Raw genomic sequence first — 61,911 nt, forward strand, 5'->3', positions numbered from 1 at the left:
TGCCACATCTACCTATGAGACAGATAAGGCAAGTCAAGACGATACCACACTCCGGTACTCATTTGTACTAAATCATTCACTTGTACTCACTAAAGGAGAGCTTGAACCTATGTACTTGTGTAAACCCTTCACAATTAATGAGAACTCCTCTATTCCGTGGACGTAGCCAATCTGGGTGAACCACGTACATCTTGTGTTTGCTTTCCTATCTCTATCCATTTATATACTTATCCACACTAATGACCGGAGCAATCTAGCGAAGATCACAAAAAGTGACCGTTTTCGCTACCTAGGATCTATCTTGCAAGAGAACGGAGAATTAGATGGAGATCTCAACAGAAGAATACAAGTTGGATGGATGAAGTGTAAGAGTGCATCCGGCGTGTTGTGTGACCGTCGTAGGCCACTGAAGCTCAAGGGAAAATTTTATAGGACGGCAATAAGGCCAGCGATGTTGTATGGCACAGAATGTTGGGCGGTGAAACATCAACACGTACACAAAATGGGTGTAGCGGAGATGAGGATGCTTCGTGGGATGTATGGGCACACGAGAAAGGATAAGATTGGGAATGAGGATATCCGAGGTAAAGTAGGAGTAGCCAAAATTGAAGGAAATATGAGAGAAAATCGGTTCCGGTGGTTTGGACAGGTGCAAAGAAGGCCTACTGACGCTCCGGTTCGAAAATGTGACTACGGGACAGAGGTTCAGGGTCGAAGGGGTAGAGGAAGACCTAGGAAAACTTTGGAAGAGACCCTAAGAAAAGACTTGAGTACTTGGATCTCACGGAGGACATGACACAAAACCGAGTGCAATGGCGTTCTAGGATTCATATAGCCGACCCCACTTAGTGGGAAAAGGCTTTGTTGTTGTTGTATGTACTTTCTTGTTTCTATACATTAATATAAAAAGAATAAGACAAATGACAAAGATAAGGAAATGAAAGGGAAAAAGAGGCTCACCATCTTGCAAGTGAACCCGTTGCTCCATCACCTACTTTTCTCCCAATTCCTTGGCATTGGCTTGCACTTTGCTCCGTTCTCCATTGTGCTTTTCTGTATCATTCTTGTCAACATCTTCATCCTCATCCCCTTCACCATAAACAGGCACGGCAAAGTGTTTGAGCTTACCCTTTAGCATGAAGAAATGTCCAGCGCAAAATGAAACTAGCATCGAAAGCAAGGACAAGAAGAGCATTGTTAAGCCCACTAAAAACTTGCTAGGCAGCGCCTTTCCAAAAGCCCTTTCGGGGAACCGGGACATTAGGATGCTCAGGAATATGGCCATGGATGTGACGGAGGAGCACAGCGCAAAGAGAGATAAGATGGAAAACACCTCAAAAGCTGCCTGGTTTTGAAGGATTGGACTGCCAGTAGCCTCTCTGATGCCCCCAGGAACTGCAGTAGCAGTGGCAAAGGCGACAGTGGCGATAAGGCCACCCATGACCGATCAGTTTTCAGAGGTCTTTGTGAGCCATGCTCCTCCGGTTTTGACTAGCTCAGTGTGTGATTCACTGAATATAGCCCTTGCAGTCTGGTTTTTCTTGTTGTAGGGGGCAAAGAAGTGTGGTGGCATGGAGGTTTTTACGAACTGCACATTAATTCATAAGAAATTAATGTCCAAGATCAATCTTAAGTGGATGAAATCGTTCAAATTTTTTACACATAGACCAAATTGACTCCATATTCATGTAAAACAGCGGGACCAAAAATGTATCTGACTTTCAATTACTGGTAACATGAAACTGCAGACAATAAAACTGTTAAAGTTAACACTCTGCTGTATTCTTGTATGTCTAGTTTGGTATTTTGGTTTTTGATCTAAACTCTAACCTACTGCCGCATGTATGGCATGGATGAATTGTAAAGAGCTGCCCAATTGTCCTGGCAGTGGCAGCTGTCCTATGCACTGGGAAGAGTCATCTGAATCAATTAAGAAAATATCTCTCTTCGTAGAAAGTCTATCTGCTCTCTGTTTTTCATTTCTTCTCTGCCGCTGCTGCCTCTTACTCAAATCTCCATCTTTCTCTCATTTTTATTCTAGTTTTCAAAGATGAAGATGGTCCGAATACCAACAGAAACCACGGTTTAGTGCTTATTTATCGTCATTTTAGAGTCATTTAGTTCTATTTTTTTATCAAAACTTTGAAAGAGGTTCTATTTGTGCATATATATTATCCTAACAAAAAAAAAAAAGGTGACGAGGAACTGTGTAGATCCCACTTATGAGTTGTATAATATTTTGTCATATCTCTCATGTGAGACTCTATTCTGCAACCAGAACCATGTCTCATGATAAAATTTTATTTCACATGGCTAGGATCAAACCCTAGTACTTGGTGCGATAATTATTGGCTTTAATATGATTAAGACCATGGGTTTAAAATCTTACCTCAAACCATTTGATTTCCCTTTGCATTTGTAACACTGGCCCAAGATTAATGCAAGGGTTATTGGCTTCTAACATTGCTGTTGCTGCGAGATGTAACACACTATTCCCCGCATTATCCACTTCGCTGAACACCTTGTCTCTGATCGGGGTTTTTTTTGTGTAGCAAGAGCTGGTACACATGGAGTTGCCTGTTCTCTGCAACTAACAATACCACCTTCTTTTTCTATGAGTTAGTGTCCCGGATGGCCACGGGAAATTTTTCAAGGATCTTCCCCACCATTTCAGTCACACCATTTGTTGCAGCAATCAGCAAAGGTGTTTCCCTCTTCCCCATTTCAGCTGATGACCATATAATATTTATTTTTTGTGGCTTAAGCTCGATTAATACATTCCAACTAAAGCAGTTTTCCTTAATAAGCTTGATTTTAGAATCTAGGCTTGTATGTATAGTATTACTGGAATAATCACATTGTCGTCGTCATTACCGTGGTAAGGCCTTGTGTCCAGGGCCGGCCCAGGCCCAGGCCTAGTGCGGGCAGGACGATCGTCCGGGGCTTAAAAAAATTACGGGCACAAAAATTATTGGTGTGGCATATTTATATATATTTTCATACGAGTATAAATTTATAAAATTTGGTTTAATGACAAAGAAATTTAACTAGAATCGGCGATTTGTTGTTTGAAATTAATGAGTAGGTCTTTGGTTCAAAACAACATGTGTGCTTATTTAAATTTCAATTTTTACAAATTTCTTTTCATAACAATATAAATTTATAAAATTTGGCTAAATGATTATAAGTTTAATTAGAAGCAATGGTTTTTGTATTTAAGATTAACAAGAGGTCCTAAGTTTGAAATGCTATGTGCATGTTTATTTTTTTCAATATTTACAAATTTTTGTTTGGTTGCTAATTTATTTTTAATTACTAGCTAGTAACTATGTGGGTTGCTATTTTTAAATATTCATTCCAATTCAAGTTTAATCTTCAACAAAGGATAATGCGTAGACTAAATTTTTGGACCAAATTTGCAAATCATATAACGTGTCATCAAAAGGTTTAATTTGGTGCCCATTCATTACTTATACATATCTTTAAAGACTCGAAAATATCATTATTTTTTTAGTCTTATATTGACAAGGTTATTAAATAAGAAAAAACACCTCACGATTTATACAAAACACTTTAAAATTTCAGATGGAAGACAAAACTCATAATTTATGTACTTGTAACCCTGAAGTTTTTTTGTTTACTTTTCTCGATACAAAATAAATTAGGTTTTCCGTGTTACTAAATTACTGAGTTTGAAGTGTTTTTCTAAATATAATTTTATCGATGTCTTACGTGTAAAAACAAATAATTTTGAATTTTTATTTAAAATTGAATATAAATAGTGTGTTCAATCAATCGTGTCAGTTCATTGTACATCGTGTGATTAGAAATTATTTGAATTTTTATTTAAAATTGAATATAAATAGTACTTCACAAAAACTGAGCGCACGATTTACAATAAACGGACACGATTGATTAAATCCTTGATCCCCACAATGAGGATTCGGAGAGAATCCTCGTCCAGGATATAAACGTTTCAGTTGTAAAGTGCCAGGTGTTAAATGTATCCATGTGTCTATATATCATTGGTCTTGTAATAATTCTCGAGTTAGTTTATGCTGTGTATTTATAAGATAAGTCAATGCCTTGTTAAACAAGATTCTCTCTCTTCTCTCTCTCTACACTTCCTGGTTTGTTATTGTTCATTGCTCTCTCTGTTATCAAGTTTCATGTACCCCGGCCCCTTTATACAGTTCTTTGTTGTCTTAAAAGTTGAGGTTTTAACATAAATTTAATCGGCAAAATAGAAAGTTGTTCAACTATTTATAAACTCATACAAAGTCGTTTTTCTCATCAATGTGATATTCATTTTTAACAACCATAATATCTTAATGCATATGCATTTCAGCTTTATCAAACAAACCACTTTTTTAATTTGCACATTTTGATGAGGATCTAAATATGAGAAATTATTGGGTAGTACGGTATTACCACGTCAGCTTTTTAAATATGCTTTTGTTAATTTTTACTTCTCATTTTTAAATTATAGGATAATGTTATCCACACACACATTTTTATTTCCTACATACCTCTTGTTAATTTTTTCAATTGATCTTCTTCAATTCATTCGATCCGACGACTGAAAATTAGGCAAGCAACAAGTGTGAACAGTTTTTTGTTTACAAGTTCACGTCTTTTTTTTTTTAACAATTAATTGTTATACAGTGATAGTTTAGTTCCTTGTATGTTTTTGTTGCATCTAAACGTTCTCTTCACAACCAAGTATCCGAAACCAAACAGTCGAGAACTGCCACAGAAAAATGGTTCATCATTTCAAACTTCATCCAAAGCTTTAATATGAATGATAAACTACGCAGAAATTCATCTATTCAAAGGAATAAATAACATATGTGAAACTATACAAATTTAAGTTAAAAGGCTCAAGCTCACAATAGGCATCGACATATACACATACACACATATACACATATACGCGTAGTAACCATCACCTCAAAACCCACCGCTGTCAAGAAAGAGTCCTGACGGTTATACTCAACTTATCAACTGCATACAAAACATATACGAAAAATAATTCTCCTCAGACTTCTGCCTCAACAAAGTCAGCCAGTGCACTCTGGAGAACCACAATAGCAACTCTTTTTCTTTATCTTGCCATTATAACCACGAACCCGGCCGGTCTATCATATAATTGTAATGATAAGTCAACTCTTGCAAAGGATGAATGTTCTCAGCGGCAAAGAACATGTGGTGAGGAATTTCAGTGTCATCGTGATCATAGAGGACATTTTGGGCATAAAGATTAGGGGAACAAAATATAGTTGATAAATCTTCCCACGTTGCCGCACTGTACTGCATAACGGTGAATCCACCATCCCCCACAACTCCACAAGAATTTGACTGTGCATTGGGCATGAGGGTTGAAAGTCCATCCCAAACAGAATTGTCATTGTAGTTATTCCCAATATCAAACAGATACTCATCATTCCCAGTTCTTTCTTCCGCTTCCTTCTCTTCCAGGAGCTCTCCTATACACTCACATATAAAACTTCCTGAAGGAATGGAATTTAGGGATCTCACTCCCCAGCCCCTCGATTCAGTTTTGAAAATTTCAAGCTGAAATTTGATACCAGGTTGGCTAACTCTATTGTAACAAGGAGGACACTTACAAGGACCACATTCATACACAAGGGACTTTGCTTCAACAATAGCACCATTGAAGTTATATGGGATCTCACCTCCGTTGTTCTCAACCGCACAAGAACGTTTCTCAGATTCTGAGCATTCGCAATACAGCTACAACCCTCGGGAGGAATCGGGCGGCACCAATATGGATATATCATGCTAGTTATGTATATAAATGGTGGAGGTTTCTCATCATCTATGGTATTCACAGCGCAGATAGGAATTGATTCTTTCCCTACTGAAATATCATTAGCGCATAGATCTTCCCGAACTTAAATTTTTTAGACTTCTTCACTTCTTTCCAAGCCAGCTCTGGTTGATCTTGGATTCTGTCTAGTTGAAAATTGAAAACAAGCTTACCTTGAGAGCCCATACCCTGCCAACATTTCTCTACCAAATATAGTCCATCATACACATATGTCTTAACTTTTTCCATCTTCAGAGCCACGGATCACTCTAACAGGCTTTTAGTTCATTTCTATGTTAGTACTTTGAGTCTTGACACACTTGGAATGAACACGGTGTGATTGACGCACCATCATGTTTATATAAAGTACTCATAGAGTTTCGAAAAACACTTGAGTACCCTGTGAAATAAACTTCAATGAGTAATGAGGCACCGGTGTGATGCCAACTAGAGACCCTCTAAGACCTAATTCAGCGACTTTTCAATGAATGAACTTAGAAAAAGCATCTAGAACTCTAAAAATGGCTTACCTTTGGTGCGTGCAATAGGGTCTTGAAGAAGTTGTTGTGAGGCTTAATGGTAGGTATAAATTGAGAACCTAGGAATAACTAAAAGATTTGGAAATTCAGATTTGGATCCCACTCAAAATTTGAGTTTAATTAGGAGTCAAATTTGGAAGTTTAGGAAGAAGACCAAATCTCGGTTGACTTCGGACTATAATTCTCTTTCTTGCAGCCAAGTTTCATATTGGGCCCTCTTTATTCTTCTTAGACTTGTGACAAATTAATCATGTGACTCCGTCTATATTATATCCAAATTGAAGATGTATATGTGTAGAAACCCAAATTTTGAGGAATAAAATCTATAAAATCCAAATTGAAGATGTATATGTATATGTAGTTGCAAAACAATTCAAGAGAATTAATTTGTGGTTTATTTTCAACAAAAATGAAGAACACAATAGAAAAGAGAGACATGCATCCTCAAAGCTTGAGCTCAAGAATTCTTAGCACAATCCTCAGGAGCAAATTTCAGTAGCGCCCTTTAAGATCATGTATGAATCTGTAATTTATTTGCTGGAATGACCCGATAAGCGAAGGTACCTTATCTTCCAAGAATCCCAAACATAAAACCACATTCTGATCAACCTGGAACGTTATGAATGCATCTCCAGGTTTTACATCAAGGTGAGCATTTTCAAAGTGAAATGTCAAAGTAGGCAAGTCTTTGAACCCTAGAGGCGGTTTCCATTCGTAGCACAGATCGAAGTTAGCATTGGTAGGACTCATTAGTCTTAACTACGCAAGGAAAGCGCATAAAATACATCTCCAGAAACTGAATTAGTGCCTTGAAAGCAGGTGTGAATCGTGTGATAAGATAAGAAAGTGTACTACCATTGTCCAAGAAACACCCTCCTGTTTTGCCTCCATCTCGTATAGCAAATGCGGTTGGATCTATTAGAATCTTTTGTCCGTGCACGCTTATGCCCAACATATTCACATAGTAATATGATATGCCTGGAAGGAGAGCTAATTTCGTGACGCGTACTCCCTCAGGTGGTTAGGGTATGTCTGCGTCAAATTTTAGATATGTTTGAATGTCTCTTGGGCGTGTCAGGCAGAACAAGAATGCTCCATCGATAAGATAGGTGCATTTCCCAAACCCAGTATTCCTGCGACCTTGAAGTATTCCAGCCTACCGAATGTAATGTTCTTTGTGTCATAAGCACAACAGAACACAATGTTTTCTGTAGGCTGTGGTCGCCCGCTGCTTGACAAGAAATAGAAAGTTTCACCTGCAGGCAACAAAGAAGGGAAAAGCAAAAGATGTTACCCATGTCACTGCGAATATGTGGATCAAATGTATCAATAAAGACCATATTTCCAAAATTAGACTCAAAATGACTCTTTTTAAAGCTTAGATGTCCTAAACATATTTCCAAAAGAGTCCATCACCGAAAGAGACCATCTTGGTCACCAAAGTGTCCAAATAAGCCCAAAACATGCACGCTGCACTTTTATTTCATCGTCATAAATTATTTGCTCGGTAGAAAAATATGAAACTTTGACACGAGTAATTTGAGAGACTCATGAACATCCTCCAATTGGAACCACTCAAAAATTCATCTATTTGATCACTTTTTGCTCAAAAGGAAATCGCATGTCCTACGTTAGAATATAAATCAAAGTATCAAAACTTCACCAAAATAACCAATAAATATATACATAAAATGGAGTAAAATATATAGTATAATATTAACCCATCACGAGTCCAAGAGGAGACGGAAAGCAAGTCTTCTATAGTCCTCTGGCGTGCAAATCTAGTAAATTGAGTTTGTGTCAATGCCTTTTGTATTTGTTTCCCCAGTGGAGGGGCTTACCTCGTTAAAATACTTTTGCACTTTGATTTCAGTCTTATACAAGTTAAGTTTGTTCAAATCTAACAATTCTTCGTCGCTCTTGTATATATGGTATAACAAGATCATATTTCATCTGCAATCCCTTTTATCTAAGTTGTTCATACAATAAGTTAAATTTTGTTGGTATTTTTGCCCCTATCTAGGTTATTCCTATTCAGTGTGTTAAAAATTTCAACGTAACACCGCCTAAGCCTGGCGCTAAGTAGCAGTTGACCACCATCATGATTAATCACCATATGTAAAAAGATTATATGGGAAAAAATATATATATATATACAGTTGTCAATATACTTGCAGAAAGCAATGAAAGGTCTCGTTTGGTATAAGAGGGTTGGATTAGAATGAATAACCCTTTAATTTCAAAGCATATTGGAGGCAAAGGAGAATAATGTCTTTTTCTTTTTCTTTTTTGGAAAACATAATGTCTTTATACAGTAGTCAATATACTCACAGCCTCTCGCACAAGGCGACAGGAGTGGTACTATAATCCTTGGCTTTAGCCCCACTTGGATTTGGACCCTTTCACAGAAGCCGACAGGAGCGGTACTATAATCCTTCATTTTCCATGTATTACTCAAGTCCTTTTCTTTTCATTTAATCAAACTTATCCTTTCTTCCAAAATTTTCAGCTAAGTCTAAACTGATCCTCCCAAGTTGGCTGTCGACCAAACGTTGGATTCACTATTAGAAAGAACCGAGGGTCACATTACATAGTACTCACTTGCATTGTGCCCCATGGCACTTGTGGAAAAAAAAATATGTCTTCTGCTCAGCCTGCACTGACCACATCTGTTTTTAATCTAGCAAATTGCCCCTTCAAATGCATCACGGAGGAGGCATCACTGTCTTCCTGCTTTGATTCTTCAGCACCTCCAAAGCCCTTGTTCATTGTTACACCGACGGTAGCCGGCACTTACCCTGTAATCTTGCTTCATCACGGCTGCTGCCTCCGCAACTACTTCTACAAGGAGTTACTCCAGCACATAGTCTCACATGGATTCATAGCTGTAGCACCTCAGGTAATATTGTCTTACCATTCTATATTAACGTCCAATACAATTTCAGAATAATTTATTTTGTGTTAATCCAACAGTTGTCGTCCATGAGATTTTTTGTTCCAATCTACTCCGCCAAAAGGGTTATGAGTGTTTGAAAATGCTTTTCTAGAAACCATATATGCCCGTAAGAACTTTTGTTTTCTTAAAAAACACTTGAAAGTGCTTCCTTAGGAAGCACCTAGAACTTCCAAGTTCTTTAATTTAAACTCCTTTTCGTTATCAAAAAAAATATTTTCACCATTTTAAATGAACTTTCAAACGAACTTTTAATTCAGAAATTGGCTAAAATAATCATAATCAAATTTGAATTGCCAAGGGGAGTGTATTCAATTGCGTTTTTGAGGGATTTTAATTCTTTTAATGAATCTAGGGGTATTCAATCAGGATTTTAAGTGATTATCTAAAATTCAAGGTGTATTCAATTAGAATTTTAAGATAGTTTATTAAAATCCTTAGAAATCCGGATGTATTCAACTAGGATTTTAAAGAAGTTTATAACATTCCAAGTGTATTCAATTAGAAATTGATTTTAAAGAATTTGAGAAAGTTGAGGAATTAGAGGGAATTAGAGAGATTTTGTAGTGTATTTTAAGCATCTACAAATCTCACATCTCCTCATGAGATTTCGAGGGAATTGAATCAAAATTTCAGGGGGGTGTATTCAATTGGGATTTTGAGGGATTTTAATTCTTTTAATGAATCTAGGGGTATTCAATCAGGATTTTAAGTGATTCTATGAAATTCAATCAGGATTTTAAAATAGTTTCTTAAAATCTTTAGAAATCTAGGTGTATTGAATAAGAATTTTAAAAAAGTTTATAATATTTCCAGTGTATTAAATTAGAATTTGAATTTAAAGAATTTGGAAAAATTGAGGAATTAAAAGGAATTGGACAGATTTTGTAGTGTAAGCATCCACAAATCTCACATCTCCCCATGAGATTTCGAGGGAATTGAATTAAAATTTTACATAAAATCTATGGATTTATAAATCCTTTAAAATCTCTCAAATTCCCAATTGAATACACCCCCTTATATGGAATCTCTACAAATCAATTAAACTCCATTAAAATCCATGGATTTTTAAATCCATTAATGTCCCTCAAATTTTCAATTGAATACACCCCCCCTAAATTAATTAAAATCAAATCATTGTCTTACAATGTCGACCATAGCAATCAAATATTGACCATACTGAAAAATTGAACATTTCATAAATTGATATTTGAAAAAAAAAAAAAAAAAAAGCCCAATTTAATACATTGTCTGACAACAGAATTAATTGTGTGAGTTTGGTTTTTCATTTTGATTAGTTACTGTTATGTGGGGTTTTTCTTCCACCTGGATCTGTAGAAGTAGAGTGGGGAGCAAAAGTCATAAACTGGTTGCCAAAAGGCCTCCAACCCCTGCTGCCAGAAAATGTTGTAGCAGATTTCACCAAATTTGCTCTTTCAGGCCACAGCAGAGGTAGGAATACAGCATTTGCAATAGCACTTGGGCGTGCCAAAACTTCCCTGTCCCTCAAAATTTCAGTCCTAATAGGCATTGATCCTGTGGCCGGTGCAACTCGTAATATCCTCACCTATTCCCCTCAATCTTTCGACCTCTCGATTCCAGTCACAGTGATCGGCACTGGCCTGGGACCGGAAAGTAAAAATCCTTGCATGCCACCTTGCGCCCCAGATGGCGCGAACCACAAGGAGTTCTTCTATGAGTGCAAGCCTCCATGTGCACATTTTGTTGTGAAGGACTATGGTCACATGGACATGTTGGACGACGATCCACAGGGCATGGTTGGGGCAGTGTCGGGGTGCATGTGTAAAAACGGGACAGGACCGAGGGAGCTAATGAGGAAGACTGTGGGTGGGATTGTTGTGGCGTTTCTGAATGCTTATTTGAATGGTGATGATAGGTATTTGGTTGCCATTGTTGGTGATCCTGATAGTTCTCCTGCAAAGCTGGAACCTGTGGAGTTCATTAGAGCATAAGTTCAAGCTCAAGGTCGTCTTGATAATAGTCACCGACATTAGCTGCACATATTAGCACATAAAGAGGGGGTTATAAAGCCTATCAGTGGCTAATGTCGGTGAATATTTTCAGGCTTTCTTCGAGGGTTATTCGGATCCTAGAGTGTTATTTTCGAATAAACAGCTCGGCCATCAAATGTGTGTGCCCAAGTACTGAAATTTGGGGGTTTATATGTACTAGAACCATCTCAAGTTTATTATGAATTTCGGTTTAGATATGTACTTAAATTTCATAAGATAAAATGTCAGATGATAATGCGGTAAATTGACATTTTGTAAATATCTTGCTCCAACCGAGATGCCAAATAAAAATACTGTTTTATTATTGCTAAAAGCAGTAGCTAGCACTTAATACTGACACAGTGAATACAGTGAAGGAAGAAAACAAAATGATGCCTCCATAAGACAGCATCAAATTTGGTAGTTTAGGCGATGCCAACCCACCAACACTTTGACATCTCGCTTCAACCAAAAAAATATAGCACCTCTTCTTGTTGTCAAAACAGTCCACGGTGTAGCAGATCAGTTGGAGATGCTCAAAAAAGTGAGTTAAATTTTAATACTTAGGGTCATTCAACTGCTAACAGTTTCTTGTAACATAAGTTCCTCACAAAGTATATATGTACCGAAATAGTAAAACTTGTTAGATCTAAATGGTGAATGTGTTTTGGTTGAACCATGATCATCTCAGAATTTACATCATCGTGCCGTTCCATTTCTTGTACAGGATATCCCTTGCATTTTGGTTGAACCTTGTCCCCAGTTACTAATTTACTATAGAAATATCCCCTCCATTTTCACTCTTGTGAAACTCTTTATCTTGAACATCCTCGCCTGTTTGCTTCACATTAATCTTTGCTGTGTTCGATGATGATGGTTCGCCATCCACAGGGGACCTCTCTTGACCAAAATTCCTCGCCTCCAGGGCTGGATTTCTTCCACAAAAGAGAAGGGAAGCCCCGAACGGTTGATACTATTCTTCGAGGGGGATATTTTTTTAACTGCAGTCTTCTCCAGACCATTTCCATTAGAAATGGAGATGGATTGCTGATGTGGGTTCTTCAACGAATCAGATATTTCATGTAGCAATGCATTTAAATCAACTCTCTCCACAGTACCAAAAGCCTCGCCGTTAATCAATGCAGTTTCATTTACCGAACCAGTCGATACCATTTGGGTTTCAAATTCGGCAGTACCCACAAACTCTGTCTCTTCAACCGGCCTCGAACTTTTTAACCCATGTAGATTGTTTGGCAAATCAGATATTTCATGCTCTAAGGTTGCTACTGATTCAATTCTCTCCACAGTACCCACATCCTTACCGTTCATCAAGTCAGCCCATCCACATGACCATTTGAGAGCCCGAGCTTGTCAACCCCGTGTCCATCGCCATTTTCACACCTACTAACCAAGCTTTTTGTTGCTACACACTCAAAACTTCCCCTAGAAGCAGCCCCTCATCAACCCTTAGCTGACCAAACCGTCCGCACGCCGGGGGAAAATCACGAACCGCAGAGACTGTGCGCCTCTTTAACTTGGGAACACCGTAAGAGCACTCTCCATTTTCCATGGATTGTGCCTATCTTCCCTCAGAGTGACTACCATTAAGTTGAGCAATTCGCCTCGATGATTTCGAATGCTGCATCGCCTCTACGACCCCCATCGCAATTCCAAATCGCCTCTACAACCACAATTATTCGCAACGGCCTAATCCAACAACAAAACCAATTAAGCAACAACTTCAGTCTCAAGATTCAGAGTAATTAAAAATAATCGCGATGATTATATACTAATTCAAATTCCAAAGTACAAACAACCAACGATTCAAAGTAGAAACAGAGAAAATTAACGAAGAAAAACTTACTAGTTGATGGATAATCCGGCGCGTAACAGTCGGGCGATTGCAGGAGAAACGCCATTTTTTTGAGATACTTGGGAGGAGGTTTCTGGAAGGTGATTTAGGGAGTGTTTGGCAAACTCTGCAAGCTTAGCGCGCGCTTCAGCGGCGACCTCGCGAAATGACGCGACGTGGCCAAGGAAGAAGACGACCCAACGGCTTGTTTTCTCTTCGCGGAACGGAGCATTTTGGCTCAAAGGTGTTTTAGGAGACTGTTCGTCCCTCTACAAGTGACGTGGCGTTCATTGCATGCATGGTGTGAGAGCACTACGAATTCAAGAAGAGATTTTTCAATGTGACCGGTACATAAGATGGTACATTACGTGTCATTATACAAATAGTGAGATATGTGTGTTAAAAAGTTAACAACTTAAAAAATTAAATTTCTCACCACTTCTATTAAAACACTTGGTGTACCACTTGTATTCCTATCTCGATTAAAAATTTCTCGAATTCAAGGCTCTTGTTGATTTCTATATTAGTGTTTTGACGCATTTGGAATGAATCCGGTGTGATTGACACACAGTTACGTTTATATAAAGTAATCATAGAATTAACGTTAAACTGTATAGCAACAAAGAATCATATTATTTTTTACATAATATTTTATAACATTGGTTAAAAAATTAATGTTAAACTTAACAGCATTTTTCTTGATAAAATAAGCGACAGTTGAGGCATTGCCAATGTATATGCTGACCTAGATTTCTCCACATAGATTCATCCCATTAATCCCCAAAACGATGAAATTTCAAAGCATATTGGAGGCAAAGGAGAATAATGTCGTTTTATTTTCTTTTTTGGAAAACATAATGTCTTTATACAGTTGTCAATACTCAATATACTCACAGCCTCTCGCACAAGGCGACAGGAGTGGTACTATAATCCTTGGCTTAATTAGCCCCACTTGGATTTGGACCCTTTCACTCAAGCCGACAGGAGTGGTCCTATAATCCTGCATTTTCCATGTGCTTCACAAGTCCTATTGTTTTCATTTAATCAAACTTATCTTTTCTTCCAATTTTTTCCAGCCAAGTCTAAACTGATCCTCCCAAGTTGGCAGTCGACCAAACTTTGGATTCACCATTAAAAAGAACCGAAGGTCACATTACATAGTTCTCACTTGCATTGAGCCCCATGGCACTTGTGGAAAAAAATATGTCTTCTGCTCAGCCTGCACTGACTACATCTGTTTTTAATCTAGGAAATTGCCCCTTCAAATGCATCACGGAGGAGACACCACTGTCTTCCTGCTTTGATTCTTCAGCACCTCCAAAGCCCTTGTTCATTGTTACACCGATGGTAGCAGGCACTTACCCTCTAATCTTGCTTCACCACGGCTTCTACCTCCGCAACTACTTCTACAAGGAGTTACTCCAGCACATAGCCTCACATGGATTCATAGCTGTAGCACCTCAGGTAATATTGTCTTACCATTTTATATTAACGTCCAATACAATTTCAGAATTAATTTATTTTGTATTAATCCAACAATTGTCGTCCATGAAATTTTTGGTCCAATCTACTCTGTCAAATGGGTTATGAGTGTTTGAAAATGCTTCTCCAGAAACTATATATGCCCGTAAGAACTTTTGTTTTCTTAAAAAAACACTTGAAATTGCTTCCTTAGAAAGCACCTAGAACTTTCAAGTTCTTTAATTTAAACCAATGTTTTAAAAAAACTAGCCTCGGGGTGTGCCAAGGGCGTCCTTGAGGCTAGGCGCGAAGGCTAACGCCTCTGTTTTGCAGAAGTGGGCGGAAGGTATCGCCGGAGCCGCCTAGGCGAGCCTTAGGGATTTTTTTTTTTACTTCCAAACCCAAATTTTGGGTAGGGTTTTAACGGCTTCATACCTCTTTCTTGCACTATCGTCTCTCTGTCTTTTTCTGATTTTTATTTTTTTTTATATAATGGATGTGTGTGCTGTCTACATGCATTGTTATATGTGTGCTCATTGTGTTTTTCATCCTCCATTATTTATATATATATAATATAATATATGTATATATGTGCGTATATATATTTATAATATATGTGTGTGTTCAATGTGATTATTGATTAATAATCTTTTTTTTAATATAATATATGTGTACACTCAGTGTATATATTAAAAATTTTAGGTCTCGTGAGGCTTCACCTCACGTCTAGGCTGGGCTATCCTTCGGACGCCTTACCCACACCTCACGCTTTTAATACATTGATTTAAACTCCTTTTCATTATCCAAAAAATATTTTTACCATTTTAAATGAACTTTCAAACAAACTTTTAATTTAGAAATTGACTAAAATAATCATCAATCAAATCTGAATTGTTAAATTGATTAAAATCAAATAATTGTCATACAATGTCGACCTCATAGCAATCAAATATTGACAATACTGAAAAATTGATCATTTCAGAAATTGATATTTGAAAAAAAAAACATATATTTTGGCCAATTTAATAAATTTTCTGACAACAGAATTAATTGTGAGTTTGTTTTTTCTTTTTGATCAGTTATGTGGGGTTGTGCCTCCATGTGGACCTGAAGAAGTAGAGTCGGGAGCAAAAGTCATAAACTGGTTGCCAAAAGGCCTCCAACCTCTGCTGCCAGAAAATGTTGTAGCAGACTTCACCAAATTTGCTCTTGCAGGCCACAGCAGAGGTGGGAAAACAGCATTTGCAATAGCACTTGGGCGTGCCAAAACTTCCCTGTCCCTCAAAATTTCACTCCTAATAGGCATTGATCCTGTGGCCGGTGCAAATCGATACTGCAGAACACGTCCTCGTATCCTCACCTATTCCCCTCAATCTTTCGACCTCTCGATTCCAGTCATAGTGATCGGCGCTGGCCTGGGACCGGAAGGTAAAAATGCTTGCATGTCAAAACCTTGTGCCCCAGATGGCGTGAACCACAAGGATTTCTTCTATGAGTGCAAGCCTCCATGTGCACATTTTGTTGTGAAGGACTATGGTCACATGGACATGTTGGATGACGATCCACAGGGCATGGTTGGTGCAGTGTCGGGGTGCATGTGTAAAAACGGGACTGGACCGAGGGAGCTAATGAGGAAGACTGTGGGTGGGATTGTTGTGGCGTTTCTGAATGCTTATTTGAATGGTGATGATAGGGATTTGGTTGCCATTGTTGGTGATCCTGATAGTTCTCCTGCAAAGCTTGAACCTGTGGAGTTCATTAGAGCATAAGTTCAAGCTCAAGGTCGTCTTGATAATAGTCACCGACATTAGCTGCACATATTAGCACATAAAGAGGGGGTTATAAAGCCTATCAGTGGCTACTGTCGGTGATTATTTTCAGGCTTTCTTCGAGGGTTATTTCGGATCCTAGATTGTTACTTTCGAATAAACAGCTCAGTCATCAAATGCATGTGCTCAAGTACTGAAATTTGGGGGTTGATATGTACTAGCACCATCTCAATTTTTCTAATTCATTAATCATGTACTAGCACCATCTCAATTTTTCTAATTCATTAATCATGTTCACTTAGAGTACTTGAATCTAACGGAGGACATGCCGCAGAATCGAGCGCAATGGCGTTTTAGGATTCATGTAGCCGACCCTACTCAATGGGAAAAGGCTTTGTTATTGTTGTTGTTGTTGTTGTTATTAATCATGTTTATTTAACATTGGTTACTCATGTCCATGCATTATTGTGATATATAATTGCATGAATTATTTCTTGATTTTCTATGTGATTTATTATAGCAATTAAACTCAATTTTTCTGTCCCTTGCATTTTGGTTGAACCTTGTCCCCAATTACTATAGAAATATCCCCTCCACTTTCACCCTTGTGAAACTCTTTATCTTGAACATCTTCACCGAACCAGTAGATACCATTCGGGTTTCAATACCTTGTTCATCATCATTGGTACCCCCGCTAATCAAAGGCTCGGCAGTACCCACATCCTTACCGTTCATCAAGTCAGCCCATCCACATGACCATTTGAGAGCCCGAGCTTGTCAACCCCGTGTCCATCGCCATTTCCACCCCTATTAACCAAGCTTTTTGTTGCTACACACTCAAAACTTCCCCTAGAAGCAGCTCCTCATCAACTCTTAACTGACCAAACCGTCCGCACGCACGGGGAAAATCACGAACCGCAGAGACTGTGCGCCTCTTTAACTTGGGAACACCGTAAGAGCACTCTCCATTTTCCATGGATTGTGCCTATCTTCCCTCAGAGTGACTACCATTAAGTTGAGCAATTCGCCTCGATGATTTCGAATGCTGCATCGCCTCTACGACCCCCATCGCAATTCCAAATCGCCTATTCAACCACAATTATTCGCAACGGCCTAATCCAACAACAAAACCAATTAAGCAACAGCTACAGTCTCAAGATTCAGAGTAATTAAAAATAATCGCGATGATTATATACTAATTCAAATCCCAATGTACAAACTGTTAGGAATGTCGGTACTACAAGATAGAGAATGCACAAGGTAAAGTAGAAAATGGACGCCAAGAATTTATGTGGTTCGGCAATTTATGCCTACGTCCACCAAACAAGGATCAATCTTCACTATATGAAAAAGATGAATACAACAAGAGTAGTCTTACCAAGCCAAAGACAAGGCTTGATGGATACAAGAAAGTATAACACACACTTTCTATCACTCTAAACTTCACTCACACAATGTGTAGTGGAACACTCTCACTCTCACTCTTGGAGTGGAACTCTAGCTTTGGACTTGATCCTTTGCTACTCACTCTTGGTTCTCAATTGGTTACATCACACCCATATTTATAGGTGAGGGCTTGGCATTCTACTAGTTTCTAGTTCCTTCTTCAAACCTCTAGTATAGAAAAATCTAGACTAGCCATATACTTGTAGCTTCTAGATCTTTCCATTTGCAACCAAGGAAGCTAGTACTCTCTAGCTTCTTCCATCAACTTAATAACATTCTAGAATTGTCTAGCAAGCTCCAGCCTCATCTCTTGCTTACTAGAATAATCTAGAACATTGATCATGGGCTGGACCATATACCAACAATCTCCCCCTCCAGTCCATGAGGGAGGAATTCCGATCATGACTCCAAGTTACCTGGAGTTCATCCCAGCAGCCTTAATGCAGAATTCCAACTTTGATTTTGTGACTACCTTTGTCAACATGTCTGAAGAATTATTATCGGTATGAATCTTCTTCAGCTGTAGCAACTTGTTCTCGATAGCGTCTCTAATCCAGTGATAACGAATATCAATGTGCTTAGTGCGTGAATGATATGTAGTGTTCTTGCTCAAATCCAGAGCACTCTGACTATCACAATAAACGCCATAATCACTTTGCTTCAAACCCAACTCTTGGAGAAACCGTTTCAGCCACAACAACTCCTTGCATGCTTCTGTAGCAGCTATGTATTCAGCCTCGGTTGTGGACAAAGCAATGCACTTTTGTAACTTGGATTGCCAAGACACGGCTCCCCCTGCAAAAGTAAACAAGTACCCAGACGTAGATTTTCTACCATCCAGGTCACCTCCCATGTCAGCATCTGTAAATCCTTCCAAGATTGGTTTGGAACCGCCAAAGCACAAGCACATCTTAGAAGTCCCCTTCAAATATCTGAGAATCCACTTAACAGCTTCCCAATGGTCTTTCCCTGGATTAGAGAGAAACCTGCTCACCACACCTACTGCATGAGCAATATCTGGCCGTGTGCACACCATTGCATACATGATACTTCCTACTGCTGAAGAGTAGGGAACAACTGCCATTTTCTCCTTTTCTTCATATGTTTTTGGACACGACTCTTTGCTCAACTTGATATGATTGGCTAAAGGTGAGCTTACCGATTTGGCTGTTTTCATGTTGAACCTTTCAAGCACCCGTTCAACATACTTTTCTTGTGACAGCCACAACTTCTTGGATTTTCTGTCACGAATTATCTCCATGCCCAAAATCTGCTTGGCTGGCCCTAAGTCCTTCATGTCAAAGGACTTAGATAACTCTTCTTTGAGCTTTTTAATCATAAAAGCATCTTGACCGACAATCAACATGTCATCAACATAAAGCAACAAAATGATGAATTTACCTCCAGAAAATTGTTTGATATAGACACAAGAGTCAGCATGAGTTCTCTTGTACCCATTACTCACCATGAATGAGTTGAACTTCTTATTCCACTGTCTCGGAGCCTGCTTAAGACCATATAAACTTTTCTTGAGCTTGCACACCAAATTTTCTTTACCTTTGACTTCAAAGCCTTTGGGTTGCTCCATGTATATCTCCTCTTCTAAATTGCCGTGGAGAAATGCAGTTTTAACATCTAACTGCTCGAGCTCAAGATCCATGTTTGCTGCCATACCAAGGATAACTCGAATGGAAGTCATCTTCACCACCGGTGAGAAAATCTCATCAAAGTCAACTCCTTTCTTTTGACCAAAACCTTTGACAACCAAACGAGCCTTGTACCTTGTCATGTTGTCGTCTCTTTTCAATTTGAACACCCACTTGTTTTTCAATGCTTTCCTGCCCTTTGGAAGCTCCACCAGCTCATAGGTATCATTCTTTGATAAGGAATCCATCTCCGACTCCATTGCCTTCATCCATTTGTCACTGTCGTTATGAGCTCTGGCCTCCTCATATGTTTCGGGCTCTCCATAATTAGTCAACATGATATACTCTGATGAAGAATACTTGGTAGACGGTCTTCGACTTCTGATGGATCTTCTGACCTGATCTTCATTCTCTTGTAGGGCTGGAGGCTCCCCCTGATTGGGTTCTCCTTGAATCTGCTCTTCTTGACTAGGCTCCCCCTGATCAGCAATCTCATGGTCTGGCACATCTTGATCAGGCTCCTCTTGATTAGCATTATCTGATTCTGCAGGCACTTCATTGGCAGTTGCTTCAGGGATGTCATCGTGACTTTCTTCATCTGAAGCTAATGGATCAACTCCTCTGACTGCGCCATCTGGTTGTGCCTCTTTATCCGAATCCCCAATTGTTTGTTCTTCATAAAAGACCACGTCTCTACTTCGGATAAACTTCTTCTGGTATGGGTCCCATAATCTGTAACCAAAATCTTCACCGCCATAACCAAGAAAGATGCACGGTGTAGCTTTGTAGTCTAACTTCGATCTCTGCTCTTTGGGCACATGCACAAAAGCTTTGCAACCAAACACCTTCAGATGAGAGTAAGACACATCATTACCAGTCCATACTCTCTCTGGAACATCAAGACCTAATGGTACTGATGGAGATCGGTTGATCAAATAGCAGGCTGTCCTTACAGCTTCACCCCAAAACTGCTTAGATAACTTTGCAGTCCTCAACATACACCTGACTTTCTCCATGATGGTTCGGTTCATTCTTTCAGCAACACCGTTATGTTGTGGAGTTCCAGGAACTGTCTTCTCATGACGTATGCCATGTTTTACACAATACTCTCTAAACTGGTGAGATGTGTACTCGCCGCCGTTGTCGCTACGAAGGCACTTGAGAGGTTTCCCAGTTTCCCTCTCCACCATGGCATGGAACTCCTGGAATGTCTGAAACACCTGGTCTTTGGATTTCAACAAATACACCCACACCCTTCGTGAAGCATCATCAATATAAGTAACAAAATATTTATTTCTTCCAAGTGACTCGACTTCCATGGGACCACACACATCTGAATAAACAAGATCTAACAAGTTTCCTTTCTTTGTAGATGAAACAGAAAAACTAACTCTTCTTTGTTTTCCGAATAAACAATGCTCACAAGAGTTTAACGACGTACCTTTGGCAAAGGGAATATGAGACTTCTTTGCCAAAACTTGTAGGCCTTTCTCGCTCATGTGGCCTAGCCTCTTATGCCACAAGTCTAGAGATGAGTCTTCCACAGCATTCAACTCACCTTTCAAAACCTTGGCATTTGACCGGTACAACGTACAACAAAGTCGTGCTCTTGCTACCACCATTAAGCCTTTAGTAAGCTTCAATTTTCCTTCGCCAATATGGTGATAATATCCTTGTCGATCAAGGGTACCGATGGATATCAGATTGAGACGTATATCAGGAATATGTCTCACATCTTTCAACATCAATTGGCAGCCGAGATTAGTTCTTAAGCAGATATCACCAATTCCAAGAATTTTGGAATAGCTTTCATTCCCCATCTTCACTATGCCAAAGTCACCTTCTTTGTATGTACTGAAGAACTCCCGTTTGGACGTAGCATGGAATGAAGCTCCATTATCAAAGATCCATTCAATGTCTCTGTCAGAGTTGCCTATATGCAGACATTCACCAACAGACAATATTTCTGGTACATCACCACATATGACAGCGGTGGTATTGCCAGTATCATCTTTCTTCTGATTGTTTCCTTCCCTTTGCTCTCTCTTCCAAACTCGACAATTTTTCTTCATATGGCCTTCTTTGCCACAATGGTGGCATGCACCCCTGAACCTTGACTTGGATCGGCTAGGACTCCTGCCATGACCTCTAGGTCCTCTACTCTTGCTTCTTCCGCGGTTCTCTGTGACAAATACTTGGCTGCTATCTGTGCCAGAAGTCTTTCTCCTTGTTTCTTCATTGAGCATGCTATTTTTAACATTATCAAGGGTAAGAACACCATTAGAAGCAGAGTTACTTATACTCACCACAAAGGTCTCCCAACTGTCTGGCAAGGATCCAAGTAACAAGAGCGCTTGTAGCTCGTCCTCGATCGTCATTTTCATAGTAGCCAACTGGTTGATGATATTCTGGAAATTGTTCAAGTGTTCTGCTACACTTAAACCATCCTTGTACTTCACATTGATGAGCTCTTTGATCAAGAAGGCTTTCTTAGCTGGAGTTTTCTTCTCGAACAAGGACTCAAGCTTTGTCCAAAACTCGCGAGCATTGGTTTCATTAGACACATGGTGAAAAACACTATCGTCCACCCATTGTCTAATTGTGCCAATAGCCTTGCGATTCATCTTCTTCCACTCGGCATCGGACATGCTCTCTGGCTTAGCGGCATCTCCTTCAATTGGCTCATGCAGATCCTTGCAATAGAGAATGTCCTCCATCCTTGGCTTCCATGTTACCCAATTGGAGTTGGTGAGTTTGATCATAGTGCCACTTCCTTCCATCTCGCAGTACGAGCCAACCGGGCTCTGATACCACTTGTTAGGAATGTCGGTACTACAAGATAGAGAATGCACAAGGTAAAGTAGAAAATGGACGCCAAGAATTTATGTGGTTCGGCAATTTATGCCTACGTCCACCAAACAAGGATCAATCTTCACTATATGAAAAAGATGAATACAACAAGAGTAGTCTTACCAAGCCAAAGACAAGGCTTGATGGATACAAGAAAGTATAACACACACTTTCTATCACTCTAAACTTCACTCACACAATGTGTAGTGGAACACTCTCACTCTCACTCTTGGAGTGGAACTCTAGCTTTGGACTTGATCCTTTGCTACTCACTCTTGGTTCTCAATTGGTTACATCACACCCATATTTATAGGTGAGGGCTTGGCATTCTACTAGTTTCTAGTTCCTTCTTCAAACCTCTAGTATAGAAAAATCTAGACTAGCCATATACTTGTAGCTTATAGATCTTTCCATTTGCAACCAAGGAAGCTAGTACTCTCTAGCTTCTTCCATCAACTTAATAACATTCTAGAATTGTCTAGCAAGCTCCAGCCTCATCTCTTGCTTACTAGAATAATCTAGAACATTGATCATGGGCTGGACCATATACCAACACAAACAACCAACGATTCAAAGTAAAAACAGAGAAAATTAACGAAGAAAAACTTACTAGTTGTTGGATAATCCGGCGCGTAGCAGTCGCGCAATTGCAGGAGAAATGCCATTTTTTTTGAGATACTTGGGAGGAGGTTTCTAGAAAGTGATTTAGGGAGTGCTTGGAAAACTCTGCAAGCTTAGCGCGCGCTTCAGCGGCGACCTCACGAAATGACGCGACGTGGCCAAGGAAGAAGACGACCCAACGGCTTGTTTTCTCTTCGCGGAACGGAGAGATTTGGCTCAAAGGTGTTTTAGGAGACGGTTGGTCCCTCTACAAGTGACGTGGCGCTCATTGTGTGCATGGTGCGAGAGCACTACGAATTCAAGAAGAGAAGAGATGTTTCAGTATGACCGATACATGAGATGGTACACCACGTGTGATTATAAAAATGATGGGATATATGTGCTTAAAAGTTAATAACTTAAAAAAATAAAATTTCTCACAACTTCTATTAAAACACATAATGTATCAGTTCATGTCACGATGAAAAATTTCTCGAATTCAAGGGTCTTGTTGATTTCTATATTAGTGCTTTGACGCACTTGGAATGAATCCAGTGTGATTGACACACAATTAAGTTTATATAAAGTAATCATAAAATTAACGTTAAACTGTATAATAATATAAAATTATATTACTTTATACATAATATTTTATAATATTGGTTTAAAAATTAACGTTAAACTTGGCAGCATTTTTCTTGATAAAATAAGCGACGGTTAAGGCATTGCCAAAGTATATGCTGACCTAGATTTCTCCACATAGATTCTCCCATTAATCCCCAAAACGATGAAATTTCCCTCCGAAACCTCCACACTCCACAGCACCGTCACCACTTACCGACATTCCTTTACCACAAAGGCCCACCCGGGCCACCCGAGACACATCCAGAACCTCCGGGGCACCACGTGTCAATCCCAAACGCAACCGCCAATCCCACATACGTGTACACGCGACCAGTCGCGAAGTCTCTCAACTGCACGCGAAGGTGCGGTTCTGCTCTTCTATTTATTAAACCCCCACAACGCCCCTCACTTTCCCGCAAAGAATCCCGGCAACCAAACACTCGATAACGATCTTAATCTGTGCAAACCGGAGAAGATGAATATGATGTGGAATCAGGCGTATCGGAAGAGTGATCCGGAGGCCCAAGCAAGGCCGCTCTACCCTACGATGCTCGAGAGCCCCGAGCTCCGGTGGTCCTTCATCCGCAAAATCTACGCGATCGTTGCCATGCAATTACTCGCCACCATCGCCATCGGCGCCGTCGTCGTTTCTGTCCAGCCGGTGGCTCACTTTTTTGTCAGCACCGGCGCCGGCCTTGCTCTCTACATTGTTCTCATCATTACGCCTTTCATCGGTACGCTTTGAATTCCTTTGAAAATTTGATGGTTTTTGGGAGTTTGCTGTGAAATTTATGGTGTTGATTTGTTGTTGGTTGGTTGCAGTGCTGTGCCCGCTGTACTACTACCACCAGAAGCATCCGGTGAATTATCTTTTACTTGGAATTTTTACCTTCTCACTGGCTTGTGTGGTCGGTTTGACTTGTGCATTTACTAGTGGTAAGTGTTCATAATCTTTCCTCTATTTTTTCTTGGTAATTTGATTTAGGGGTTCTGTAGTTTGTGATGGAATTTTAGTCAAATTAGTCCTGAGAATAGCATAATACCTTATTTTGATTTCCGAAATTTAAAATCGATTGAAGTTATTTTTGAGTTTGTTTATTATCAATTTTTTTAGAAAAACTAATGAAAATTGTTTGAAAATTTTGAGTTTTAATTAAAATGACAAAAATATGTTGTAAGTGAATAGTAACAGAGTGATTTTTTAGAGTAAAAATATCATTTTTGTTAAAAGTTACCTAGAGTGTTTCGTTAAATTTTTTTTTTTTTTTTTATCATTTCGTGAAAAACTTCTTAATTAAGGACCGAAATGAAAAGAAAAAAAATACTCTTGATTTGATAAACAATGTGTTAAAATAATTTTATAAAAATTTGAGGGTATTTTTGGTTATTGCAGTCTTATTTAACGAAGATTTTTTATGAAAATTATACAAGCACAATGATAGTATTAGTGCCTTAAATCCTTAAATTTTAAGGGGTGGGGATGAAATCCTATAATAGGATACATTTTTCCGGCATGCGATTTTAGGTGCGGAATTTGTTGAGTGGTCTCTAGCCCTCTACTTTGATGGCCAATTAGATAATATTGTGAAATTATGTGACTTGTTGAATTTAAAACAGGGAAGGTGATTTTGGAGTCGGTTATTCTAACGGCAGTGGTCGTAATCGGTTTGACCTTGTACACATTCTGGGCTGCAAAGAGAGGCCATGACTTCAACTTTCTTGGTCCCTTCTTGGCTGGAGCTATTTTGGTTCTCTTCGTATTTGCTCTGATTCAGGTATGTCTTGTGTTTACTCGATCCAATGGTGTCGTTACCTACTGTGAATTTGATGTCTTTTTTCGGGTTTTGAACTTTCGGGTTTGTTTGTTCATACTTGGTTGCAGATTTTGTTCCCGTTGGGTAGGATCTCCGTGATGATATACGGTTGCTTGGCGTCGCTCATATTTTGCGGGTACATTGTGTACGACACGGACAACTTGATCAAGCGATACTCTTACGACGAGTACATTTGGGCAGCAGTCGCTTTGTATTTGGATATCATCAACCTCTTCCTCGCGCTTCTCACCGTTTTCAGGGTTTCTGATAGATGAGAATAAGTTGTTGATTGCTTAGTCTCTTTTGTTGCCAAATACGATTACATATTGCTTAGGGTTACTTGTGAACGTCATAAACTACTAAACCCTCTCATTGTACAATGATAAATAGCTGATTTTCATGGAAGATTCCGTGTGTTTTGCGTCTTTCCTTTGTTACTTATTTCATTACATTTCCGCCGATCAGATGGCCTTCAGATTCAATAATACAATTTTATATGTTAGAAAACCTGACTCATTTTATTGTTTAGTTAGTGTGTTCAGATTTAATAATATAATCTTATGTGTTATAAAATCTTACTCATGTTATTGTTTTATTGGTGTTCAGATTTAATAATACAATTTTACGTGTTAGAAAACTTGACTCGTGTTATTATTTTTTGGAACATCATGTGTTAAAAAATTTGACTCATGTTATTGTTTCATTGGAACGGGGTACCATGACCGCGTTGACTCCATTTCCCACAACTCCATTTCCCACAAGTCATTCTCTTATTTAGGAGGATTCGGAAAGTCCTACTGTACAACATAGGAGCAGTAGTTTGAGCGCCTAAACCGCAGTTCTTGGCCTCTGTTTTTTATGAGAAGAACTTGTGTTCTTGGCCTCCGTTTTTATGAGAAAAACTTGTGTAGGCGCGTTCGACCTAGTTTGAGTGTGTGAATCGCAGTTCTTGACCTCTGTTGTATGAGAAAAACTTGTGTAGGGTAGTTGCACGCTTAATTTTTCTTAAGGAATTACCTTAAATGACATGGTTTACTGGATGAAATGTTTTTTAACAGCTGAGCTTAGAGTTGAGTACTCTTTGGCTGTTTTTCAGTGAATTACCTCAAGAGGGGGTGAGAGTTTTAATCATGAAACAGTTCGTTGAAGAGGAAGTTTTTGACCGCCGCAATCCATCACTTTGCTATTAGCCTGATGCTAGACCATACGTTTGGTCATTCATGCGACCCTACTCAAATTGTTGGTCCATTATTCGACTCTACAAATCTGTGTACCACTATAAATATATTTGGCACTTTACTGGAGGTACTTGAGGTATTTTTTATGCCGACAAACTAGGATCATAATATATTTGTACCACTTTTGTAACGGAGGTAGAGTCCACAACACATATAGGTCTTATCTCGATTAGAGAGGTAGTACACATGTGATATGAAAAATATGATAAGAGTAATTTTTTTGTTTTTTCTACGATAAACATGGTATCTCATATTCATGGTAGGAAAGTCATATACTTGTTTTCTAGTGAGAGATCTTGTTTTACAGTGAGGACTTACACGTTTTTTCAAAAGTTTTACGAAACTTTATTTTCAAGCTCACTCACCCTTATCTTTTGCCCTTTGGATTTTAGTGCCAGATGTTTGGTGACGACAAGGATTGCTGGCAAAAGTTGACACGTAGGAGGATTCCTTTTTTCAGTATAAATGTTCTTAGTTTATCTTTTACTGCAATTTACTTATACTCTGACATCACTTGTGTCATAAAGGTTGAATTCTCTTCACATGCGCACTCTAGTATTAGTTATTTTTGGTTTAAATTAGTTCACACTTTCCACATCACCATCACTTTATGACATGCCACCTTCCAAGTGTCGGCCAGTGTACCTCGATTCGATGTCCAAGCACAAATTTCAAATCGGTGTGTCAATTTGGTATCACACAATATAGGGTCTAGGGGAACGGGACTGTATTGTGACTAAGTATACATTTTTCATAAGGCAGGCCATGTCCTCTGAAATTATGAATTCGAAAGTTAAGTGTTTTTGCTCAGGAGAGATTTTTCAATGTGATCGGTATACGGGGTGGTACCTCACATGTCATTATACAAATGATGGATCTATGTGTGCTAAAAAGTTAATAACTTAAAAAATAAAATTTTCCATCACTCTTATTAAAACACGTGGTGTACTATTTGTGTTTCCGTTTCAACTAAAAATTTATGTTTGCTCATGACCTCTTCCTCTTACTCCCCCTACACTACAGTACACTACATGTGCCTAACACCTCCCTATTTATCCGAATGCAACAGAAATCACAGTCCTGCCAGATTTTTCAACATCCAAAAATAACAGCATCCTATGTCAACCGATTTGTTAACATAATGCATAGACCTAATCAATGCCAGTTCTTTCCCTCGGCGACAATAGACAGCAGCCTCGAAACGCCGCGAGTCCAGACGTCGTATTCTCTCTGGTTCTTGCACTCGAACTCAACAATGCCTCTCGCTTCTGTCTTCAGCCCAAAGTAACGACGCTGGTCTCCGTCGTCGAACAAATGTCTCCCGGGCCATGCCGGCATGCTCTTGCACACCTCCAACACAACATCTGCGCACCCGAAATCAACGTTTACGTTAAAATTATTTCACATTAAATTTCAAAGTGCAGGAGAGAAGTAGGCTTACTCTTCTTCTTCTTGGTGAAAGTTCCTGCAACGTGTTTGCTCTTCATTGTCAGCATCACCTATAAAAATTCACCGTAGGATTAATGAAAAGTGACGACTATAGTACGAAGATTTTGGTTACATTAGGTGCTGTCAAGTTTATCGACAACATATCAACAATCATATTTCTTCTTGCGTTCTCAACCGCGTATTTACATTATGTTTCACTTTAGTCTCATTCGTCAAGTAAGTTGATTCTCCATCCATTTACGTGCACAGTTTATCATTGAAAACCTGAACTGGGAAGGAATTTTGCCTCATTTGACGGGGTTGGAGTGACGGTGCTGACAACATAACATATAAGAGAGAAAAAAGTGCAGTTAACCGCGAAGTCTCACCTGTCCAGTTCGGTGAATGTAAACAGACACTAGTTTCCAGTGGAGGTCACCTGCAAAATGCAAACCATAAAGTTCAACTTAGATCAAATTTAAGTACTCTACTCTTTTTTTTTCTTTTTTTTTTTTAAATTTAATTTTCATTGAAATACCTTTTCGTGTGCGTTTGAGGAGTTCAGTGCCCCTAGCAAGGAGGTCTTGGTTAGAGACCCCAAGAAACGTGGGGTCAACAGTGACAAGATCGTCACTAAAGCTGCTGCCGCTGCTGCGATCATCACCGTTGTTGTTGTTAGCTTTACCAGAGCAGACTCCGATTCCCATTCCCTTTTCCACTGGAATCACTGCTGACACGTTCCACGCCTCCTTCATTGCCCTTGCATTTAGGGTCGCTGCCCCTCGTAAAGCTGCCATATTAGGCAGATTTTTTAAAAGTTGAACATTATTGAACTTTAATTTGTTTTAAAATTTATTAAACTTTAATTTTTTATTTAGAGAATGTTTTAAAACTACATTTCCCGATTAGCAAGGTGAGCAACCCAAACAGAGATGTACTACTCAGATACACAAAATCGATCACATTATTTTATTAAAAAATGCATCAATAATGTGATCAAATTAATATGTCCAAATAGCATTATTGTGAGAGGTTATCAATGGGAAAAAATACGTTATATAAGTCACGGTGATATAGTATTTACATAAAAAAAAACGTGACCAGGTCACATAATTAGTCATGTAAACTCTAGAGAATTTATTTCTTATCATAAGACAGATTCTATCCAACAATATAATTAGTAAATATGAAATAAACGACAACACTATAGAAAGCACAATATTTTTAAGACCACCCACATTAGCGTGTGAACGTTATGCGACCACTTACTAATTAACACAACAATTGGTTGGCCAATGTGATAAAATAAAAATGTAACATCTTTAGCAAATTTGGCAAGATAATTTTGTGTAGTAATTTATGAGCTAGGAATCAATGGTACCTGTGGCAGCAGCTGCAGTGAGAGTGGTAATATCATCATGAGAGCGAACATTAACAGCGGACCTGACGACAGAAGTAAGATGGTCATGGTCAGCTCCCATAGCCTCCGCAGCCTCAGCACATTGAGCAGCTACCAACGTGGCGGCACAAGCCACCGCCATTTCTGTCTTCCCTGCTTGATCGTTCTTTCTTGACCCTGAAGAAGCCGCCGTGCCTGCAGCAATGGCGGCCACAGCGGCAGCCACCGCCGCAACTGAAACCGCAGCATGGACCTGCGCATTATGCACTCTTGTCTCCTCCTTTTTCTTCTCTTTTCTCTCCTTAAGCCATCTCCCCACCGTCTTGGCTCCGCCGCTAGGGGCATTGTTTCCATTTCCAGCGCTGCTACGGCTGCCGTTGAATAGGTTTTGTCTGCTGTTGTGGGTTCGAAAATACTGCGTGCCACAATACAAGTCCATCAAATGAAAGAACCATGAACCAAAAAAAACCAAAGGTTTAATTTCTACGCTAGAACAAGGGTTTTATTCCCGCTTTTTGTATTTTCAATCATCGAATTTAGTAAAGTAGAGTTGTGAATTATTCCAATTCAAGGACATAAGTCGTAAATAGCACTTTGACGGATGTCCTCGAATTGGAACAAGTTCGCAATCTACGTGTACCAATTCGATGTGTCGAAAATACAGGCACGAAGGTGAAATTTCATGAAAACTACAAGGACTGAACGATTTTTTAGAACAATATTTTGGTGAAGGGTGACGTGAAATCTGCAAGATTAGAATCAGTGCCAGGTTTGCTTACAAGGAGGGAAGAAACCAAAATAAGCAAAGTTGCAGAGATGCATGACAAGGCAAGGGACTCTAGCTACCGTTTTAGCACCTGACTTGCTCAATTTTACACTCCATCCATCTAATCTCTCTAGCCTTGAGCTCAAAGCCTGGCCTGGTGCCTATTTTTGTCTATTCACTTTTTTTTTTTATATTATTTATACTGGTGATATTTACACATCATTTTTTACTTCTACACACGCCTCTTAATTTTCACCCATCTAATCAAATGAATTGAAAAAAATTAAAAAAATTAACAAGGAATAGGTGAGAGATAAAAATGGTTATGTGGATAGCACACCCATTTTTTATAAGGTGTTGTTGAGGTACCCACACATTCGTTTCTACCTTTTACACATTCCTCTCAATTCCAACTGTTGGACCGAATAAATTGAAAATGATCAAATAATAGAAACTAAAATAAATGTGTAAAAGGTAAAAAGAGTGTGAATAGCACCACCCTATTTATATTGTTTTTGTGCTTATATACTACATATACAATCATATTAGAACAATAAATTTAGGGTAACTCACACAACAATTCAGTTATATAGCTATAGATCTTGTTAACTTGAGTCGTATTTAAAACCTTACACTTACAAATCATAATTATTTTTCGAACTCATCAAGTTAAGTCAAATTTAAACAGGAAAGGATACTAATGAACCCTAATGCTATTATTCGATATATATATATATATATATTTTTTATTTTATTTTATTTTTTTCTTGTTTTGACTTGAACAAAATAAGGCCTGGTTGATAAGACTCCATGGCCTGAAATTTAAGGAAATAAAAAAAGTTTCTTGTCTTGAAAGGGGAGAAAAGAGAAAAAGAGAAAAGCATCTCCTGTATTTTTCTGTAGTAATCAAAATATTTTTAATAAAGAATAAAATAAAACTAAAATAACAACAAAAGATTAATTAATTACTGAGTAGAAAGGACAGAGATATCATGAGATGGTGTGTGTATGACAGGAAAACAGAGAAAGCTGAGGGACATCGACACATTTGGTCTCCTGGTTTGCCTTCTTGGACAAGAATTCTGGAATTCTGTTTTAACATCTATTTTATAAAATAATAATCTAAATAAATAAAATCAAGAAGAAGTAGAAGAAGACCTTAACGACGTCGTCGAACTCATCGGAGGGAGAGACTGGAAGGCTATCTGTCTCTGCTAAAGAACCACCATTGTTCAGAGGTTCACTGCTGTGTGATAGCCTTCCCGAAGTCAATGGAGACAATTCCTGCAAAACCGCAAGAGAAATTAAGACCAAAAATGTAAATTGAAAACAAGAAAACTTTGAAAGTGGAAAGAACTTATTGGGATACTATTGTGGTGGTATTCCTCATCAATAACGCAATATCATGTGTCTGGTTTAAAATACCGTCACAATTACATTACGTTGTAGTTGAAGTTTTCTCGACTGATGGAACAACTTCCCGGAATGTTACTGTGACATTATTTCAAGCAAATGTTATGTTTCTGGCTTGGAATACTGCCACAATTTCATCCCCACGGTAGGTAAGTTTCCTTTGAGTGAAGTATGCACCTCTCTCATGGACTGTGACATAATGCGGTCAAGGACGAGCTGGGAAGTGACAGAGGAAGCAAAGTAAAATTGGTTTCCGGGAAGCGCCGGCAGCTTCTCTGCTTTTTCGGCAATGTCTTCAGGAATGGAAGGAGTAGTGGTGGTTGCGGTGGTGGTGCAAGAGGAAGAGCTATTTGAGGACTCGGAATTAGCCATGCATGAAGGAGCCAGAGGAAGAGGAGGGTGAGACTGAGACTGAGCTTTGGAGACTTCAAGAGCAGAGGCACTCCATGACCTTGAGAGAAACTCCATTGGAACTCTTGGGCTTTTGGGGAGGTGGTCACAGTGGTTGACCGGACTCTGGTCAGTCCGGCGAGTGGTTAACATTGGTAGTGATTCTTCCATGGAAGTGGAAATGTTGTAGAGAGAGAGAGAGAGAGAGAGAGGTGGGTTTAAATTTGGTAAAGGGATTTTGGGATCAGGATATTAGACAATACATATATACACATTTATAGGGTTGTTATGTTTTCATCTATCTAAGATTTTCGACACATTTTATAACAAAAGTATAGAAGAAAAGGCTAAACTGTGAATTTGTCTTCAGAACTATTACTTAACTTTTGATTTTCTTCTTGAAAAATTAAGGACTTAAACTAATTTTTTTGCCAATTTTCCCCCCTATCGTTAGTTTTTCATAGATTTCATCCAAATTAACGTTAACTCTTATCACATGCACACTACATTACTCTTCTTTGTGGACAAAATTGTTACTTGTTAGACTTGCAGATACAAAAGCTATAGAATCACACCTATTTGCATAGGTTTATATTTTAGAAATTTATGGTTTTCAATTATTTTAAAGAATGAAGCGACCAAACTACCATCACATGTTGTGCACATGCTTCCATTTAACAGAAATTTAGATGGAATGAATGAAAAATTAACAGGGGCAAATCGGCAAAAAAAAAATTAGTTTAAGTCGTTCATTTTTCAATTAAAAAGTTCGGGCGGGGCGGGGGGAGGCGAAGGGGAATCGAAAGTTAAGTGATAGTTCAGGGGACAAATCGGCACTTTTCTCTAGAATAAAATTCATACAAAGTAGGTGGGAAATTTTGACAAATGAGCGAACATGGTAACTCTCGTTATAATATGAATACACAACACATATATGTTATAAAATATAATGAGGCAAATCCGTGACACTATTTTTATTACGTAATCTTTTGTGAGTTTACTTTGTAATGTATTTCAACTATTCAAACCGTCTTTCTTTTAAGTATTCCATAAAAAATCATGTATACCAAAAATCACCCAAATATGAAACCATATAAATATTGGACTAAGGTTTTAAGAATTTTTTTGTAGAACTGAATTTGTCAATTTTCTTCACTATAAATAAATGTGGTCTTTGGTCAAATTAGATGCGGCTAAAGTACTTTTGTGGTGCCACATGGAAAGATGAATATTTTAGTGTAACTTTTTTTGTAGCTTATGATGGTGTGAAAGATTAGTGGAATAAATTAGGGGTAGGCACGGGTCAGGCCAGGCCCAAATTTAGAGAGACCGGATTGGACCGGCTAAAAAAGGCAACGGGACAGGCCGAGCGGGGTATTGCAAATCTGATCATTGGAACCGCACCTAACCCGACCCGTTTCAAACGGGCTGGTTTGGGACTAGTCTATGGGTCCTCTTACCTTTTTATTTTCTTCCTAGTTTTGATCGCCTTGCGATCTTCAACTCGGTCTCTGACATCAAGATCCTCATCCGCTGTAGCGCCGTTTCTAAGCTATTCAACTCGCTCATCCCCCACACAGACTTAAATTGCTCTAGGACATCGTCTCGGCCAAGCCCGACCTGACCCAAACCCATACCCGTTCCACCATCGCCGTCGGATTCGCCGTCACCACAACCTTCCTCTTGCACTTGTCGAACACCTCGAAGCTCTCTACCCTCACATCCACCGCATAATACCTAACACGCATTTATGTGGGAGGCGGAGCTCGATGTCGCTAATTTTGAACCGATTCCTGGGTATATGCCTGGTTATGCTTCGTGAAGGTTGGAGAAGACGAAAGGAAGAAAGGGGTTAAGCTGGGTTTAGGGTGGGTGAGATGGGAGAGAGAGATCGAGAGGGAGTAAATTGAGAGGGAGGAGATCGAGAGGGAAGAGATCGGGAAGAGATCGAGAGAGATCGAGAGAGATCGAGAGAGATAAGAGATGAAGGAGAAGACTCGGAATGGAGTCAGGATAGAGAGAGAGAGAAAGGGTGAAGGTAAGGCTTGAGTGAATTAGGTCTAAGAAAGAGGTTAACAAACAATATAGGGTAGAGAATCATTTAATCAAGTGGGAATGAACGGTTCGGGCTGGGGGCCCATTTTCTCTCATTTTTAGAACCAGCCCGCCCCGCCCCGTTTTGTGTTTATAATTTTTTGACCCTTCCCGAACCGCAAGGACCAGCCCCGACCCACGGGTCCAGGACCCGTTTGCCCACCCCTAGAATAAATAGCAATTTTGTAAGCATTATGTGTACACAAAGAGGTTTTAGGGATGCTTTTAGCCCCCTTCTAGTGTGGTCCTCCCTTGATCATGTGACTAATCATCTTTCTTCAAAGGAGCTTTTGATAAAGGACAAAAATGAGTAACACCATTTTTCATACTGACCCTCCCAAGCTAAATTCTCTATGAAAGAGCTATGAATTGCCTTTTAAAAATTTGATATGCCTTTGAAAGTTGCATTTTAATTGCTTGAAGAATTGCCTCTATGTACAATGAGTAGGTAATTGCTAGCCTCATGCTTTTATATGCATTAGTACGAGGATTTGTCAATGGGCACTCATCCACATGTTAGCATCTGTTGGCATACTTGCTCCAAAGCTATTAACAGCAGTTGTCATGCTCACTTAAAAGTTATTAACACCAGTCGACATGCTCGCTCGAAAACTGTGGCAATGGCTTATGTCGACAGGCATGCACTATGACTTAGCAAATGAACTCAGGCCTACCAAAGCTCAATAAAATGTTAATTTGCATGTTATTCCATCTAAAAAATTTCTTATTGACCCCCCCCCAAATATATTTTATGGATTCGTCACTGCCCGCATGCAAACTAACCCTACCAATCATATAACAATACTTAAAAATGTGCGTGGAAGCGATCTTGATCATTTATGCTTATATCACACATAAAAAATAAACGACCATATCACCTTACGCGCATCGGGACTAATCATATCACTTCACTCAATTAACAATGTTTAGGAGGGATTTGCGGACGAACAAGGATTGTCTGCCCTCTTTGTTCCCGTGCCCTTTCATGTCCTCCTGTTTTGTGTGGTCACGGTTAAGCCACGTCAACATTTTATATTGTTTTTTTTATAGAGATAATAAGACAAGAATGAATAGTAATATAAAATGTTGATGTGGCTTAACTGTGACCACACAAACAGAAGAGCATGAGAGGGCACATGAACAAGGAGAGCAGACAATCCTTGTCCTTTGCAGACTTTCTATGGTGACATAGGCACATAACAAGAATCAATTAGATGTCAAAATTGGCTAGAATCCTTGAGTATTGGTGACCTAAGTGATTGTGTTCCTTAACCCAAAGGTCTTAGCAACGTCCGTGGCCGACATGTTTGGGGGTCAAGACAAATTTCAATGGAACCATTTTTTTCTCTCTACCGTTTTGAGACCCAAAGCTGCGCACTGGAGAGGACCTATGCTAAAATGCGCGTGCCCGCTCACGTCATCATCTGGATTTTGTATCTGTATAAATAATAAACACCCTTTTCATAAAAAATAAAAAAAATAAAAAAAAATCTGACTAAAAAGGATCGAAAGGAAGAAGAGAAGCAGCCCTTTTTTTGAATCTGTAAGGCTTTTTTTTGTTTCTTAGCTCATGACTGTTGACTGGAGGGGACAGCATTTGTTCCTTTCGCCTCATTTTCCCACCACATTTCATATTCAATTAAGTAATACTGGGTGAAAATGTGAATTTGGTCGGTTAGTCAAAGCAGTGTGTTTGTTATTTTACACTCGAGTTCGAATCTCTTCTCCACAGTTAAGTTAGTTGAGCGGAATAATGTGCCTGCTCAATTACTTATGAGTTCAAATCCTAGAAGTAGAGACTAGAGTAGAGTAATTTATAATGTCACAGTGGTAAAAGAATAAACAAACTCAATTCCGCTGGTGTGTATTTCTCTATACACATGGAGAACGGAACACCGTACCAACTTTGCCTGGTTGAAACTATTCCATCAAGTTGTTTCTGCAGCCAGAGTCTGCAGATTCTGTTTCCTTTACTGCAGAATCAGTAGACACAAGTTGAATAGGCAAAACTGGAACAACCCGAAACTTACTACACGCAGCTAAACATGTTATAACTTCAGTTAATCTCGAGTAACCGGACTAAAGTAGCTAAAGAGAGAGGTGATTGATTTCTCTCTCTCACTTGTAACAAAATCAGAGAACGACGAGTTTAATAGGTTGCAGGCATTCAATCTTTGTATTTTCAACGATGTAAATCACGTCGAAAGTTAGCATATTGTAATGCTATTTTCTTGGTAGATTAACAACTCCATAATTCACTGGTGTTGCATGAAATTTTGAACTAAGGTACAAGAAATGAGAACCATTACTCACACTGCAAAGTACTCAAGAAGTATATTTCTGAACAAGAAGCGTCTTAATTTAAAGCTTCGCATTCGTCCAAGAAGAACATGATCAACAAATCAGAATCCAAGTTACAGAGCTTTGCAGAAAGAAGGTATTTGATCGGTCTAAGTAGCAATTAGTGATTAGCATTGTAGAAATAGAAGGGGCAGATTTTCTACGGGGAGTAATTTCCGCACTCCCCTTTTCACTTCCATCGTTCCTCTATTTTTTCTAGTCATGAGATTGAATAGCTCAGAGAACAATCAACGGACATAATTTAGGAGAGAAGTGTTGGAGGTGAAAAGGCAGAGTGCTGAAATCACTCCCCTTTATCTATTTGACGGCAAACCAGATCCACCATAGTATTGCTTTGTCGTTTCGCGCGAGAAATCTGCAAATGTCATCCCATCTTTCAACCGCAATGCTAGAGGTGGTACAATTTTCTGTATATCTTCAGTTAGCCTACTTTGCTCCTGGTCATCAACCTGTTTGACCTCTGAGGATATCTCCAAGGATTTGTCCATGGAATAATCTGTTACGGAGAAAGTTTTGTTCCACGCCGGCTGCAAGAACACAACAAAAGTTTCTCTGCTCAAATTTTCGAACTTGGAAGGCCTGCAAACAGAGTGAAGGGTGGCACGGAGCTTTCCTCGTGATATGATATTAGCCGACTCGCCAACCTGAACTATAAAACTCTCAAGAGAGGCCTTCACCATGAACACATTATCCTTTCTGGGATCAAATATTTGTAATTAAGTATTTCCATTAGGGTAAGGACACTCTTGATCCCTTTCTTCTTTCGCTTGTAGATGATTCGACAAGAGAAACATCGGAGCTGTCAAGACGGTGAAAATCCCATAATCATAATGCCATTGTTGCCACAGATTATCAGAGCAAATCCCCGAAACTTGTTGCATTTGTCACCAATCCAATTCCTGCTAGAATTGAAGGGTCTTTCCGATGTTCTCTTTGTGCTCATTGCTTCTTCAACAAGAATGGACCTATCAAACGGTGAATGATAGTGAATGAGACGAGCTTTGGCAGAGCAGGACTCCAACAAGCTCTCCTCAAGCTCATTTCCACCAATGGAACGATCGCATACTCGAGCAAGTTTAAGGCCTAGCTCCATCATGCAAAACCCCAACTCCCTAAATCCATTTCCGAGATTCTCAAACTCATTCACGGATCCATGTTCTGAATTCAATTGGGGTTCATCAAAATCATGTGAATATTTGATTTGCATTGCGAAAGACGACACATTTCTCTCAGAGTTTTTCAAAGGCCCATCACTTCCCAAGCTGTGATCCTAAACAAACACTTAGCTTAGTTACTTGGACAAGAAATAAAACAAAGGGCAAAATTGCACTAGCAGTCCCTATTGTTCATTCGGATATTCAATTTCGTCTATATAGTTTATTTTGACATGTTCATCCTTTTAGTTTGGTTATGTTTTCACTTTAGTCTAATCTGTCTTCTAAGTTAATTTTTTTTCCATCCCATTATCTACCACATCTTCTCATTCGAAAAATTCAAACTCTGAAAGATTTGTGCCCAATTTGATACATTGGACTAACGTTGCTAACGAAACGAAACTATGAGTTCGTTTTGGGAAGTGCTTTTAAATTAAATATTTTTTAAACCAATAAAATTGCAAGTTAATCCTGAAAAAGCACTTGAAGCGGTTGATGCAAAAAACAACTGTTATTAAAATGCAAGTTAATAACTAGTGTTTCTTGCATGAAACACTTGAAGTGCTTTGTAACTCAAAAACATTATTTAAAAGCGTTTTAAAAATACTTCTAAACGAAGCCTATGTTCACTGAAAATAAGAAAAAATTACAAGGACGAAAATGAAAATTCAACTAATTACAACTGCAACGAGTGCAATTTAGCCCAAAACAAAATAAACTTTTTTTTCTTTCTGAAAAAAAAAAAGTTAATACCTTGAGAATGCCTTTGCGATGATTAGGGTTGAGAAGGGCGAGCTTGCGAGCGAGAGGGAGGAGGGCACGGTGGAGAGAGGCGGATTTGGGGACGCCGGTAATGGCGAGAAGGCCTGGGCCAGTGGGACTTAGGGCTTCCATTATGGCTTTGCTCGTTGACTCCGCCCTTTCGAGCTCTCCTGCCGACGACAATGATTCATCGTTTGATGACACGAGTACGAGGTCAGAGTAGCGGAGCTCGTAGAGTTATAGGACTTGGGCGGCTTCCATGTCCGTCCGGGACTCTGTCTTATTTTTCTCGAATTTGGTCGGAGTTAATGGGGAAAATGACACAGAAGGTAAGTTTCACTATACGACAAGTGGTTTTGTTCATGACGTGGAGACTTGTATTTTCGTATCATGTAAGTTGTTATATTTTTATGTTACGAACAATGTGATGTTTCGTATTATTAAATATTACGTGGAGACTTGAGAGAAACTTACACATGATAAGAAGATAGAGATTAAACTTGCAAAAAGGAGAAACGAACAAAAATTATTAAAACTAAAAAGAACAATATTTGGCTATTCAAATGATGAGTAAAAATTCCTACTAGAAAAATGTTCGTTGCCGATTTATAGAATTCGGTGTTTATGATTTGAAAGATTCATATTATAAATTACCTTAGAAATTGTTTCATCAGTTAAAACTAAGGTTGTTTAGTTATTAAATTGTATAAAAAGTTAAAAAACAGATGGACAATAGATTGACTAAATGATTTAATTTTAATTAATAATATGAACGATTCTGATCATAAACATAAAACTCTGTAAATTGAACAGGGGTTTCGAATATTTGGCTATTCAAATGAGAAACGAACAAAAAGTTAAAAAACAGATGGACAATAGATTGACTAAATGATTTAATTTTAATTAATAATATGAACGATTCTGATCATAAACATAAAACTCTGTAAATTGAACAGGGGTTTCGAATAGAATTTTCTACTACTTGAGTAGCCAAACATTGTTAAACTAAAAACCATTCAAAACTAGTTTCAAATATATTACAATTTCTACTCACTTTGGGATCTTCCTATGCCACCTTCAGCACGAAGGTATTAAACAGCTACTCTTTTCGAGTTCCAGAAATCCAAGACGTTCGGAATTTACAAGATAAAGCAATCATAATGCGAGAATGCGAACTAGGCCGCGATTTCTTTGAAGCTCTTGGCCAACCAAATGGCTGTTTCCCTCGGAGAAACCTTCTCGGGTCCGAATGGCTTCAAGAGCACTCCGAGCTCGTCAAACCTTTCTTGTTGTAGAAGACGCGCACTGAGCTCAAGCAACCCTTCCAAAGCCTCTGCACGTTGCTGGAATGATGAGGTGTCGAATCGCTGCTGTCGTGACTCGGAAGATGAATGGCTCGAAACACCAGTGGTAGGGTTCTGCTCAGGAGATTCACTGCCATTTCGAGCAGTTCCGTGGCTGCCATCAATTGTTCTGGACTTGGAAATGGTTCTGTCTACAACCTGGACTATGCACTTGTCCTTGGTGATGGAGTGGTTGATGCTGTTCGGCGTGGTAGAAGGGCATCTTGCAGATGTTGATGAAATTCCACGGGTTGGAACGAGTGGATCTTCAGAAGAGGCTAAGGGGAATTCAGCCATCTTGTCAAGTCGCGGGGCATTGACAGAAACGTCTGGAGACTCCATAATCCCAAAGGGACCAACATTATACATATACTAAAACCCAAACTTGGGTGCACTGTTTTTCACTGTTCGTGAACAGTGCAAGGACAGTTATGCCCTCCGCTTTTCTTGGCTTTTGCCGTGCTTCCTCATATGTGTGCAGTGAATTTCCGATTCTACCCATCCAGCCCACGCGTCCTGCAGCCTTTCTTTCTCTCCTTCGATTCATCTGTTTCACTTGACCTTTTGGCTCTCCATTTTCTGGTTTCCTCATCTGGGTTTTCCTCCGCCTTCATCGTTGTGCGCCTTGTTTTCTATCAATTTCTTCCTTTTGGTTTCACAAAATTACCTCCGGGCAGACACGTTCTTTGATTTTTGGAATAGTTGTTGGCTGTTCTTCTCTGTTTTTGGGTGCGAACCGTATCGATTTCGTCTTTTTCGCCGTTTTGTTAACTGGTACGTATTAAGGTGACTGATTTCTAAATTTTTTAGTTTTGTTTTGCAGTTTGATTTCATTTTTGGTTGTCTTGCTCATAGATTTGTTTTTTGGTTGTCTAACTGTTAATTATTACAATTGGATTGATTTTGTTCCCAGATTTTCGCTCAATTTTGGGTGATCTTTGTATTCAAGTGATTGTCAGACAAATCGTATTCAGTTTGGGTATGTTTTGGCTGAGCTTTATATTAGTTTTTATTTTTCATTTCTGTAGATTGTAATGAACTGGCTATTCTGTCGATCCAATTGATTTCAATCAATTCCGCCAAAAAGAAAAAGGGGGAGTAGTAATATTGTACCAGAAGAAAACATTTCTAAGATAGAATTAGCCTCGGAGTTCAAGAAATAGATCGGTGAGATTAAAAGAATCTTAGAACAGGATAGGATGAGCATTAAAAGATGGATCCTAGCTATAAGAAACCATTATGCTTCAGAATTAGGAGACATAAGATAAGAACTTTATAGGATCATTGAAAGACTTGATGAGTCTAACCCAAATGCCCAAATCAATAAGAAACTAGAGACCCCTTGGGATCAAATAAAAACAATCCTAGACTCCGTGATCCATATTACTATGAGTCAATGAGTTTGACCATTTTATCTACTTTCGTAGATAATTGTTTAAGCAGTTCGCCTTGATCTGCTTGATTTGTTGACGAGGACGCTTCATCAGTGTTCTTAGTTGTAACTGGGCTCAGTAAACATATTTAGAATGTGTAAAGAATTAATTTTTTTCATAATTGAATGTGTTTATCAACTTATGATTAGTTTTTTTGTGGATTGGCTGATGTGTGTGCAAAGAAGTAGATTATTATGGTTACTTTGCTTTTTAGATTTATCACCTTAATGGTTTTGTATTTTTACAATGAATTGCCCACTTTTGGTGTGGTTGTGATGGATGAATGTTTATATTCTAATGTGAAATGAAAAAAGAAGGAAAAACTGTATAACTCTAATCAGATATCCATTAAAAAGATAACAAATCGCATTACAGATTAACGCATGTTAAAATTGTGGTCAAGAAAAAATATGAATGCAATGTTTCTGATAGATGGTCTAGCAGAGTCATTTAATGGTTGTCAAGGTTGACAGTTTGTCTTAGTGTATAAGAGTACATCCTATATGAGGGAAGAACACAAACATACCATGTGCTATCAATGTTATATGATAGCAAAAATAAAAACTTTAGAAGGCACTTCTATTTTTATTTTTTTCATGTTTCAGTTTGAAAACATATGGATTGCTTCGCATCGATACAGAGTTATTACCCCATACCCATTCTATATTCTCTCCCTGATTCCCATACCCATTCTATGTTTGGATTAAGATCACATTTTCATAAGGATTCGACGTAATTATGGAGTGCCGGTTGTCGACTACCTGACGCCCTCCCCCTCCTCCTTTATCCGGGCTTGGGACCGGCAATGTAAGATAAACTTACATAGGCGGAGTTTGGATTAAGATCACATAAAGTTTTAAATTCAACAAATATCTGATGCTCCAGTCTTTAAACCTTTAGAAATTGCGAAATCAACTTGAATAACTATTTTTATATTTATTGTTGTATAGATTACTGTTTATTTCACTAATTATAATCAACAAATGTAGAATTTGACTGTGTAAATCCGTAATATTTTATACTTTCACCTGGTTAACACTTTGGTAATAAATGCAGTGTGTTCTTTAATGAGATTTGTTATCATCCCTTCATTGTTAATATCGTTTGGTATCTTGTAGATAGAAGCAAAGTGAAAACTTTTGATTGTGGATTCCATCAGCATTTTGAAAGTTGTGTGCTTTTCCATATGTGGTTTTTCTCTGATCATGTTCAATTGATCATTGCAGTTGAAAGATTTGACGGCTAAGTTACTAATAAAGCAAAGACTGAGCCATGGTGAGACACAAGCTTTCGTTACACCCTGCAAACTGGTGGTAAGATTTGAAAATTAATATGGTATTCCTATATTTTTGTTTCTTTTTCATTTCAGTTATTATTCTAGCTGATTTCAGTAGAGTTTGATTACTGGTTGGAGCTATAAGTTCTTTGTGCTGTTTTACCAATTAAAATTTGGGACTTTAAGGACATGTTCCAAGTCATGGTTTAACCAAAGATTAGAGATAGTCTCGACATATGCTTAATTGAAGTGATGTACTTTTAAGCTTTAAGCAGATGTTCCAAGTCATCGTCTAATTTAACCATGCATGCTTAGCATCATCCAATATAACTGATTGAAGGATTAAAATGTTCTGATTTGGTGTAGGTAGTCTTGGTTTAGCAATTGGCAGCGAGATTACACTCCTCACTACGTTGTAAATTTGACTGACTCATTCTATAAGAATTGTTTCAGTTTGTGTTTACGGTTTCCATTCAATGTAATCCCTCTTCTCAGTTTCTTTTCAGAATTGATTTCTATTCCAATTTCGCAATGTTTATATTTTTCACCATGTTGGAAGTTTAAGGGTCTATGATTTTCATTTTTAGTAATGAATCTTCTTCCTTATAGGTAATAGATCATCTATTATATATAATATGAACTGAATTTGTTTCCTTCATAAACAATATATGAAATTCTTTTTCTATTTCTCTCCTAATTTCAGTCAACTATGCTAAACAAAATGAAAACAAGCCCATCAGATTAACGAAGTCCAATCCTACTCATTGTTCCTTATTGTAGATAGTGTTGTAAGTACATTTTCCACATGTATGTAAATAGTATGGCATATCATATATTCATTTAAAACTTTCTACATGTTTTGTACAGTTTGAAAACCCGCAGCACCGCGCGGGCACTCTTGCTAGTTGGCTCTATATGGGGATTGCACAGCTGCAGTACGTCAAGAACGGAAGAGAAGACTGGGAAGTTTTTCTGGCTGTAGAATGTGACACCGGAAGCTTGCAATCATAAGAGTAACAAAGTTGTCAAAATCAATATATAAACTCACCAAGTTTTATCCAACTTACTAATTTAGTAGTATGACTTACCGAATCACGTTTTGAGTTGACGTGAGAAATTCTTGACTTTGTAATGTGCTTCCTGGGAGTAGCAGAAACTTTTGCTGTTGTTTCTCGTGGACTCTTAACAACATTGTACTTTGTGGACACCGACTTTCTGTTAGTGTTACCATAATCCTCCTGGGTACTTCCCATAGATACCTCGGTGAACTTAACGACTTAAATAACACGGGAATTATGAAGCACAATTTAACCCGTACACAAGTTTATCAGTTTGAACAAGAAGTAAACTATGAATGACACCATGGCAAACACAACCCATCAACCCATTAAGTATAATCATTCGTTAATCAAGCTTAATTACCAACTTAATCAAATACCTATTACGAACACGTGCATCAATCCATCATAAACAAACTACGAAAACAGCAAGAAAAAGTAAGATCAACATTAACAGGAAGTAAAAAGAAAAGTACCCAAGAATCCAGAACAAGAAAAATACCAAGAAACTCGAAGAACGAGTGAATCTGCAGCTTCTTCTTTCTTAAAAACTTAAACTTTTCTTTCTAAAAAAAAAAAAAAAAAAAAAGGAGTTGGAGTGTTTATTTGAATTAAATGGGGACAAAATTAGGAGAATCAGATTAAAGCCCTCCACCTACTTACCTCCTAATTAATTAATTTCCTAATTTTTCTCCATCAGATAAATCGAATAACAAGGTGAGCGCCAAATGAAGTAAAGCGAAGGCAAAGCCAAAGAAAGAAGAATTCAAGTTCAAAATTTGCACAGAGAGAGAGAAAGAGAGAGGCGGGTTTGGTTTCGGGTACGAAAAGATTCTTGAGAAGGACCGGGGAAATCGGGTGGGCCCACTGCACGGATAGGTGGAGAAGGGAATGGATCCCCTCCTAATCTTAGGAGGTTGAGCCTTCTGAGCAAATCACACGAATCTGGATTTTGATCCAACGGTTATAAACAGGGAGCTCATCTAAAAATTATATTAATTGTAGCCGTTGGATCAAAATCCAACTGTCCGTGTGATTTGCTCGACCATTTCCAATGGTGGGCTAAAACCTAAAATTCCCCCCCTCCCAAGTCCACTCCAACCCATGAACTAAAATAAACCTAAAACCCAAATGGGGGTCAAATTCCGGCCCAATTTTAGGCCACAAAGCAAAAAGGGCTCTACCAACTGAGACTAAAACCAAGGCTGTGAAGCCCACTTCCCAAATCCTACACGCCTACGCACTGCACGCGTTAGGCTTTGCTTAAATTTAGACAAGCCCACATGGGGGAGTTCCCCCGGTTGTCAGACCATCAAGTAGCCCAACGGCTACTTTTTATCATCTAACAGCTACGTTTAAATGGGCCGTTGGTTAATCCAACGGTCCAGGTTCAAAATTCAACCCTATTATTGTGATTGAACTTATTTTAGATCCGTGGTTCAAGTTGAGGCATGTCACACAACTCTTTAAAAGGAAACTTTCCGACATTGAGGCACAATTGAAAACTGAAGAAATAAAAAATCTAGTGTGTGCCCTTTATGATAAATATGCTCCCAATGTTGATGGTGGAAAATATATGAAGAAATCGAAAAATTTACAAGCACAACCTTTTTCTACCTCATCTAATGTGGCTATGACGGAAGACGATCTTATTGATGAATGGATGCATTTTGTTGAAGATAGGATGAGAAAGTGGTGGGAGGTGAGGTGGATTCTTATTTGTTTGATCCCTTGGTACAAATTACAAAGGAGAAGTCCACAAAGTATTTAACATTCTCCTATGGTGGAAGGTGAATGGTAACAAGTATCCTATCTTGGCTGCAATTGCAAAAGATATTCTTGCAATTAAAGTTTCGACCTTGGCATCAGAGAGTACTTTTAGCATCGGTGGTCGAGTGATTTCGGATTTTAGGAGTTTTTTAACTCCTAAATCGGTGGAGGCCCTGATATGCATGTAAAATTGGTTGAGGGACGATAATATTATTACTTTGGAGGATGATGCACATTCGATTGACCACATTGAGTTCTATAAAAGTATTTAATCAGATAAGTATATCATTTAAAGTAAAAGAACATTCTTCATTTTCTTTTTTCAACTAAACATCAATTATATTTTTTTATGTTTTGTATTGTGTAGAGTTGGCCAAATCAACTTCAAGTATTGCCTCTCTTATTCTTGAACAACAACAATAACAAGCTCCAAAGCAATCTCAAGGTTCTAATTCACAAGAACCTCCCTTTTGCGTTTACAAGGTGCAAGGTCTTCACAAGCTCAAAGGCCTCCTAAACCTTCAAAGAATAAGTGTCCAAAAGAAAAAGGAAAGGCAAAGGTTTGAAACTTGAACAATGCAAAGTAAGTTGAAAACCAAAACTTTGTTGAATTCCATGAACCTTTTTTTTTACTAATGCCATAAGGCATTTTGACATTGAACTTTGTTTGAAACTTTGAAATTTGAACTTTAGTTGTATTATGGCAAACTTAACTTTCAATTGGGTTGTAGTAAAGTATTGTGATTGGTGATCAAATTGAATTTTAGTAGATGTGATGCGTAAGGATTTAAAAGTTTAAACCCATTGATGCGTTGGATGTTGTCTCAATTTTAGTAGTTGTCATTTTCTGTAGTTTTGGTACAGGTTTGATGCTGTTTTTTTGCTGAAGTTTTTCTGCAGTTTTTCTACAGTTTTGATGCAGTTTTTCTGTAGTTCTGTTACACAATTAATGGAGGGTTTGTGGACTGGAGCAGGATTTGTACCATAGGTAGAAATATTTTAGGCCATAGGAGTTTCTAAGTATGCGTGCGACTGGGTCCGATGAAGTAGATCATCTATAGCCACCAATTATGCTCCCCTTGAAGACATTATCATGCTCACCTTTTATTTTATAGGAAACTCAATCATTCATGATGTTCTAAAAAATGCCAGAAATTTGATATGAAATCCACCAGTAATGCAGGTTATAAGATGAAATTAAATTATGGATAAATTACACGTTACCACCTCAGGTTTGAAGTCTATTGCAATCTCTTACAACATCTTCAAAAAAGTTCACTTTCATACCTCACATATTATTTTATTTCAATATAATACATCCGTTATCTTCTCTTTCCCCAAAAACCTACTCCTCACTCTTCACCTCCCCGACCCACCTTCTCCACCTTCCTCCTCTCCTTCACTCTCTTCACCTCCACCTTCTCCCCAAAACCCAGCTCGTTGAACAACTTGTCCCATGGAAACTCCACGAGGCTCGGGCCCTAACCATATCCGTGGATTGCGACACCGTGACTCTGGGATGAACACAGTCACCGAGAAGGTGAAGAACGAAGGTGAGAAAGGAGAGATTGCTGCAAGCCATGGTGACCCGCTCCACTTAAAAACCGTCGAAGTGGTGGATGTGGTTCGGAGAACTCCGGGAGAAATCAAACCTCGGGGAACCAGTTGGACAACGGCGGCACAGTGGTGGATGCATTTTGGCCTAACTAGCTGGATGGCTGGGGCGGGCTTGGGCTGGGCCTTCTAGGCCCGAGAGTTGTGGCAGGAGGTGAGGTAGAGGGAGAGGAGGAAGAGGGTGATTGCCTAGATTCCCTTTTCAATTTGGGGTGGGGGGTTGCAGGGAAGGAAGATCTTTTTTTTTTTTTTTTTTTAATAATAGGGTAAATTATTATATTTTTAAATGTAAAAAAAAATTACCACGTGGCCTAAAGTTGGCAGCCACATCACAAATGTGGATTCCATATTTGTCACGTCATCACTTAACGGTTTACTTAACATATTTTCTAACGGATATATGAAATTGAAATAAAATGATAAGTAAATGTATGAAATTGAAATATTTTAAAGATGTTAGGAATTGAAATCGACCCTAAACATGAGGGGATAAAATGTAATTTACTCTTAAATTATAGTTCAAATTATTACACAATTGATCCCAACATAACACTATTTTCTACTTTTTTTTAATATGCATCTAAATTCTAGCATGCAATCAGAAATACATCTCGTTTTCCCTGCATATCTCACCATAGTTAAAAAAAAAAAAAAAAAACCTATCTTCTGAAACTTTGCATGTAAAATTTGTTGTTAAATTGGAGAAAATTTGCATGATGGACGGCTGCATGAATTCACGCTCTATATTATTTAGGGATGTGATATCCATACACCCATTTTTACTTCTCTCACACCTTTTTAATTTTCGGCTGTCAGATCGGATGAATTGAAGAAGATCAAAGGACAAAAATTAACAAGAGGTGTGAGAGAAGTAAACAAGGGTGTGTGGATATCACACCCCTATTATTTATTCCTCTTAGGTTCCATCAAGTCGTTGTTTGCGCCCCCACATGTAATTCGACAGAAGTTAAACTTAGGAATTGCATCGATATAATCATATGACAAGAAGAGCTAGCACAGATTCGAAGTTAACTATATATATGAGAATGCTTTTGAGAGAATGCATTCTCCATTGTTGTTTGTGCAGCCCTTGTAGGCAGACAAAGAATACCTAATCCATATCCAAATCGTAAATCGAAGGACAATGAAGTGCAACTTCCCAGGAGCATTTGCCTTCAATTATTGTAACTTTAATTGACACACCCCGACTTGAGATGTCCATTAGGATTCCGAATCGAGCTGTGATGGCCAACACCTGGAAGGTGACGAAGCCATAAAGTGTGGTGATGTGAAAAATGTGAATAAATTTAAACTTAAAAGTACCTAAATACAAGAGTGCGTTGTGAGCGGGAATGAACTCAATTCACACGTGATGACAAAGCATAAATACTATACAGTAAAATAGGGTGAGAATTATATCATCGATGGTAATCGTCTACACCAAGTTTTTCCAATAATCCTCATCGATATGCAATCATTGCTACTAAACCTGGAGGGGCGAAAAAAAAGGGTGAGTGGGCTTGAAAATAAAGTTTTAGTAAAAACCTTTGGAAAATGTTATAACCCCTAATTGTAAAACCTTTATAGTTTCCAAAATATCATACTATGTATAAGTACGAAAACCAAATGCATAAAAGCACTGACAACAAAAGCATGCCATGTCACAATATCTCAGCAAAATAAACGTAAGGCAGGTGTGAATAAATCAACTAGTGTGCCTGTCGGAATCACCTAATGTGACCTGTACGACTGAACCTATTGCTCATCAGTCATATGCTAGCACACGAGTCGAAGTCACCTAATGTGACCTGTACGACAGGCTAGGTGTAATAATAAACGCTCTAGTGCTACGATCACGTGAAGCTAGCACTATGCGTGGGTCACCTACGAGTCGGAACTGCCTAATACAGTCTATACGACAGGCTAGCACCTACTTGGATCCAAGGCGAGCGTGCGGTGCGGGAGGTAAATATACACATGAAGGATGTGCCCTGGAGCTGGACGGGAGCACTAACATCGGGGTGTAGCAATGATGAGCACTATATGAACATATGCATGCCAATTTGATTCAACCATTTCAATCTACCACGTAACCTTACTTGGACTTACCTGCGCGTCCCACGTTCACCTTAACATTTCAAAGCATTGACAACAATTATATGCAGGTAATATGCATATGGATATGCCATGATGCAATCTAAAACTCAACCATATCATAGTATTTTAATATATATATATATATATATATATATATATATATACACACACACATAAGACATGGCATAAAATGCATATATCAATTTAAAAGCATTGTGGAAACTATCAATCATATATATACTATAAAAAGGAAAAGACTCAATCACCTGAGGTCAACGCTACAACTCCTTAGCACGAATATCAAGGCGTCACGAACGATCGTCGCCTAGAACAAATATTTAGTCACGTCTCAGAATTCTTATCGATAGAACACATAACTTACATAAAACACATCCCCAAGGACGTTCCAGAATGATTTGAGACCCATTGGCCATAAGTCAATCGTTGGTCAAAGATTGATGGTAAGGTCCATAACCCTACGTAGCTCGATCCAAAAGATTTGCATCACAAATTTCTGATCCATAACTTTCAAATATACACATTATGCTTCTAAAACATCATACTAAAGTTTCATTATGATCCAACGATTGGATCTCCACCAATTGTATATTCAAGTGGCGGTCAACGTTTTATCTTATAAACTTACAAATTCAATTCGGGAAGATCCGTATGTCGGATTCCCGATCTGTTAGTTTCTATGATCCTCAAATATTACGTACTATAATGTATTAAGGTTTAGTGACGATCCAACTGTCGGATCGTTGTTTGCTGTACTATTCAAGTGGCGGACCTTAATGGAACTAAGTTCAAACGGTGGAAATTTCGTCAATCAGACTTCACATATGAAATTGAAGTATCAAATTTAGCCTAGGAAAGTTAGGGGATGCCTCGGCCCACACGCCGCCGCACGGACGGTCGACTGCCCCGACTCACTGGAAAAATCAACTATTTCTAAAAATTCTCACATTTCACAGAAATGAAGATCTCAATGAGTAAAGCAAGTTTTATACCTACGACCAAGTCCAATTTGGCCGGGAAATACTTCAATTCGTCTCGAACCTGCCCGAACCCTAAAATTTGGGTGAGCTTCGATTCGCCAAATTTGCAACTCCGTTGTCCCCAAACTTGTTTGGGCTTTGTTCCTAACCTCTAAAGAAGTGCTTTGATGGTGAAGATCGAGTGTATTTCATTCGGAATTGGTGGATTGCCACCAAGAGTCCCACGGCGCCGTCACCACCGTAAACCATGAAAAGGCCTTTGAATTTTTGGGCCTCATAAAACTAAGAAGGAGGGGCGTGATGATGTTTGCAGGTGATGGGGGGTCCTAATTCGCAGGAAAAAAATGGTGGGAATGTTTCAAAATTCACTTGGGGTGACCGGGTTTTGAAATGGGTCACGGGTCAAGGGGACGATGACCGGGTTTCTCTCCTTCCTTCCCTCCTTTCCTTCCTTTCTTCTCCTCTTGATTTTTCACTCATCACCTCCTTCTTCCTAGTTGGGCAAAAGCCCATTCTTTTTCTTTCCTCCAATTGGGCAGTATCCCTCCTTTTCCTCTGTTCCATTTTTCTTCTTCTTCCCCGATTCCCTTCTTTTCCCCTCTTAGCCACACACATGTGGCATAATAAATTAGTAATATAAAATAGTATAATATAATTAAAATAGTGACCCCTTCAAAATACTTTCGGATTCGTAGCCCCGTAAAACTTTAACCATAGCTCCAAATTCGCTTCTGCTTGTGCCTACGCGTATGTATCGTTGAGGACTTCAGGAATACACTAAAAGAATATTTCATACGTCTCACTATAAGTTGGTCAACGAAAGTCAATGCCCTCGCCTCTAAGGGCATTTTTGTAAAATCACACTTTTAAAATTTATAAAAATGTAAAATTAGGGACGGGTCGTCACATTAATGAAATCATGGAAATTTGACGTGATGTTCATTTCACCTATCGGTTTAAGATTTGATATTCAGTCACCAGGTTCACAATACATGGCACGATAATTCCTTTTAATTTCAAGCAATATGAGCAGACAGGCATAAGAAGATAAAAATTAGGATAAACATCATCCGTGTTACATTTTTTTTTTAAATTTTTTATATACAACGTTATTTTATTCTAAAGAGTTAGTCAGTGATTCAGGCTAAGTCACACAAAAGACTAATACAATGAAACCATATCAACCTCACTCACTATTCACGAGAGTCAAAATTAAGACACATCTCATTTACAAGTGAATAAAATATCACTAAACTCTAATACTGGAATTGAAAATTACTTTGAAAAAACATGCAGCAGACTGTAATTGAAGCACACAGATATACATATACATATGAAAGCGAAAGCGAAAGAAATTATAACTAATTTATTAATTAGAGAAGTTTCATGGAGGGCATTGTGAGGTTTTTGCCCAGGAAGATTGTAACTTGTGCAGGTTTTTCTTGACAGAAAGATTCCAACAACAATCTATTTAAAGAGTGAACTTGGATTTGATTCCTGTTGATGATAAAAAATATCAACATAATGATTCAAGAAAAATAGCAGATAAAATGAAGTTTGAAAAAGAAAATACTACTTAATTAGTAACTTAATTAACAACTGAATTCGTCAGCAGAATGTCAACTCTGCCAATTAAATTAGCACATTCATGTTCATCTTGCTTTATTTATAAATTTTCTGGCCTTCATTATCTGAATTATCACGTTTTATATTGTAAATAATGACCTCTTAACAGCTCTTCTACATAATAAATTTCATATAAATCACATTTGTCTGTAAGAAAATGTCATTAATTTTAGTTAATATTTAACTGATATGCATGACCTACGTACAATCTGGACTCTGCATTTTATATGTTGCAGATAATATCAAGTATGACTCCAAACTTTCAGGGCTAGGACCAGACACACGCACATGTGCTATAATTGATGCTTAGAACCCTAAATTAGATATACGAATGAATGAAGAATACATAAATGCATGCAAAAACGTGTGCGGAGGTACTGCGCATGCAAAATATAGGTTCCTCGATGGATTAGGCTGTCCAACGTCAACGGCTGTATATTTTATGGAGTAGGATTGACACACCCCGACCTAAATCAGGGCGTGCTGGCCGTCACGTGAGAGTAACGTAACCATGTGCACAGTGCGGCAGCAAAATTGATATAGAGAAATACGAGTGAATAAAAACCAAACTACTAGCAGTACTAGCTAAGATAAAGTGCTAATGCGAGATTAAGTGTGAAATACACAGTCAGAGCATAAATATCCTAAGTGCAGTCAAGCAAGACAAGTACTAATTATACAACACCCAAGGGTGATCCTACATTTATGATGTTCTGTCAGAACCATTGTCGAAATCCCCGTGAGCCATCAAAGCACTTCTACCTAAAACTTAGAGGGGCGCAAAACAGAAAGTGTGAGTGGGCAAAAACTAAGCTTTTCAAAAATCATTTCATTTCTCAAAAGTTCTAACCCCTCGCCGTAAAACCTATATAATTTTCTAGAAAAATATAGTATATGCTATACCAAAATTCATGCTCAAGATGAAAATCCATAGAAATATATCATGCCAAAGTATCTTAGTGAAATGATATAAGTAATCCAATTAAAATGTATCAATGTCAGATATCATATCAGCCAAATCCACCTACGTGACCTGCACGGCTAAGTCTATAGCTCATAACCAATCTCAATCTATCAAATTCTGCACACGAGTCGGAACCACCTAAAGTGGTCTATACGACAGGATTAAGTGTAAAATAAATATGCTCTAGTGCTACGATCACGTGAAGATTGTGCAAATAATCGCGGGTCACCTACGAGTTGGAACCACCTAAAGTGGTATGTACGACAAGCCTGTGCACCTAACTTGGATCCAAGGTGAGCATATGGTGTGGGAAGTGAACATCATGTGAAGGAATGTGCCCTAACTCTAGGCGGGAGCACTAACACCGGGGTGCAGGTTTATGAGCTCTCAATACATCACTTCATATCTCTCATAGCTGAAGCAATCTCATATCTTTAAGTTATGAACTTACCTGGCACTTACATGTGCGTCTGCAGCACCAATCATAAATATATACAACTACTAATGCATAAATAAAATAGGCAGATACTTTGCATGGCATTTCTAAACGTATAATCATTCAAATTCATTTTCTGGGAAAAATCTCAAGTATATAGGTATATACGGAAAACCAAAAGCCCGCTCACTAATATGTCAAAGGGTCGTAGCCCCCGAGCCTCTATTGATGGCGCTCGTCCTCAGGATAGGTCTCACCTATATGCGAAATAACTGAATAAACGTTATTTAAAGCACATACACAAAACTAGGAAATAACTACTTATACCAAGCTCAAATGAGGTGTTTGAATATACCACCATGACCTACTCAACCTCAGGAACATCCCCATATTTTTAGAAAAAATTTCCGAGCACCCACGCGCCCTCACGCGCTGGCCAAGGCACGGCCAGACATAAGGCCCACACGTAGGCACAGGGACGGAATAGTTAATGCCGTTAGGGAATATTTCGTTAAAAACTAGAATATGCCATTAAAGTTACCTGAGGCATCAAAATATTCTGTCAACTCTGACGGAATATTCTCCTCCTTCTTCCTTGGTTCTCTGGAGTCCAGCGCCGATGCCGCTGCGATCGCCGGTTTCTGGAAAATCTTTAAAGCTTCATATTTCACTCATTTTTGCACCAAAATCCATGAAATTTGAACCAAAATGAAGCTTAGGGATAGAGGAACAAAACCTTACCACTTTTAGGCCTTGAAATCCACGGGATCTTGCCTGAGAGACCTCGACAATCCGGCTAAAATTTCAAACTTGTCAAACTACACTTCCCGACATCTAAATCACTTCAACTTTCTTCCCCGAGCTTCGTGAGGGTGTTTTAAGGCTCCCTCTAACCTTAAAACTCCTTGAAAACTTCAAGATTACGTTTGCATGAACAATACCTTAACTCGGGAATTCTGGTTCTCGGGTTTTCGAAGGTTTCACATCCAAAAATTGGTATGGTTGAATTCCTGGGCTCGTAAAGAACACGGTCATTACCTTCACCACCTTGATCTGTGCACAAAATGTTTGATTCACCAATTTACCGTACAATTGTACGGAACAGAAAGAAAAACCGAGAGAGAAGAGGGAGAAAGAGAGTCAACGGGAGGGGGAGTATGTGTGTGGTCTTGATTTTCTTACAACCAACCAAAACAATTAGAACCTTTAGTTCTAATTGGGTCCAAAAATTTAGAAACTTAACACACTGGTCCACCTCTAAAGCATGTCACACACAACACACCTTAACGTCTAAGGGCAGAATAGATATTTCACATTGACGATATAAAATAATTCGGGACGGGTTGTGACAAAGATTGTCTCCCATCTTTTTTTCCCTTTCCTTCCCTCCCTTCCTATTTGAACGGTCACAGTTAAGCCACGTCAACATCTTATATTATTTTTTTATAAAAAGAGAAAGACAAAATAAAGAATGTGAAAGGAGGGGATGTAAGGGGATGGAAAGAGGAGGGGAGAGAATCCTAGTCCATATTTTATGGGTATCACACCCATAATTCCATATAAATAAAAGAAGGGAGACTTTGGATGCGGTCCTTAGCTATGGATATTCTTTGATTGAAACCTTGTTGGTTTTTAATTTTTGATCGAGATCTCTAAAATCAATGTGATAATTTATTTCTATGTACGTTACTATATTTTTTAAATTAAAAATTAGAAATTTTAGTTGTTTATATAAATGAGATTTTAAATAAAAAACCATAATTTGTGGGATTAAAAATATTAAAATATAAATATACTATTGTGTGTGTGTGTGTGTGTGTATAGATAAACATGGGTACAATCATCAAAATTAACATTGTATCAAAATATGGGTACATTCTTCAAAATCACAACAAAAAAAAAACAAAAAAAAAAAGATATGAGGCTTAATAGCATTAGTAAATTTCTTCTATTAAACTTGACATGGATACATTTTAAAATCAAAGAAAAAAGAATGTACCCATATAAGTTTAAAAATGGATTAAAAAAATTTGAATAGATTTTATATAAAAAAAATGGTACATTTTACATATAACAAATTGGTATATTTAAGAATGAGTATATTTTAAGATTAAAAAGTTTTACATGAATGGGTACATATAATTAGCATGGGTACAAATACAAATAAACTTTAAAAAATATGGGCACAAAAAGAAATTAATATATGGGTACAAATTAAAACTGAAAAGAAAATTGGTACAAATTAAAAAAGAATTATAAATTAAAAATGGGTACAAACTAAAACTAAAAATATATGATAAAAAAATTAGTCATAAATATAAATATACTAATTGTAACATTTTTAACATTAAATGAACGTATTTAGAAATAAATAAAAAATATTTTATTATTGAAATCATTAATGATGTTATTAATACCCAAGGACCTTGATCAAAAATTGAAAATGAATAGGATTTTAATTAATGGAATAGCAAAATGAAGGCCGAGAACCTAATTTCTCCTAAAAGAATAAATTAGTGGCAATTCAATAAAAAGTGTGTAATCCCACTAGAACTTACATAGCACACATTCCATAAACGTGAATTACAAAATAATATTTTTTTAAAAGAAAGTTCAAAATTTGGGTACATAGACTACCTCCCTTTTTGAAGTTTTATTAGAGGGATTTGACGTGAAAAACGGAGTGTCAGTCATCAACTACATAATGCTCTCCCTCTTTTTTTAGCCAGAATTGTGACAGGTAGTGTAAGTTAAACTCACACAAGCGGAGTTTTTTGAAAAAAATAAAAATAAAAAAGATAAAAAAAATGTTTATTTTACTTTTCCCTATTGGTGCATGAGTGTATAACCATTCAGGGGTAGAAGTCACAATTTAGGTTGAACCTATAGCAATGGTGCAGCTCACCCATATAATACACAATTATTTAAAAAACATTGGCCTTGTCCTATTATTTTTGACAAAGATAGATCCCCTCTGTCCCCTTGGCCCTTGTTGAGAAAAAGTATATGAAATTTCTAGTTGTTACTAAATCATGATTATTTACTTTAAAAAATAAAAATAAAAACTCGAACATTGACAAGCATTACAATTCCCATAAAGCTCAACAAAATTTATAATCTAGCCAATAATGGGAGTGTGAGAGAGTGAGAAGAGATAGTCAGAGAGTGAGAGAGTGAGTGAGAATGAGAGATAGAGAGAGAGAGGGTTGGATTTGGGGAGAGGAAAAGAGAGGAGAGTTAAGACAACTAGAGAGAGACATTGAGAAAATTGTGAAGAAGTTATTTTGATTTTAAAAACCATATCACTTTGCGCGACGAAAGATTGGTCGCACATAGTTTTTTTTTTTTTAAATTATGTGTTCCATTTTTGGGGACCACCCAAATTTTTAGGGTTTTGCGTGACAAAATATTAGTTCGTTGCGCAAAACTTTGCGCGACAAAATATTGGTCGCGCAAAACTTTTGCGACGAAGGATTGGTCGCACAAAGTTTTAAAAATAAATTTCCTGCGTCCCATTTTTGGCACCCGCCCAAATTTAAAGATTTTGCGCAACGAAATATTGATTCGTCATGTAGACAATTTAAAATATAAAATTAAATAAACAAGGTTTATGCGATGAAATATTAGTATTCGTCGCGCAAAGTTTTTAAAAAATAATAAAATAAGAAAATAATTTTATTTTACGATTTAAAAATTAATAGAGTTTAAGAGATGAAATGACACACCCCGACCTGGAAAGGTCGAAGCATGCTGGCCATCACCGTGAGGTGACGTAACCATAATGGTAAGTGATGCAAAAAGTGAATAAAATTGAAACTAATTAGAACCAAACAGTAAAAGAGTACGAAATCGTGGGGTGAACCCACTACAATTATTCATAGCGTAATAGACAGTGAGACTACAGAATAGTAGTTAAGATAACTAAAGTACACTTATTACATAATAGCGATAAGTCCGTACGTCTAAACAGAAGGAAAAGTCAGAACTGTCGAGATTCCACGAATGCCACAAAGAGTACAGCTATCTAGGTCCTGGAGGGGCGAAAAACAAAGTTGAGTGGGTCAGCAAAACAATGCTTATAAGAAAACCTTTATCTTTGAATATATTAACCCATCGCCGTAAAACAAGTATAGTTTCCTTAAAACATACTACTCAAGTATATAAACAATAATTCGATAATATTATAGTATAACAACTAGGAATATGCCAAGTAATGATGTATCAAATGCCACAATAATAATCATGTGATAATCAAGTATAGCTAAGTGCTTATCCATCTAAGCTAACACTCAAGTTCGAACAGATAATTTCTGACACGAACAGGACTGGGTGTAATCCATATGCTCTAATACTACGATCACGTGAAGGTTGGTGCAGAAGCACAGTCACATACAAGTCGGATTGCCTACTGCAATCTACTCGACAGGACTGGCACCTAACTTGGATCCAAGGCAAGCGAACGGTGCGATGTGAACATACACGTGAAGGACTGGTCCTGACCCTAGGGCGAGTACTAATACCAGTGCAGTAAGATGAGCATGTACAACTATATATATGAATGTCATGACAGTAATATCCCAACCATATAATAGCATTTATCACAATTTTATAACAGTTCTCAATTATTTGGCAATATATACGCAAAGTGATGCATTTATGAAATTTTGGAAACTATAAATATGTATAGATATAAAAATAAAATGCCCACTCACAAGTACATTGCTAGGTCATAGCCCCCGAGCCTAGCTTCGCCTCGTAAATCCTCGGAATAAGTTTCCCCCTGTATGTGAAGTAACTAAAATAAAATTAATTAAAGCACATAACGGAAACCTAAATAAAACCCCCATAGTTTGCTCAATCTTAGGGTTTAAATATATGAAATCGATCTACTCGACAACACGGACACACACGTGTCGACCACACGCCAGCAGAAGGTCAGACGCGCCGTCACGCGCCGCCCAAAGGGGCTGCACAACTGGACACGCGCGCCCCACGCACCTGCGAGTACAGGAGTACTCGCCTTCCTCGTAATTTTATGCAGTTTTGCAGATTTTGGGCCAACTTTCAAAGCTCCTAACGGGCTTGATTCTCAACCAAAAATACTTCTACAAAAGCCAAATTAAAGCTAAGAATGTGATGTATCTATCCCAATTCAAAGAAAGTTTGAATACGGTCCGTGTTGTTCAGAAATTTGGCCTGAAAGTGGTAAAATGACCACGGTTGCAGATTTCTAGAAAACTGGAAATTTCTTCCTAACTTCCAGAGTTGATTTCTAACTCGTTACTTAACCAAACTCAGTGATTCAAAAGCCATTTTCAAGTTAGGAATGTAGAGAACAATTTGTACCTAATAGAAGTCCAAATGTGGTCGAGGTTGACCAGAAAAATAGGTTGAAAGTGACCAAATGGTCACAGTCCTTGACTGAAAAACGTGCAGATTTCTCTTCTCGAATTTTCTGGGTAAAACCATACGTTCAAAACACAAACAAGAGATCAATATCAACCCATAGAATTGAAATGTAGGTTCAAAGGGTTACCTAAGCCATGAATGGCCTGAAAATCGTTATATCGAACTCGCCGAGTCGAACCTTCGGAGTTGGATGACCAAAACTCAGTCAACACGTGAACCAAGGGTATGGTTGAGTTCCTAGGGTCAAGATGAGCATTGACACGCCCCGATCCTGACATTTCCTTGAATACCAGGATAGGCACGTGCTGGCCAACACCCGAGGGTGACGAAAGCCATTTATTGAGTGCAAATGCTGAAAACAAGGAATTGATAAGGTTTATAAATATAAAAGAATAAAGAATATGCATTTAAGGAACGTGTTCAAAGCATACGACTAACTAGAACACCGAAAGAAATAATATAAAATTGAATGAAACAAAGGATGGATCCTATACCGAGAGGACTCGAATATACCGAGGCGGTAGTGCCTGGATGCCGGGATTGTATGCCTCGATTCTAAGTCCTGAAGGAAGCGCAAAACAAACATGAGTGGACCAAATTGATAAATAAATAGTAAAACAGTTATCAACGTACTAACCCCCAGGTTTTATGAAAACACATATATAATGATAAACATAGGTTTTCCGAAACCTAGCATGACGTGCAATGTCTCAAATCATAACTTGTATATATAATAATCACTAGTGAATTGTCCGATAACCCTCAGGCCCCATGCCGGCTCCCCGTCCCTATGCTAAATAACCAGAGGAAACACACTCCAGGCCCTATGCCAACACTAAACCGTCGGCCGGGACGGACCGGAATCTATCCCTATGTCCCGTAGCGGGAAGGACCACTAGGTAAGTACAAAACCACTGAACATATATATATATTGAAAAGCAACTTCATAGTATAAAGTCATCCATCATCTATACTATAAAGAGGTGTTCAAAACATGTTTTAAATATCATATCGTCATCCATCGGATATTCTATAAGAACATGGGTTATAGGAAAAATAGTAATAATTCAAACTAGCCTTAGTAAGCATGTTATCTCAAAGTGTTTCATAAAACGTAATCATTAAATCATGCCTTTCAGGTATGCATTTCTACTATTAAAACATGCATTTTTAGAAGGGGTCCACTCACAGTACTTCGCCGTCGAAGAGTCACGCAACCTATCGAAGAAGGAACGCCACAGATAATTGCCCCTAAGCACATAAAGGGTCCAATTAATAAAACTCTATATAACAATTGAATTTGGGAAAATGGACATTGGAAACGGATTCAAAACGTCGAATTATCCTAAGAAGGGTCCCGAATAAATTCTGTAAAAGTCAATAGAATATTCCTAGAATATTCCCTAACGGAATATTCCCCAAAAAGGGTTTGGACCGGTTAAGGTTTAGGTTTAGGTTAAAAGGTTAATGGGTTTAGGCTAATGGGTTAGGGAATTAGGTTAATAAAAGGCCTAGGATAAATATTTGGGTTTAAGGTTTTTAAACTAAAAGGGTTTATGGCTTTAGGGAATTGGGATTAGGATTTTAAGGAAATGGGCTTAAAGCCCGGCCCCAAGGCCAAGGGCCTAAGGGAGAGAGAGACAGTGAAGGCTTTAAGCCTTTAAAGGCTTAGGTCTTTAGGGCTTCAACACAAACGGCCCAAAGGGCCATTAACTTAAAACAATTTAATAAAACCAAAAAAATGAGAAAACAGAAATGGGTTTGGGTTGGGCTCGGCAGGAAAGGCCCAAAGGGCCTGGGTTTGGTGGGTCGCCGGACCCAAGGAAGAAGAAGGCCGGAATTCGGCCGGAAAGTTCTCTAACTTTATACGCTCATAACTTTGTCAATACTCAACGAAATCAAGCGAGAGAAAAACGAAAGTTGTAGCCTTCGAAGAGACGAAGAGAATGATACCTTGCACGACGTCTAACTCGTAGTGGTTGGACCGGAAAACGCCTCGAAAGCCGTCGGACTCGCTGGAAACTGGTAAGATTCAAATGAGTATAACGTCTTCAATACTCAACGAAATTGGGTGAAACAAAAACGCCAATTATAGTACTCAGCGAGACAAAGAGATTGATACCTTTAACGCCGGCCAACTCGCCGTAGTTTGACCGAAAATTGCCTCGAAAGTGACGGTGCTCGCCGGAAAATTTGGAAAAGCTTTCCTGAGCTATTTTCTGTGATTCAAACGTATTCACCACTTAAAACAAGCTTCAATCTAACCCTAAAACACATCCCAAGGGTTTTTAGAAGCTTACCAACGTTGAAAAATCAAGAAACTCATTGGGGAAGACGATGAACAGTACCGGCCGAAAAGAAGAGAAGGGTTTGGGGTGTTCTTTCTTCAATTCTAAGCTCACTAGGGTGCAAATGGATATGTTGATGTTGTTGTGGTGTTGTTTGTTGGAAAGAAAAGCTCTCGAAGGAGCTGAGATAGAGAGAGCCGAGAGAGAGAGTGATGAGGGAGAGTGAGGGAGAAGAGAGAAAGAGGAAGACTTTCAAAAAAATAAAAGAAAAAGCAATGGGAACCGGGGGACAAATCAGGGGGTGGGCCCTTGGGCACACCATTTAAGATCCAAAAACCATTTTAAAAGTAAGATAGTCTCAAACTTAGTGAAAATACAATTTAAATTTGGGGTGGTTGTAACAATCTACCCCCCTTAAAAAGAATTTCTTCCCTGAAATTTAAAATCACATACTAAACTGAAATAGGAAGAAGAATATATGTATAGAGAGAAATCAAGTCAGAGTGGGTGCATCAAAGAGAATATGCCACACCGTCGCGAGCGGATTGCAAAATCCTCTATCATGCCTCCAAGCTCTTACTTTCTTCCCCATCAGTGTAAAAGTAGAAACATACTTTATACAGATATAAGGTCAAAAAGATAAAATAGCTTAAGGTCAAGGTAAGTTTGTAAAATACGATAACGTCAAAATAAATATGTACTAAAATATAGGTCGAAAACTCATGCTGAATTATTAAAATTGAAAACGGAAAACGTTTTCCTCAAAACATTTGTAACGACCTAAAACAATTAACTAAATTAAAGGAAGTTGAATACTTATATTGAAACTCAAAATTGAAAGATGATAGTGGGTCTCGCCCAAGAATTTGTAACCTTACGTACTCCAAGAACAGATGTGTCTTTGGGTCGAGCCCCAACGATAATAAATCTGTAACCACTGCTGAAGACAGGTCTTCCTGCCCACTTGCTTAATGAACCCAACAAATAAGCTATCGATATCACAGTCTGCCGCCCACAATATCGACCACACATCTCGATAAGCAAGTAGTAATTTCCTGAGGATGTACAATTCCACACGTCGTAAATTCGATCCTCCAAATATCAGTCCATAATACTCCTTTATCAACCAATGTTGCCCGTAGGAAACTCTCGTACCATGTCGTAAAAAGTGTCATACACCAAACCGAACAAACAGAAA

The 61,911-nt window shown here is 38.3% G+C and overlaps 6 protein-coding genes, 4 long non-coding RNA genes and 2 pseudogenes across 12 annotated transcripts in view; 4 read left to right on the top strand and 8 right to left on the bottom strand.

Annotated features, from left to right (window-relative positions):
• The window catches only part of LOC139194562 (uncharacterized), an 889-nt gene extending 839 nt beyond the window's left edge, over positions 1-50 (bottom strand). The window contains exon 1 of the long non-coding RNA XR_011579530.1: positions 1-50. This exon is cut by the window's left edge and continues 615 nt beyond it. This is a non-coding gene — a long non-coding RNA (uncharacterized lncRNA).
• Positions 51-1,447: 1,397 nt separating this feature from the next.
• LOC114824238 (uncharacterized) lies at positions 1,448-2,723 on the bottom strand. Its single transcript, XM_070819776.1, has 3 exons — positions 2,667-2,723; positions 2,390-2,584; positions 1,448-1,588 (listed from the first exon to the last, which is right to left on the bottom strand). The coding sequence occupies exons 1-3, from the start codon at positions 2,721-2,723 to the stop codon at positions 1,448-1,450; spliced, it is 393 nt and encodes a 130-aa protein (XP_070675877.1).
• Positions 2,724-4,858: 2,135 nt separating this feature from the next.
• On the bottom strand, positions 4,859-7,260 carry LOC103408104 (histone-lysine N-methyltransferase, H3 lysine-9 specific SUVH6-like; annotated as a pseudogene).
• A 1,625-nt stretch (positions 7,261-8,885) lies between these two features.
• Positions 8,886-11,552, top strand: LOC103419118 (chlorophyllase-1-like). The gene is made up of 2 exons (XM_070819396.1): positions 8,886-9,268; positions 10,621-11,552. Exons 1-2 carry the CDS (start codon positions 9,008-9,010, stop codon positions 11,293-11,295), a joined length of 936 nt encoding a protein of 311 aa, XP_070675497.1. The 5' UTR covers positions 8,886-9,007; the 3' UTR covers positions 11,296-11,552.
• Positions 11,553-11,633: 81 nt separating this feature from the next.
• Positions 11,634-13,406, bottom strand: LOC139194563 (uncharacterized). Its single transcript, XR_011579531.1, has 2 exons — positions 13,199-13,406; positions 11,634-13,041 (listed from the first exon to the last, which is right to left on the bottom strand). It is a non-coding gene; the product is annotated as an uncharacterized lncRNA (long non-coding RNA).
• A 740-nt stretch (positions 13,407-14,146) lies between these two features.
• On the top strand, positions 14,147-16,717 carry LOC103419096 (chlorophyllase-1-like). Its single transcript, XM_008357218.3, has 2 exons — positions 14,147-14,650; positions 15,727-16,717. The coding sequence occupies exons 1-2, from the start codon at positions 14,369-14,371 to the stop codon at positions 16,414-16,416; spliced, it is 972 nt and encodes a 323-aa protein (XP_008355440.3). The 5' UTR covers positions 14,147-14,368; the 3' UTR covers positions 16,417-16,717.
• A 6,982-nt stretch (positions 16,718-23,699) lies between these two features.
• LOC103419095 (protein LIFEGUARD 2-like) lies at positions 23,700-25,903 on the top strand. Its single transcript, XM_008357217.4, has 4 exons — positions 23,700-24,316; positions 24,405-24,518; positions 25,200-25,357; positions 25,465-25,903. The coding sequence occupies exons 1-4, from the start codon at positions 23,746-23,748 to the stop codon at positions 25,669-25,671; spliced, it is 1,050 nt and encodes a 349-aa protein (XP_008355439.2). The 5' UTR covers positions 23,700-23,745; the 3' UTR covers positions 25,672-25,903.
• A 1,633-nt stretch (positions 25,904-27,536) lies between these two features.
• LOC103419094 (VAN3-binding protein) lies at positions 27,537-32,270 on the bottom strand. Its single transcript, XM_008357215.4, has 7 exons — positions 31,818-32,270; positions 31,386-31,511; positions 29,444-29,876; positions 28,601-28,852; positions 28,452-28,501; positions 28,076-28,133; positions 27,537-27,998 (listed from the first exon to the last, which is right to left on the bottom strand). Exons 1-7 carry the CDS (start codon positions 32,199-32,201, stop codon positions 27,790-27,792), a joined length of 1,512 nt encoding a protein of 503 aa, XP_008355437.4. The 5' UTR covers positions 32,202-32,270; the 3' UTR covers positions 27,537-27,789.
• Positions 32,271-36,297: 4,027 nt separating this feature from the next.
• On the bottom strand, positions 36,298-38,663 carry LOC139194564 (uncharacterized; annotated as a pseudogene).
• A 913-nt stretch (positions 38,664-39,576) lies between these two features.
• Positions 39,577-40,086, bottom strand: LOC139194850 (serine/threonine-protein kinase Nek2-like). Its single transcript, XM_070819777.1, has one exon. It carries the CDS (start codon positions 40,084-40,086, stop codon positions 39,577-39,579), a length of 510 nt encoding a protein of 169 aa, XP_070675878.1.
• Positions 40,087-40,104: 18 nt separating this feature from the next.
• Positions 40,105-43,660, top strand: LOC103420868 (uncharacterized). 3 transcript variants are annotated; one of them, XR_011579533.1, is made up of 5 exons: positions 40,105-40,518; positions 40,658-40,723; positions 42,404-42,490; positions 42,820-42,931; positions 43,321-43,660. It is a non-coding gene; the product is annotated as an uncharacterized lncRNA (long non-coding RNA). The 3 variants fall into 3 exon arrangements; XR_011579534.1 differs by lacking the exon at positions 43,321-43,660 and adding an exon at positions 43,157-43,228; XR_011579532.1 differs by lacking the exon at positions 43,321-43,660 and having other exon boundaries at positions 42,820-43,138.
• Positions 43,661-57,728: 14,068 nt separating this feature from the next.
• LOC139194290 (uncharacterized) lies at positions 57,729-59,678 on the bottom strand. The gene is made up of 4 exons (XR_011579052.1): positions 59,615-59,678; positions 58,920-58,987; positions 58,553-58,777; positions 57,729-57,796 (listed from the first exon to the last, which is right to left on the bottom strand). It is a non-coding gene; the product is annotated as an uncharacterized lncRNA (long non-coding RNA).
• Between the last annotated feature and the right edge of the window lie 2,233 nt (positions 59,679-61,911).

This window comes from Malus domestica, chromosome 03 (assembly GCF_042453785.1).
Source record: "Malus domestica chromosome 03, GDT2T_hap1".
Classification (NCBI taxonomy): Eukaryota; Viridiplantae; Streptophyta; class Magnoliopsida; order Rosales; family Rosaceae; genus Malus; species Malus domestica.

Excerpts from the sequence above, each read along its gene's own strand:
- LOC114824238 (XM_070819776.1), bottom strand. The coding sequence starts at position 2,723 with ATGGGGAAGAGGGAAACACCTTTGCTGATTGCTGCAACAAATGGTGTG. Across the intron at positions 2,585-2,666 it reads CAAATGGTGTGACTGAAATG|AGAACAGGCAACTCCATGTG; the intron begins GTGGGGAAGATC and ends TGTTAGTTGCAG. Across the intron at positions 1,589-2,389 it reads GGGAAATCAAATGGTTTGAG|TTCGTAAAAACCTCCATGCC; the intron begins GTAAGATTTTAA and ends ATTAATGTGCAG.
- LOC103419118 (XM_070819396.1), top strand. The coding sequence starts at position 9,008 with ATGTCTTCTGCTCAGCCTGCACTGACCACATCTGTTTTTAATCTAGCA. Across the intron at positions 9,269-10,620 it reads TCATAGCTGTAGCACCTCAG|TTACTGTTATGTGGGGTTTT; the intron begins GTAATATTGTCT and ends CATTTTGATTAG.
- LOC103419096 (XM_008357218.3), top strand. The coding sequence starts at position 14,369 with ATGGCACTTGTGGAAAAAAATATGTCTTCTGCTCAGCCTGCACTGACT. Across the intron at positions 14,651-15,726 it reads TCATAGCTGTAGCACCTCAG|TTATGTGGGGTTGTGCCTCC; the intron begins GTAATATTGTCT and ends CTTTTTGATCAG.
- LOC103419095 (XM_008357217.4), top strand. The coding sequence starts at position 23,746 with ATGAAATTTCCCTCCGAAACCTCCACACTCCACAGCACCGTCACCACT. Across the intron at positions 24,317-24,404 it reads CATCATTACGCCTTTCATCG|TGCTGTGCCCGCTGTACTAC; the intron begins GTACGCTTTGAA and ends GGTTGGTTGCAG. Across the intron at positions 24,519-25,199 it reads GACTTGTGCATTTACTAGTG|GGAAGGTGATTTTGGAGTCG; the intron begins GTAAGTGTTCAT and ends AATTTAAAACAG.
- LOC103419094 (XM_008357215.4), bottom strand. The coding sequence starts at position 32,201 with ATGGAAGAATCACTACCAATGTTAACCACTCGCCGGACTGACCAGAGT. Across the intron at positions 28,134-28,451 it reads ACATTCACCGAACTGGACAG|GTGATGCTGACAATGAAGAG; the intron begins GTGAGACTTCGC and ends GAATTTTTATAG. Across the intron at positions 27,999-28,075 it reads TTTCACCAAGAAGAAGAAGA|ATGTTGTGTTGGAGGTGTGC; the intron begins GTAAGCCTACTT and ends TCGGGTGCGCAG.
- LOC139194850 (XM_070819777.1), bottom strand. The coding sequence starts at position 40,086 with ATGGAGTCTCCAGACGTTTCTGTCAATGCCCCGCGACTTGACAAGATG.